General features: G+C 35.7%; 2 protein-coding genes across 2 annotated transcripts; both read right to left on the bottom strand.

Annotated features, from left to right (window-relative positions):
• Positions 1 to 9,617: 9,617 nt before the first annotated feature.
• Positions 9,618 to 9,914, bottom strand: LOC124521074 (60S ribosomal protein L32-like). The gene has a single exon (XM_047092254.1). It carries the CDS (start codon positions 9,912 to 9,914, stop codon positions 9,618 to 9,620), a length of 297 nt encoding a protein of 98 aa, XP_046948210.1.
• A 31,298-nt stretch (positions 9,915 to 41,212) lies between these two features.
• On the bottom strand, positions 41,213 to 69,231 carry LOC124520582 (UDP-glucuronosyltransferase 2C1-like). The gene is made up of 6 exons (XM_047091559.1): positions 68,359 to 69,231; positions 61,884 to 62,032; positions 56,565 to 56,696; positions 47,655 to 47,742; positions 45,553 to 45,772; positions 41,213 to 43,612 (listed from the first exon to the last, which is right to left on the bottom strand). The coding sequence occupies exons 1-6, from the start codon at positions 69,077 to 69,079 to the stop codon at positions 43,333 to 43,335; spliced, it is 1,590 nt and encodes a 529-aa protein (XP_046947515.1). The 5' UTR covers positions 69,080 to 69,231; the 3' UTR covers positions 41,213 to 43,332.
• Between the last annotated feature and the right edge of the window lie 2,858 nt (positions 69,232 to 72,089).

The following is a 72,089-nucleotide window of genomic DNA, read 5'->3' as shown; positions in this document are numbered from 1 at the left end:
CATATGTATAGAAACATTATTCACAACAATCCAGGGAAACAGCCTAAGTGGCCATCAACAAATGAATGGTAAAGAAGATGTGGTATATATATATATATATATACACACACACACACACACACACAATGGAATATTATTTACCTATGAAAACAAAGGAAATCCTGCTATTTGGGACCACATGGATGGAGCTTGAGGACATTATGCTAAAATTTGTATGTTTTTATTATAATCTTTATTCATATAATTAAATCTATATTATGACATGTTTTGAAAAATTTAATCCTAATTTATACTTTTTTTCATTCTATAAGGAAATTGTGCTTTTATATTTATCACTTTGTCCCGTTCTTTTCAATTAAACCTCATATTACAGCTAATTTAGTGTAATTAAGCATTATTTGATTAAACCGATTATAATGGTATAATATGCACAAATATAAGTTATTTACTCATTGCTTAATTTTGGATACTTATGACACTTCCATTATTTACAGTGTTTACTCTTATGAATAATTGCCCAAAATAGATTTTGCACCTCTGGATTATTTTTCTTTGTATAGTTTTATGAGTATATTATGAAGCCAAAGGCTATAAACATTTTTAAGACTCTTGATGCATCTTGCCAAATGTCTTAATTCTTAAAAAGTGTACAAAAATTTTCTGAGAAGGTAATAATTAATGGAAAAGTAAGTAGTGTGTAGAAACCATTTCTTTGTGTAACAATGTCTTCACAGTCACTGACATGGATTCAAATCTTGTTTTTGCAACTTAATAACAACAGCTACTATTAGCAATCATTATTATCTGCCACACATCCTTCTTGTCCTTCTCCTCCTCCTTTTTTTTCTCCTTCCTACTGACAATTATTTTCTCAAAACTGAAAGAGGAAATCTTTTAAGAATAAGGTAAGGTAAGAATAAATAAGGTAGAACTTTCACTAATCTTACCACTGTCATTGAACTTTGTGAAACTTATCAGAGGTAGCATAAATAATTTGCAATCAAAAGATACATTGTGCTTTACTCTCAAATAAGATACCAGTTTTATGTTGCTACCAGTAAAGAGGTAGACAAAAGGATCTCTTAAGAGATTATAAAGTAGTCCACTAAAGATCATTTGCTTCCTATTTATGTTTTAAAGATCTATCAATTTAAAATGTAGATATTGTTTTCCTTCATAAGGAATATCATCCTATAAACTGAATAGAATTGTTTGTAATTTTAAACTGTGGGTAGTTTTAAGATTCAAGTGGTAGAGATTATTTGATCTTTATTATATGGCAGAATTTATGGTTCTTATTATATATGAAGTCTACATTTTCTCTGTGCTCATTCTGTCAGGCAGCTATGATGTTGAGACCTATATTCCCTAGGGGAGCTTTACTGAGGTTTTCTGTAAATTTGGTGTAGGCAGAAAACATCTGTTCTAACAGACTAAGTCACTCTTTTAAAATGCTCTAAGATGGGGGTGCCTGGGTAGCTGAGTCGGTTAAGTGTACAACTTCAGCTCAGGTCATGATCTCACACTTTGTGAGTTCCAGCCCTGCATCTGGCTCTGTGCTGACAGCTCAGAGCCTGGAGCCTGCTTCAGATTCTGTGTCTCCCTCTCTCTCTTTGCCCCTCCGCTGCTCATGCTCTGTCTCTCTCTGTCTCAAAAAATAAATAAATACATAAAAAAAACTTTTTTAAATGCTCTAAGATGTAAAATCATGGGATTTCATATGAGGAATGTTTTTTATTATTAATAATTTATTTATTTTTCAATTTACATCCAAGTTAGTTAGCATACGGTGCAACAGTGATTTCAGGAGTAGATTCCTTAATGCCCCTTTACCCATTTAGCCCAACCCCCCCTCCCACAACCCCTCCAGCAACCCTCTGTTTATTCTCTATATTTAAGACTCTCTTATGTTTTGTCCCCTTCCCTGTTTTTATATTATTTTCACTTCCCTTATGTTCATCTGTTTTTTGTCTTAAAGTCCTCATATGAGTGAAATCATATGATATTTGTCCTTCTCCGACTGACTAATTTCGTTTAGCATAATACCCTCTAGTTCCACTCACGTAGTTGAGGAGTGATTTAAATGCTGGAGTAGATGCAAATAAATGTTGGATTTAGCTCCAACATTGTTAGGGAACACATTTATATCATCGAGGAATGGTTTTCCTTTTAGTTAGAGAACTGGCAAAGAGCCTTAACCCTTACCAAAAAAGGTGAGCATTTTAACATGCTTGTCTCATTGCCTATCCTTACACATATACTTTTAAACAACTCCATAGGATACCTGCTCTCTAGGACTTTTCTAGAGAGTATAATCTTGATGTGTTAGAAAACCAGTTCCTATTAAATGAGGAATTAGATCTGGGTGGTTGGCACCATTGGGTTGATTATTAATAGTATGTGATAGTACCAAAATAACAATAATACCGAGTTAACATTTATTCTGGATTACTGAGTATGTGCCAAAGATATTTGGGATGTTTTATGTGTACTATTTTTTCCTCCACAACAGCAATATGAGCAATGATGATTATTACTATCATCTCTCTATGAACAGTGTAGTGTAGTTTTCCATAATTGCTGCCTATATTTTGCAACAGCCTGCTGAGTGGTCCCCCTTTTCACTCTTGCTTTTTTACAGGCTAACTCAGTGACTACATCTCGAGGGATTTTTTAAAGAAGGAAATGTGATCATATTACTCCCTTTCTTAAACCTTTTCGTTTTCTCCTTAATGCACTTACTAGAGGTTTGAACCTCCTTGTGATTGTCTGTCTCCAGCTTCTCCCTCCAGCATCATCTGTCCTTCACTTGGCATCTTCCTGCTAGGCTAAATTTGGAGCTCTTGAGAACTGTCATTCTTTTACCTGCTTTGCTTTTGTGTCTTCCTTACTCTCTGCTCCCATCACTTCTACATATCCTTCTGTATATCCTTGTGCATATCCCGTGGATTGCACCTTGATTATCAGTGACTGAGATATGCTCTCTGTGATTCCCACTGAATGTTCCTTACCACTGTGATCCTTCGTTATTATAACATGTTTCATTCTGTTTTTATTATGTGCTTGTATTCTGTCTTTCCAAATAGAGTGTCAGGTCGGTGGTCATGAAACTCTACAGTTTCCCTGCATGTTGGCACTTACCTTTAGAATATGCTAACTACTTTGGAAGTATTCTTTTAGTGAATATCTGCTACTTACTTATGTATTGAATAATGTAGGCCTTGATTTAACTGACACTATTCTCAAAGTCTCCCAGGAATTCCACTTTATTTTGTAATGTTAATGAAATTCAGGTACTTGTGTTGTATAGAAATGCGTGAGTTTCTAATTGGCAGGTCACTTTAGCTTCCCATATCTCTCTCACTATAAATAAACTGTCTAAGTAAAGAATAGAATCATTCATATTGAAAATGCAAAGTGACCAAAGCAAAATAAAGAAATATATTACCTTAGGCAGGGGTTCAGCAGGTTTGCAGGTGAGTCCCCCAACAAAATGAAAATGTGGTAAGAGTGGATGAGAAAATTCAAAATCCAAGTAGGTTCAAATGAGCCATATTTGAGCCTTCCCCATTAACTCAGATAATATATTGGGTCTTTGTGGGTGGAAAAACACATACAAAAACATAAAACAACTGTTAGACGAAATGAGAATTTTGTCATGTGACTGTAGTAATTTTCTGAAAGCAATTTGGAATGATGAGCCAAAGATGTTTGACGGTTTTCTTTGATAAAGCAATTGTGTGTGGGTGTTGTGTATATCTATATAGATCTACATATATATTTATATATATATGAAAGGTGATGTGAGAGAAATGTGAGAGGAACATTTTATCTCTAATGTCATTCACATCAGTACATTCACCAACAAAATACTAACAACCAAATTCAAAGGCACATTAAGATCTTACACCATGCCAAGTGGAAATCATCTCTGGTATGCAGGGATGATTCAAAAAATTAACATGATACATCACACTAACAGAATGAAGGATTAAAGTCATATAATTATTTTAATAGGTGCAGGAAAGCAGTTGACAAAATTTAACATCCTTTCATGATAAAAGCTCCCACCAAATTAGGTATACCAGGAACATACTTCAGTATAATAAAGGCCATATCTGGCAAGCCCACCTCTAACATCATACTGCTTGATAAAAATTTGAGAGATGCCTGGGTGGCTCAGTTGTTTAAGCGCCCAAGTCTTGGTTTCAGCTCAGGTCATGATCTCAAGGTTCATGAGTTTGAGCCCCGCCCTGGGCTCTGCAATGACAATATGGAACCTGCTCCCAAGCAGAAAAGAAGTAAAATTCTCTCTGCAGGTGGCATGATATATATAGAAAATGCTAAAGACTCCACCAAAAAACTGTTACAACTAATAAATGAATTCAGTAAAATTGCAGGATCAAAAGCAACATACAAAACCCAGTTGAGTTTCTATACACTAACAATGAACTGTCTGAAAGAGGAATTAAGAAAGGAGTCCCAGGGGCGCCTGGGTGGCGCAGTCGGGTAAGCGTCCGACTTCAGCCAGGTCACGATCTCGCGGTCCGTGAGTTCGAGCCCCGCGTCGGGCTCTGGGCTGATGGCTCAGGGCCTGGAGCCTGTTTCCAGTTCTGTGCCTCCCTCTCTCTCTGCCCCTCCCCCGTTCATGCTCTGTCTCTCTCTGTCCCAAAAATAAATAAACGTTGGGAAAAAAAAAAGAAAGAAAGAAAGGAATCCCACTTACAGTTGCATCAAAGGGAATAAAATTGTTAGGTGAACATTTAACCGGGAGGTGAAAAATCTGCACATGTGCACATTATCCTTTTTCATGGGTATATACCGAGATGTGGAATTGCTGGTTCATATAGTAACTCTGTTTAACCTTTGAGGAATTTGCAAATTGTTTTCCAAAGTGGCTGTACCATTTTTAATTCCTAGAAGCAATATATAATGATTTTAATTTCCCCACATTCTTGTCAACACTTGTTATTGGCTTTTTGTTTATAGTTATGGTACTGGGCATGAAGTTGTATCTCATTGTGGTTTTCACTTATATTTCCCTGATGCCTAACGATGTTGAGCATTTTTTTCATGTGCTTATTGATTATTTGTATATCTTCCATGTAGAAATTTGTTTTAGATACTTTAGATACTCATTTTTATTGGTTATTTTCCTATTATTGAGTCGTAGTATTTCTTTATATGTTTTCAGTACAAGCTCATTATCAGACATGATTTGCAAATATATTCTCTAATTCTGTGGGTTGTTTATTTTTCACTTTTTTGATGATATCCTTTGAAGCACAATAATTTTAATTTTGATGTTCAACTAATACAAATTTAATTTGGTTGTTTGCGCTTTTGGTGTTTTACCTAAGAAAACATTGTTGAATCTAAGGTTACAAATATTACCCCATGTTTTTTATTAAGAGCTTTTAAAATTATTTTTCTAAGTCTTACATTAGATTTTTTATTTATTTTGAGTTAATTTTTGTATATGGTTTGAGGTAGAGTGATCCAACTTCATTCTTTCACATGTGGATAATTAATTTTCCCAGAAGGAATTATTCTGGATTTAAAATCTATTGATCTATACATCTATTGCTATGCCTGTAACACACTCCATTGAGTACTGTAGATTTATAGTTTGCTCTGAAATCAGGAAGTGATTTAGATAGTCTTTAATGTCCTTCCACAGTATTTAGAGTTTTCAATGGTGTGAGTTTTGAATTTCCTTTGTTAAATTTATTCCTGAGTATTTTATTCTTTTTGATGGTATTGTAAATGGAATTGTATTCTTAATTTCATTTTGGAGTGGTCATTGCAAAATATATAGAAACTCAATTGCTTTCTGTGTATTGATCTTGTATCCTGAAAACTTCCTTAGTTTGTGTTTTGATACAATATTATTTTAGTGTCACCCTTAGATTTTCTCTACATAAGATCATGTCATCAGTCAGTAGTTTTACTTCTTCCTTGCAAATTAGGATTTATTTTATTTCATATTCTTGTTTAATGTCTTAGCTAGTACCTACATACTACATTAAATGAAAGTGAAGAGACTGGCTTTCCTTGTCTTTTTCCTTATCTAAGAATGAAAGCATTTAGGTCTTTCACCATTAAGTATGATGTTGGCATGGATTTTTTGTAGATGCCTTTTCTCAGTTTGAGGAAGCTCACTTCTATTCCTTGATATATTGAGTATTCTTGTCATGAAGGTTGTTGGAGTTCATAGAATAACAACAGTGAATTTGTTTGCATTTATTGAGATAATCATGCAGTTTTGTCTTTTATTCTATTTGTATGTGGTATTACATTAATTGATTTTTCAGATATTAAAGCCACTTTGCATTCCTGGGATTAGCTCCATTTGTGTGTGTGTGTGTGTGTGTGTGTGTGTATATATAATTCTTCTTACATGGTTAAAGATTTGGTTCACTAGCATTTTGTTGAGGGTTTGGGGGTGTATTCAAAAGGGATATTGGTCTGTAGTTTTCTTGTGATGTCATTGGTTTTAGTATCATGTTTTATTGAATGTATTTTCTGCTCTTGTATTTTTTGGAGAATTTTAAAAAATAATTGATACTAATTTTTCTTTAAATTCTTGGTAGAATCACTCAATGGATCCATCTGGGCCTGGGCTTTCCTTTGTGGTAGTTTTTTGATCCCTAATTCAATCAATCTTTTTGTTGTTGTTGTCATAGGTCTATTCAGATTTTCTGTTTCTACTTGAGTTCTTTTCATATTCGTGTCTATCTAGTGATTTGTCCATTTCACCTATATCTCATTTGTTGGCATACAGTTTCTGTTAATGTTCTCTTATGATCCTTTTTATTTGCCTAAGGTTGCTAGTTGTATCTCCAATCTCACTTCTTATTTTAGAAACTTGTGTCTTTTCTTTTTTGGAGTGTCCATCTAGGTAGAGATTTATTAATTTTGTTGATATATTGAAAGAACCAAATTTTTGGTTCTGTTCTTTTGCTTTATTGTTTGTTATTCTCCATTTTTGGGTATCGCAGCTCTAATCTTCGTTATTTCCTTTCTTCTACTATATTTGGGTTTTGTTTGCTCTTCTTTTTCTAGTGTCTGTGTTTTAAAAATCTATTTTCTGGTTTTACTAAGAGATATTGGCATATAACACTGTAAGGTATACCACTTAATAATTTGGTGCATGTATATATTGTGTGTATATATATGTTTAGTTAATATCCATCACCTCACATAGGTACAATTTTTTTCTTGTAATGGGAACTTGTAAGATCTATTCTTTTAACAACTTTCAAATATACAATACAATATCATTGATTATAGTCAACATACTGTATATTACATCCCCAGATCTTATTTATATCATAACTAAAAGTTTGTACTTTTTGACCACCTTAACCCATTTCCCCCAAACTCCAGCTTTTATCTCTGGCAACCACCAACCGGTTCTCCATTGCTGTGAGTTCAATTTTTTTGATTTCACATATAAGTGAGATTATACAATATTTGTCTTCTCTGTCTGATTTATTTCATTTAGCATCATGCCCTTGAAGTCCATTCATGTTGTCACAAATGGCATGATTTCTTTCTTTTTTATGACTTAATAATATCCGTAGGTATATATCAATACACCACATTTTCTTTATCCATTCATCACTGATGGACACTTAGAATGTTCCTATGTTATGGCTATTGTAAATAATGCCAAAGTAAACATGGGAGTGCGGATACCTTTTTGAGATAGTGATTTTGTTTCCTTGGGTGGCTGGGTCATACAATAGTTTTACTTTTAATATTTTAAAGAACCTCCCTAGTGTTTTCTGTGGTGGCTGCACCAATGTACATTCTCACTGAAGTGCACAAGGGTTTCTTTTTCTCCACATCCTTGCCAACACTTGTTACCTCTTGTCTTTTTGATAAGGGCCATTTTAATAGGTGTTAGGTGACATCTCATTATTTTGTTTCTGCATTTCCATGATGATTAGTGATGTTGAGCATCTTTTCATGTACCTGTTGGCTATTTGTGTGTCTCCTTTGGAAAAACGTCTATTCAGTTCATTTACCCATTATTTTAATTGGATTGTTTGTTATTTTGCTATTGAGTTACATGCGTTATTTACATATATTTTGGATGTTAACTGCTTATCAAGAAAATAATTTGTAAATATATTCTCTCATTCTACAAATTACCTTTTCATCTTGTTGACAGTTTCCTTTGCTATGCAGAAGGCTTTTATTTTGGTGTTGTCCCACTGGTTTATTTTGCTTTTGTTGCCTTTGCTTTTTATGTTATATCTAAAAAGTTATTGCAATGACCAATGTCAAGGAGCATATCCCCTATGTTTTACTCCTAGAAGTTTTATAGTTTCAGGTCTCATATCTAAGTTTTCAATCCATTTTGAGTTAATTTTTGTGTAGGGTGCAATATAGGGGTCCAGTGTTCTTATTTTGCATGTAACTGTCCTGTTTCCCCAACATTTATTGAAAATAGTGTCCTTTCCCCATTGCATATTCTTGCCTCCTTTGTCTTAAGTTAATTGACCATATATGTGTGAGTTTATTTCTGGGCTCTCTATTCTGTTCCTTTGATCTCTTTTGCCAATATTTTACTGTTAAGATCACTATAGGTTTGTAACATGATTTAAAATCAGGAAGTGTGACACCTCTAGCTTTGTACTTGTTTTTCAAGATTGCTTTCACTATTTGGGGCCTTTTGTGGTTTCATACAAATTTTAGGGTTGCTCTATTTCCATGAAAAATACTAAGGGGTGCCTGGGTGGCTCAGTCGGTTGAGCATCCGACTTTGGCTCAGAACACGATCTCGCAGTTCGTGAGTTCAAGCCCTGCGTCAGTCTCTGTGTTGACAGCTCAGAGCCTGAAGCCTGCTTCAGATTCTGTGTCTCCCTCTCTCTGCCCCTTCCCCGCTTATGCTCTGTCTCTCTCTCTCTGTCTCTCAAAAATCAATAAACATTAAAAAAAAAAAGAAAAATACTAAATACTAAATACTATTGGAATTTTGATAGGGATTGCATTGAATCTATAGATTGCTTTGGGTAGTGTGGACATTTTAACAATGTTACTTCTTCCCATACATAAGCATGAAATATCTATTTATTTGAGACTTCTTCAGTTTCTTTCATCAGTCTCTTTAATTTTCAGTGTACAGATATCTCTCCTCCCTAGTTAAATGTATTTAAGTATTTGTTCTCTTTGGTACAATTATATATGGGGTTGCTTTCTTTTTTTTTTTTTTTTTTTTTTTAATTTTTTTTTCAACGTTTTTTATTTATTTTTGGGACAGAGAGAGACAGAGCATGAACGGGGGAGGGGCAGAGAGAGAGGGAGACACAGAATCGGAAACAGGCTCCAGGCTCTGAGCCATCAGCCCAGAGCCCGATGCGGGGCTCGAACTCACGGACCGCGAGATCGTGACCTGGCTGAAGTCGGACGCTTAACCGACTGCGCCACCCAGGGGCCCCGGGGTTGCTTTCTTAATTTCTCTTTTTTTAATAGTTTTATGGTTTTATTAACACAAATATGACATGCACATAAGCTGTCTATTCATTTTCTTCATTGTGCAGCGTGCACTGGAATTGGTGACTCTGATGGCCAGCTGGGCTGCTCTGTCCATAATGACTTTACAGTTCTTAGAGGAGACAGTGTGAGCAATCTCTGCACTGGAAGAACAGTAGCGCTTTAAGCTCCTTGATGTTGTGGACTAGGAACTTCTGGAAGCCACTGTACATTACTTTCTTGTTCCCATAGCCAATGTTGGACATCGAGATCTGGTCATTGAATCTTCTGTGCACCGTATTGCTAATGTCTCTGGGTTTCTTCCAGTTGCACTTAGTTTTGACATATTGAATTTCTGACTGGTGCTGGATGAATTTCTTGGTCCTCTTTTTAATGATCTTTGGTTTCACCAGAGGTCTGAGGGTGGCCATGATGCCCAGTAGGAGATGGCTGCCACTTTTTCAGGTAGCACTGAGGAAGACAGCTTAATTTTCCTTTCTGATAGTTGATGTTAGGGTATAGAAATGCAACTGAGATTTGTGTTTGAATTTTGTATACTACAAGTTTACTGAAATCCTTCATTACTTCTAGTAGTGTGTGTGTCTATGTGTGTATGTATAGTCTTTATGGTTTTCTACATATAATATTATGTCACCTGCAAATAGAGACAGTCTTAATCCTTCTTTTCCAATGTGGGTGATTTTATTTTTTCTTGCCTAATGCTATGAGAAGGACTGCCAGTACTATGTTAAATAAAGGTGGCAAGAGTGGGTATCCTTGTCTTGCTCCTTATCTTAGAGGGAAACCTTTCAGCTTTTCACCTTTGAGTACCAGCTGTGAGATGGCCATAAATGGCCTTTATTATGTTGAGGTGTTTTCCTTCTATACCCACTTTGTTGAGAGTTTATGTCATAAATGGATGTTGACTTTCGTAGGTAGGTTTTTTTCCTGCATTTATTGAGATGATCATATGACTTTCATCTGTACTTTTTGATGCGGTATGTTACATGGATTGACTAGCAGATGTTGAGCCATCCTTGGAATAAATTCCGCTTGATGATGGTATGCAATTTTTTTAATACATTCCTTTAATCTGTGGTTAAATTCAGCTTGCTATTATTTTGTTGAGGATTTTAGCATCCGTGTTATCTGGGATATCGGCCTCTAATTTTCTTTTCTTATAGTGTTCTTGTCTGATTTTGGCTTCAGGTTAATGTGGGCCTCATAAAATAAATTTGGAACTGTTCTCTCCTATTTTTTTGGAAGAGTTTGAGAAGGATTGGCAATAATTTTTCTTCAAATGTTTGGTAGAATTTGCTAGTGAAGCTACCTGCTTCTGCTCTTTTATTTTTTGAGTGATATGATTACTGTTTCAATTTGCTTACTGATAAGTGGTCAGTTCAGATTTTCTGTTCCTTCATGATTCAGCCTCCGTGGGTTGTGTGTTTCTAGGAATTTTCCCATTGCTTGTAGATAGTTCAAATTGTTGGCATGTATTTTTTCACAGTAGCCTCTTATGATCTGTCATATTTGTGTGTTACAGTTGTTACGTCTCTTCTTTAATTTCTAATTTTATTCATTAGAGTCTTTTCTCTTTTTTCTTTGTGAGTCTAGCTATAGGTTTTCTATTTTGTTCATCTTTTTAAAAAATGGCACTTAGTTTCATTGATCTTTTCTATTGCCTTTTAGTCTCTATTTCATTTATTTCTGTTCAGATCTTTGTTATTTCCCTCCATCTAATGAGTGCGGTTTGTTCTTTTTCTAGTTCATAGGGGTGTAAAAAAAAATTTTTTTAATTTGGGATCTTTCTTTTAAAGTTAGTGTAGATGTTGGGGCGCCTGGGTGGCTCAGTCGGTTAAGTGTCCGACTTCAGCTCAGGTCATGATCTCACAGTTTGTGAGTTAGAGCCCCGCGTCGGGTTCTGCACTGACAGCTCGTAGCCTGGAGCCTGCTTCAGATTCTGTGTCTCCCTCTCTCTGACCACCCCCCCCCACCACCTTCCATGCTCTGTCTCTCTCTGTCTCAAAAATAAATAAACATTAAAAAAAATAAAGTTAGTATAGGTGTTTATCCATATGAACTTCTCTCTAGAACTGCTTCTGCTGCATGTTATAAATTTTCTTACTTTATACCTGTATTTTCATTTATCGTAAGATATTTTTTGATTTCCCTTTAATTTCTTCTTTGACCCACTGGTTGTTTAGTAGTATGTTGTTTAATCTCTACATATTTGTGAATTTACCAGTTTTCTTTTTTGAATTGATTTCTGGTTTCTTAATGTAAGGAAAACATTCCAGTCTTCTTCCTGTGTTTCTCCTTACTCTTATACTACTACCATGCTAAAAACATTCTTGACACACTGGCCACCAAATATGTGTTTTGTTTTGTTTTTTACCATATCAAGAAATTCTCTGTGATACCACCTGGGTGTCCTCGAATTTGATTCTGACACCAGCTACCTGGAGGCAACAGATCTCACAGGTTAAGGGCTCTTGTCCCATGAGATGTCACTTCAGATGCCAATTACAAGTAGTCCATACTCTGGTTACCCTCAACTTCTGTTCAACTTGGCTACAAATTGTAAGTTTCCATGGCCTCCTCCCTCTTTGGATTTGATTATTTGCTAGAACAGCTCACAGAAGTCAGGGAAACACTTAATTATGTCTATCAGAGTATTAAAGGATGTGAACAGCCAAATGAGAAGACACGTAAGACAAAGTCTTAGAGGTTTTGGATTGTAGTAGGTTCTATATCAGTGGATTTGGGTGTACCACCCCCCCCCCCAATCCATGGATGTGTTCTCCCATCTGAAAGCTCTCTGAACCTTGTACTTTTGGGAGTTTTTATGGAGGCTTCCTCATGTAGGCATGATCAATATTAACTCCAGTTCTAGCTCCTTTGCTCTGTCTAAAGCAGTGGGGAGTGAGGTTGAAAGTTGCAAGATCAAATTATGCTGTGGTCTTTCTGGTGACCAGCTCCCACCCAGGAGTCGGCCTAGAGTTACCTCATTAGAATAAAAGATGCTCTTAGTGTTCTTATCACTTAGGAATATATAAGAGTTTTAGAAGCCTTGTGTCAGGGACAGGGATCAAAGACCAATTGTTAGAATAGAAGATGCTCTAGTGTACTTACCACTAAGAAATTTATAGGGAGTTTAGAAGCTCTCTGTCAGGACCTGGGAATCAAGACCAATCTATATATTTCTTATTATTCCACAATACAATACTTCTGACACTTCTGACCAAGTCAGGAAAGTTGCTTGATATGATTTCAATTTTCTTAAGTTTATTTAGACATTTTTGTGACCTAATGTATGATGTATTTGAAGAATATCCCAGAACCAAGGATCAAGTTTGGTGTTTCCTGTGCAGCTGCCGCAAAACCTGGCATGTCAGACGTGTGTACAACCTCATTCCAGTGAAGCAGTGGTGATCTGCAATGGGCGAAAATGTGAACATGAAAATGGTACCCACAGACCTCCCTGGACTCCGGGGAGGATTGCAATCTGTTGATAGATTTGTGCTGAATTGGAAGCCTAATCCTTGGGAAGCAGCTTTTAAAGTATGAAATAGACCTCTTTCAGGGAAAGACTGGAAGATGGGCATTTCTGTCTGCTGCCTCTGTGTTGAGCCTTAAGAGGTTAACCAGGTAGTAAGACCTTACATCTGTTACCTATCAAAGGCTGAATATGAGAGTGAAAGCAGCCAGGTGAATATTTTTTTTTAATATGTATGTTTATTCATTTTTGAGAGAGAGAGTGCAAGTAGGGTAGGGGCAGAGAGAGAGGGAGACACAGAATCTGAAGCAGGATCCAGGCACTGAGCTGTCAGCACAGACTCTGATGCGGGGCTCAAATTTGTGAACCATGAGATCATGCTCTGAGCCAAAGTTAGACACTTAACTGACTGAGCCATTCAGAAGCCCCAGTCACGTGAATATGTTTAAAGGTCAGGAAGAAAAGAGAATTTGGTCATGAAATCAAAGACTTTCACATAGTTCAATTTTATAATAGGATGCAGGTGTTAGTGGTTGTATTCATTTATTTTAAGTTTATTTATTTTGAGAGAGAAAGCGAGCACAAGTGGGGGATGGGCAGAGAGAGAGAATCCCAAACAGGTTCCACAATGTCAGCACAAAGCCAGATGTGGGGCTTGAACTTATAAACCATGAGATCACGACCTGAGCCGAAATCAGGAGCTGGATGCTTAACTAACTGAGCTACTCAGGGTAGCTCATGGATTGGAAGAACAAATACTAAACTGTCTACACTACCCAAAGTAATTTACAGATTTAATGTAATCCCTATCAAAACACCAACAACATTTTTCACAGAGCTGGAACAAACAATCCTATAATTTGTATGGAACTACAAAAGACCCAAATAGCCAAAGCAATCTTGAAAAAGAAAAAAACAGGAGGTATCACAATTCCTGAATTCAAGTTATACTACAAGGCTGTAGTAATCAAAACAGTATTGTATTGACACAAAGACAGACACATAGATCAATGGAATAGCATAGAAAACCCAGAATGAACCCACAATTATATGGTCAATTAATCTTTGACCAAAAAAAAGAGAAAAAAAAAGAGAAAAAAATTATATGGTCAATTAATCTTTGACAAAAAAAAGAGAAAAAAAATCTCTTCAACAAATGATGTTGGTAAAACTGGATAGCCACATGCAAAGTATAAAACTAGACCACTTTCTTACACCATACACAAAAATACATTCAGAATAGCTTAAAGACCTAAATGTGAGACCTGAGAATGTAAAAATCCTAGAGGAGTGCAAAGACAGTAATGTCTCTGACATGAGCAGTAGCAATATTTTTCTAGATATGGTTTTCTAGATTTTTCTCCTGAGGCAAGGGAAACCAAAGCAAAAATAAACTATTGGGATTACATCAAAATAAAATAAACCTTCTGTGCAATGAAGGAAATAATTAACAAAACTAAAAGGCAATTTAACTGAATGGGAGAAGATATTTGCAAATGATATATACAAGAAAGCGTAAGTTATCCAAAATATATAAATAACTTGTGCAACTCAATATCCCAAAACCAAATAATCCAATTAAAAAATGGACAGAAGACATAAACAGACATTTCTCCAAAGAAGAGATACAGATGGCCAATAGACACATGAAAAGATGCTCCACATCAGTTATCATCAGGGAAATACAAGTCAGAATTGCAGTGAGATACCACTTCACACCTTTCAGAATGGCTAAAATAAAAAACCCAAACAAGTGTGGAGATTTCTCAAAAAGTTAAAAATAGAACTACCCTATGATCCAGCAATTGCACTACCACATACCCCAAAATACAAAAATACTAATTCAAATGGATACATGTACCCATATGTTTATATCAGCATTATCTATAATAGCCAAATATGGAAACAGCCCAAGGGTCTGTAGATTGAACGGATACAGAAAAATGAAATCATTTGCAATGACATGGATAGAGCTAGAGAGTATTATGCTAAGTGAAATTAAGCTAAGTGAAATTGGCTAAGACCAATACCAAATGATTTCACTTATGTATGGATTTAAGAAATAAAACAAACAAGCAAAGGACAAAAAGAGAGAGAGAGAGAAATCAAGAAACAGACTCTTAACTGTAGAGAACAAACTGATGGTTATCAGAGGGGAGGTGAATGAGGGGAATGGGTAAAATAGGTGATGGGGATTAATGAGCGCATTTGTTGTGATGAGCACTGAGTGATGGATGGAATTGTTGATTCACTGTATTGTCACCTGAAATGAACATAACACTGTTAACTATGCTGGAATCAAAATAAAAACTTAATAGGAAAAAAGAGTAAATAAGTAAGCACATAAATAAATAAATAAATAAACCCAAATCAAGCAACAGGTAGAGGAGATGAAAGTAATATAAATGTGAATATATGAGGGAATTTTCTGAAAGGAGTTTGGAATAATTTAGCCAAAAATGTTTAAAAGTGTCTGTGGTTTAATTATGCACACACACAATACATATATGATACAAAGCATATGTTTATGATGATGCAAACATATATAATGATGCAAATATATATTTACATATATATGTTGTTCACATGTATATATAAAAGACAAAGTATAAGAGGCTCATTTCTAACATCACAGTAGTACATTCACAATCATAAACGATTATTAAACCTAAGCCACTATCAAATTAAAAACACATCTGTTTACTCTGAAATGCTGCAAAAGTAACAGATGCAAATGTAAGCAACTATTTGAGCTCCCCAATCAGTTAACCAATGGAAACACCTTTCCCTAGAATCCTGTCTAATTTCTATAATTTAGCAAGTTATTCCCTTGATCCTAGATTTTCCAAGAAAACTGTGAGGCTTTGAGGGTATGGCTTGATTCCTTGTGCTTACCATTGCGGTTGGTTCATATGAGTAGCTTAATAATTTTTGTGTTTTAAATAATATTTGCAAATAACAGCTGGAATATTTTCATCAAGTATGGAAACACGTGCACTGTTAACTTTGGCTCATTTTGTCTTTATGGAGTGACATAGTTGTGTGCACCCTTCAACAAGATTTTTAAGCCTTTAAAACATGATTTGTAAGGCCTTGTGAAAGAATGTGTAATCATTGGAAACTTCATATTATAGTTTCCTGAGTCTGGGATGGAGCCACCATATCTTCCAATTGTGAAGGAATCTTTCAGGTAATGTGACAAAACACTTTAAGTTTTAAATGAGGAAACTGAGGAGAAACAAATGAAAATAATGTCCTCAATACTCTATACAGACTGTTGTGCTAGAAATATGGAACTCCTTAGTCTACACGTCTGCTTACATCAAGATAGTGAAATTTCTAATGCCTTTTCTTAAAGATGGAAAAAGTATAGTAAAATGGATATGTAGGAAATAGGTGCAGCAGAGAGGACTTTTAAGGCACTACTCTGATATAATAGTGGCGGGTACATGTCGTTACAAATTTGTTAAAACCTATAGAATGTACAACACCAAAAGTGAATTCTATTGTAAACTATGGACTTTGGATGATAATGTGTCAATATAGGTTCATCAGTTGTAATGAATGTACCATTCTGGTGGGAGATGTTGATAATGGGGGAACTTACGAATGTGTGGGGACAGGAGTTATATGGGAAATCTCGATTCAATATGCTGTGACTTCAAATTATTCTAAAAAATAAAGTATATCATAAGTAATATTTTCACCCTGTATTTAATAAACAAAGGAAGGATTAAACACTTTACCCAGAAAAAAGTAAAAAAAAAAAAAGTTTAAGTATTAAAAACAAACACACAAATAATGGATATGTAATTGCTTCAAGAAATCCTCAGTGCTTTATTTATGGGTATTGACTTCCTGGAGTGTAAGTACTAATACTGGACCACAGGTTCAAACTGACCCTGTTGTATAAGTCTTTCCGTAATATTTGTGAGATTGAGGATTGAGAGATCATTTCATATTTTCATTTCATCGTTTCACTTATAAAAGACAAATTCCTCTGACTTTATACAAATGTACCTTCCAAGGCACTAGGATAATTAAGACTTCATGCCACCAGTGAAAAACATGACTTAGTACTTCACTGTAAAACTGATCCCACCTCTTCTGATTAAATGTTTGGAACCAAAAGCCAAAATAAAGCACATATATCATATTTTTTACTCTCTCCATAAATGCCATTTGATCACTTAATTCTGACATGATAACAGGTACGTAGGATGGAGGGAGAGAAAGTCCTCCACTATACTTTTCAAATGTAAAGCCCGGAGAGAAGGGGAGACTGTACATTAAAGGTATTTTGTGTAGCTCAGCCAGCAGGTCACCACAGGGTCCAACGGTATCTGCAAGTATGACATCAAACTTTGATTCTTGTAATTTTGTCATGAGTTTCCTGTTCAAAACTGCGTCTTTACAGAGCTTTTCAATACAGTCAGAATATTCCCATGAGTTTTCTTGCAGTTGTGAAAAATATGCCCAGAATGTATCTTTCGATAAATCGTATGTCCATTTGGTGATTAATTTTCTGAAGAGAATCCTAAAATCATCTTTCAGTAAATGTGTAGGATAAATCTCATATTTAATAGTAGATGATTTGCTTGGATCAACAAGAATGGAAGCTCAAGATGTCAGAACAGTCACTTCATGACCTCTCTGGACAAGTTCATCCAGGATTGTCTTCATGTTGATCCAGTAGCTGTATTCTGTGGGCCACACCAGCACCTGTCCACAACTCCCAGAGCTAAAGTAACAGCTCAGCTGTAGCAGCAGAACTGAAATCCATTTCATAGACATCCTGGTGGAATGTAATGCTTCTTTTCAAATTCCTGTTTCCTTCTACCATCGCTTGTGCTAATACCCAAGGAGAAGTCAATCAAGAAGTTAAAATGTAACGCTTACATTCAAAGTAAACACATTATATGAACAGTCAAAGCATTTGGATGGCAAGAGGAAAAAGTCAAAGGCAGATGACTTCATCTATGTACACATGTGCTTAGTGTCTGTTTAATGATTATAAGTTCTGTTATCTAGCTAAGAGCCAATGACCTTGCATGTGCAAATCACCTATCTTATGTAATATATTTTGAAGAGGCAAGAGGTAACTGTGTCTGCAGTCTTCTTAACAAGAATTAAAGTTATTATACAGGTGAATTATATTGCTTGGATATGATGGTTCAAGGGATTTTTTTGTTCTGTTCATAGAAATTTTGTTGACATGTAATTCACATACTATACAATTGCCAAATTTAAAGTGTACAATTTAGTATTTCATAGTATATTCACAGAATTGTGCAACCATCGTGAACAAAACTGATCAATTTTAGAGCACTTTCTTCACCCCAGATGGAAACCTTTACCCTCTAATGAAACTCTCCATTTTCTTCATCTCTCAGCCCTAGCCAACATTTTATCTACTTTCTGTCTTATATATCGCCTATTCTGAGCATTTCATATAAATGAAATTATACATTATGTTGTCTTTTGTGCTGGTACTTTAATTAGCATAATGCTTTATTTTAAAATTTTGTTTTCTGACTTTATTGAGATATCATTGATATAACATTGTGCAGGTTTAAGGTGTACAAATATATCGTGAAATGATTACTCCATAAAATTAGTTAACACATCCTTCACCTCACAAAATTTTTTTTGTGGCATGGACTTTTTAAAGATAATCTTTTATTCCTTTTTTTATTGAAGCATAGTTGACACACAATGTTATATTAGTTTTAGGTTACAACATAGTGATTCAACAAGTTATCTGTTATGCTATGCTCACCACAAATGTAGATTCTATTTGCCACCATACGGCGCCATTGAAGTAACTTTGACTATATTCCCTATGGTGTACCTTTTATCCTCCTGACATTCATTCCATAACTGGAAGCCTGTATCTCCTACTCCCTTTCACCCATTTTGCTTTCCCCTTCCCCCTCTTTTTTCTAGCAACCATCGGTTCTCTATATTTTTGAGTCTTTCTGCTTTTGGTTTGTTTATTCATTTGCTTTGTTTTTTATATTCCACATATAAGTGAAATCATATGGTATTAATCTTTCTCTCTCTGACTTACTTCACTTAGCATAATACCCTCTAGGTCTGTCCATATTATCACAGATGGCAAGATCTCATTCTTTTTTCTTTTTTTTTTTTTTTATGGTGGAGTAACATTGCATTGTCTATATATACTATATCTTCTTTATTCATTCATCTATTGATGGACATTTGGGTTGCTTCCATATGCTGGCTATCGCAAATAATGCTGCAGGAAACATAGGGTGCATATATATTTTTGAATTAGTGTTTTTGTTTTCTCTGGGTAAATACCCAGTAGTGGAATTACTGGATCGTATGGTATTTCTATTTTTAATTTTTTGAGGAACCTCTATACTGTTTTCTATTGTGGCTGCACCACCAACAGGGTGGTGGTTCCTTTTTCTCCACATCTTTGCCAATAGCTGTTATTTTTTGTCTTTTTGATTCTAGCCATTCTGACTGATGTAAGGTGATATCTCATTGTGGTTTTGATTGGCATTTCCCTGATGATTAGTGATGTTGGGCATCTTTTCATGTGTCTGTGGGCCATCTGTTTGTCATCTTCTTTTTCTTCTTATATTTCTTCAAAATATAAAGACTGACAAGTCCTGCTTGACAATAAATGGTTTATTAAGGGGACTTAAGGGCAGAAACACATCTTAGATAGCTGCAAGTAGATCTCCACAACTCCACCTCCTGTAAGACCTGCTTTTATAACTCCAGTGGCTGGGGAGTATGTGCTGGTAGGCCACTGGGGAGGAGATGTTTGAGAATTATAGTCATATCTCGAAAGCAGATCAAGGACATTATGTCCCAAGGGTGTATTTAAGGGTCGATTAAACAAAAATTGTAACCACTAATGTAGTTTACTTATTAAAACACATAGGTTATTCACGAAAACAAGTTTCAAGATCTCACCTGTGTCCAACAATCCAAAGTTATGTCATAAACTTTTCCCAGTTCCAATCATTGCCATGCTTTACAAAATCTTCCTTGTGATCACCAACCCAGGCCCCAGCACCTTAGAATGATCTTCCCTTGACTTTCTTCTTCTCAAATCATAGTAAAACCCTGTCAAGGTGCTGTTCTCCCTTCTTGTTATGTCAAATAAACCTAGCTTTGATTGATCAACTTTTAATTAATTTATTTATTTTTGTATTCTTTTGGGGAGTTGGCAGTTGGCTTATATATTCAAAAGGATCTGAACTGCTAACAGAAATCCTTGAATACAGCGAAAGACAAATCCATAACTAGGCTTCTTACATTTGTGTGTCATTGTGTCCAATATAGGTGTTATTGGATCGATCCATATTTCTTCTCGACAACATTTCATGAAGTCTCTTTTGATATATAGATTTTCCTGATTGTGAAGGCTACATATGATAATATAACCTAATTATGAGATTACATATAATTACTTTGGTAAGAGAAGGACAGCACTCTTGTTAAAACATTGAAATGCACATAAGAAAGAACCCTCAATTTATTAACCACAACCTTTCCTTGTGTTTCAAATTCCCACTATCAATAGGCTCCCCAAGTTTAAGCTTCAGCTAAGATTTACCCATTAATCTTTTTTTCTGGTGGTATTATATTAATTGCTGGAGACAAAGATTTATGGAAATATTTTCCTTTTCTTAAGGTTTTATATCTTTTTTCTTTCTGCCTTATGCTCTGCTACTATCTGGCATGGTATATTAATCTCATCCCACATTAAGGAAATAACTTTTCAAAACCTCGTATACTTTTTTTCTTCCCTTTTACTCAGAACTTTTTACTCAGAGTTCTAACAAAATTGCAATGATGTGCATTAACATTATTTTTATATAAAATGATTAAATCTTGTATATAAATGTGATGCTATTTCTGATCCTGGCCCAGATATTTAAAGGGAGCCAGAGCCATAGTTATAATAATGAGTGTGACAAATTTTGCTTATAAACTATTTCAGGTGGATTTTACTCCTTGACAGTGTGATGTAATGGATAAGACATTTAATCAGTCTATATATAAACTAATTGGAGTGCATTACATAAAGTTATTGAAAACTTTTATTTGTATTTCTAACTTTGTGGCTTATTGTGTAGGTTAACATTAAACTGGATATTTCCTTCCTGGTATCTTACTATATTTGTCTCAAGCCTAGCCAGTGATACGAAGCAATTTAAATGATTGAAATAAAGTTATTCAGTTTATGCACTAAAGAATGAATTTTAGTGCACCAGAACAAATAATTTCTGAGAAAGGCTTCTCAGAAACTACTCACAGTAGTTATGTTCTATAACAGAATGTGTTAGCAAATATCAAATCATTGCTCCCAGGGGAAATATACAGTTAGGTTCCTACTAGTCTCTCCTCACATTTTCCTCAGTTGATACACATATAACTTTGTTTCAGGTGTATTTCTGTTTAAAAACACTTTATTTAATATATATTATTGATTTATTACCATCAAATTTATAGTCAAAAGTGCTATAACTAATGGAACTGAATGAAGTTTAGTCAACAAACATATTTTCTCTCTGAGGCACATCACAATCTTCTTGCCTCCTCTTAGGAACATTAGAAAACACTTCAGCACTGTTCTCAGGGGCCATTATCAACAATGAAATCACCAAGAAAGAGCACAGAAATGCAAAATATGTGTCATAAAATATACTAGAAAAGGGACACTTGTTTATAGTCTGAAATGAAACAACACGGCAGAGTATGGCCTTATTCAGCCTCAACGGGGAACATGCCTATTGGGTGAATCTATGTTTGTTGCTGCTCTGTGCATATCTGTGAGTGACCATGAAAGCGCTACAAGTATTGGTTTGGGGGTTACCAATAAACTTTACTGAGTAGACAAGTTTGAAAATATGTCATCTGCAAATAATGAAAAATGACTGTCATAGAGCTTTTTATTCTCACACCGATCCAATAAGGTAGGTATGCAAAACCTTTTTTTTTCCTTCCCATTTTTCTCTCTTTTTTTTTTCTTGTACAACCATATTTTATGGAAAAGGTATTACTGTCAGGATTGGGGTCTTTGTATATTTTCTGGCTATCATAATACAATGTATCAAAACACTAGACTCTATCTTATCTTGATTTCATGAGCAGTAAGATCATGACCTGAGCTGAAATCAAGAGTCAGGTGTTTAACTGATTGAGCCACCCAGGTGCCCCAACATCTATAGTTTTCATAGCTGCTTATTCTATAAGTTTCCCAAAAGCAGTGACTGCATTTATGTCATTCACTCTCCTTCAGTGCAGAGGGTGGAATCTAGCATCTAGCGGATGCAGCACACACATTTGTGGAAAAAATTATCCTTTCTTACATGTTGGACAGTGAAAGACTGTTTTATAGTAGCTATATCCACATGATCTTACACTTCTTTCACACTTTTCACAACGGTTATGTAGCCCAGAATCTTCGGTGATAGGTGAACTATGAAACACTGTCATGTGAGGGACTGGTGTGAAGAAATTTTACACATTGCCCCATGTCTTTTCGGTAAGATGTCTGAATGTCGGATGGAAGACTCTTTCTAAGGGATTAAAGTTTTACATTAGGCAATATTTTGGTAAGTTTTCAGTAGAGTCCTCCAATGAATGCAAAATTAGTTAATGGGGGTGGGATGGGAAGGAGGGGGTGAGGAAATTCAAAATCCCAATATTTTGTATCAGCCACATGCCAGCTTTTCCCATCATTTCACATAATGTTGTGGATCTTCCTGAAAAAGAAAATAGAGAAACAAAGATATATTAGTTTGTGAATTTTTGTTTATATTTCTTAGAAGATATAGTAATACAGTTTCAGATCTCTGTGGGGCAGGATGTTCAAAGTATGCCAGTGTTTTAAAGTTTAAACAAACATTTAAACAACAAAAATGAAAAGAAGAGCCTGTGCGTGAAAAGGTTACGTATTTAATAAAATACTCCCACTTCTGCAGCCTTCTAGGTTCAAATATTCAATAAAACGTCATTTTCTTTCATGTATTACAAATTCAAGATGACTGATATGTTTGTAAGTGAGTATTTCTCTGTGAGCATTTATATGATTTATATTACATTCTAAATGGCTATCTTGTTTTCCATCTCCGTATCATTAGGCTTGTGTCTCTTTTATGATATTTGTGGTATTTTTACTTAACCCTATGGCATTTTAAGTGTGCCTTATTTTCCGTGCTAATGATCCTCATCATTTGACGAAGACACATGTGACTGAGTTTCACATGGCACCTGGGCCTAGCTCAGAACTCACTTTGTTCCTCACTGAAAATGGAGAAATGCCCCAAGGTTGATGTCAGTGACTGAATAAGAAGTTTTCTTTTTCTTTTTTTTTTTTACTGATTTTTTTAATGTTTATTTATTTATTTATTTATTTATGTCTCATTTATTAACTCGTTTTATTTTTTATTTTTTTAAATTTACATCCAAATTAGCATATAGTGCAACAATGATTTCAGGAGTAGATTCTTTAGTGCCCTTTACCCGTTTAGCCCATCCCCCTTCCCACAACCCCTCCAGCAACCCTCAGTTTGTTCTCCATATTTATGAGTCTCTTCTGTTTTGTCTCCCTCCCTGTTTTTATATTATTTTTGTTTCCCTTCCTTTATGTTCATCTGTTTGTCTCTTAAAGTCCTCATAGGAGTGAAGTCATATGATTTTTGTCTTTCTCTGACTAATTTCACTTAGCATACTACCCTCCAGTTCCACCCAAATAGTTGCACATGGCAAGATTTCATTCTTTTTGATTGCCAAGTAATACTCCATTGTATATATACCACATCTTCTTTATCCATTCATCCATCGATGGACCTTTGGGCTCCTTCCATATTTTGGATATTGTTGATAGTGCTACTATAAACATGGGGGCGCGTGTGCCCCTTCAAAACAGCACACCTGTATCCTGTGGATAAATGCCTAGTAGTACAATTGCTGGGTCGTAGGGTAGTTCTATTTTTAGTTTTTTGAGGAACCTCCATACTATTTTCCAGAGTGGCTGCACCAGCTTGCATTCCCACCAACAATGCAAAAGAGATCCTCTTTCTCTGCAACCTTGCCAACATCTGTTGTTGCCTGAGTTGTTAATGTTAGCCATTCTGACACGTGTGAGGTGGTATCTCATTATAGTTTTGATTTGTATTTCCCTGATGATGAGTGATGTGGAGCATTTTTTCATGTGTCAGTTGGCCATCTGGATGTCTTCTTTGGAGAAGTGCTATTCATATCTTTTGCCCATTTCTTCACTGGATTGTTTTCTGGGTGTTGAGTTTGATCAGTTCTTTATAGATTTTGGATACTAACCCTTTATCTGATATGTCATTTGCAAATATCTTCTCCCATTCTGTCAGTTGCCTTTTAGTTTTGCTGATTGTTTCCTTCCCTGTGCAGAAGGTTTTTATTTTGATGAAGTCCGAGTAGTTAATTTTTGCTTTTGTTTCCCTTGCCTCCAGAGACGTGTTGAGGAAGAAGTTGCTGTGGCCAAGATCAAAGAGGTTTTTGCCCGCTTTCTCCTCAAGGATTTTGATGGCTTCCTGTCTTACATTGAGGTCTTTCATCCATTTTGAGTTTGTTTTTGTGTATGGTGTAAGAAAGTGGTCCCGGTTCATTCTTCTGCACGTCGCTGTCCAGTTTCCCCAGCACCACTTGCTGAAGAGACTGTCTTTATTCCATTGGATATCCTTTCCTGCTTTGTCAAAAATTAGTTGGCCATACATTTGTGGGTCCAGTTCTGGGTTCTCTATTCTGTTCCATTGATTTGAGTGTCTGTTCTTGTGCCAGTACCATACTGTCTTGATGATTACAGCTTTGTAGTATAGCTTGAAGTCTGGGATTGTGATGCCTCCTGCTTTGGTTTTCTTTTTTAAGATCGCTTTGGCTATTCGGGGTCTTTTATAGTTCCATACAAATTTTAGGATTATTTGTTCTAGCTCTGTGAAGAATGCTGGTGTTAGTTTGATAGGGATTGCACTCAATATGTAGATTGCTTTGGGTAGTATCGACATTTTAACAATATTTGTTCTTCCTGTCCAGGAGCATGGGATCTTTTTCCATTTCTTTGTGTCTTCTTCAATTTCTTTCATAAGCTTTCTATAGTTTTCAGTGTATAGATTTTTTACCTCTTTGGTTAGATTTATTCCTAGGTATTTTATGTTTTTTTGTGTGTTGTCTAAATCTCACCCTGATCTTCCATATTAAATATGGGTCTGCAGCATGAAAAATTTGCATTGATCACACTTCTCTCAATCTGGTCTTCAGTTGCACTGAGCCAGCCACCACAGCGAAAACAGGAAGCTGATTATCCTTTAGAAGTATAGGGAAAGGCAAGCAGAGAAACCCCAGTGGCTCAAAGGTCCTGCCTGATGATGCAGACCTCACCAGGAATCAACATGCCTCCCTTTCCATAGCTTTGCAGACTCATCCTTTCCTGTATATTTTACAAAAGAAAAGTTATTGCAGGACCAAATTCCTGGACTTTCTATAATCAGTAAAGTGCATCATGAATGAGATGCACTACATAAAATGATGTCTTTCACCTCCACATCCATATCATGTATTTTTATCTGTTCGAGGAAACTTGAAACATTGACATGTATTAATTATTATGATTTAATGTAAAGGGAAGGCTGCTTGATAACTGCCTGGAAAGAATGGGAGCCAAAGAACTGTTCCATGATTCAGTCCATTAAGTGTTTTCCTGGATCTAAATTTGTGTTCTGGTCTCCAGAAAAATAATAAAATGAAAAAACTGAAGATAAATATTACTAAGCATGTGGGAGTGGGTGGTAAGAGAGATTCACTTTCAAAGTGTTGTAAATTTTCCTTTTTATATATTTGTAATTTAACCAAGCGATCTCTTTTGTCACTTTCTAGGCCTAGAATAAATCAGCAGTGCTGTGATTGGTGCCTGTTCAAGAAAAGGCAAACAACTTCTGGAGAACTAAGCTGGAAAACTTCTTGTTGTACATGTTTATTTGCATCAGTCTTTTGCATCTTTGTCCCCTTATTTACCCAAAATAAGGGTTCCTTTGCTTCTTTATGACTTTGGATTATTTAGTTTTTTATTCCCACAGACCCATCAACTCAACCACCCATTCCACTCACCATCCGGTTTTCTACGTTGGTTGTTTGCCTCTTGATGCCCCGTTTCTTTCGTATTACCGTGCAAGTCCGTATATTGCATCATCTAAAAGATTATTCTCTATGGCCTATGATTCTTGGTTAATTTTTAGCAGATTTATCTTAGAAACTTTGGTCTTTGTATTATCTCTTTAGTGTTTTTTGTGTTTCAGTTTGGTTTTTGATCATGGATCTGCCCACCTTCTCACTTCATTTACCATCCAGCTTTCTACTTTAGTTGTCATTCAATGCCCTGTTTTCCTTCACATTACCTTTCATGAACTTGCAATGGAATCTCAGAGAGTCAAAAAAGTCTCCAGTGTTCTAGGTTTACCTAAAAGAAGAGTTTCTTTTCTATGACCTGTGATTCTTTAATTTTTAGCAGATTTATTTTAGAGGCTTTAGTCTTACTTGTATTCTCTAACCCACTGCCTCCAGTAACCTCATACAAAATATATAGTCACAGGTTAATGTTTTAATAACTAAGAGCTTTATTTTCTCAGTAACCTTAATCTGACATACCTTTTAGCTCCTAAGAATAATTATGACATTTATGTGAGGGTAGTTAACTTCCATTTGAAAGGGATATTTTTCTCAGGTTTCCAAAATGTTTATAATACTGCTCAACAAAAAGATGCTCTTTCTATTGAGTAAATTGTCATAAGAGAACACTTTTTTTGGTAAAGTTAAGTTTGGGTAGTTGGTGACATATGCTGGCAATGGAAAGCATCTGTTAAAAAGACCACTCAGGGGACGCCTGGGTGGCTCAGTTGGTTAAGCATCTGACTCTTGATTTTGGCTCAGGTTATGATCTCATGGTCATGAGATCAAGCCCCATATCAGGCCACATGCTGGGTGTGGAGGTTGCTTAAGATTCTCTTGTTCCCCCTCTTGCACTGTTGGTGGGAATGCAAATTGGTGCAGCTGCTCTGGAAAGCAGTGTGGAGGTTCCTCAGAAAATTAAAAATAGACCTACCCTATGACCCAGCAATAGCACTGCTAGGAACTCCAAGGGATACAGGAGTACTGATGCATAGGGGCACTTGTACCCCAATGTTTATAGCAGCACTCTCAACAATAGCCAAATTATGGAAAGAGCCTAAATGTCCATCAACCGATGAATGGATAAAGAAATTGTGGTTTATATACACAATGGAATACTACGTGGCAATGAGAAAAAATGAAATAGGGCCTTTTGTAGCAACGTGGATGGAACTGGAGAGTGTGATGCTAAGTGAAATAAGCCATACAGAGAAAGACAGATACCATATGGTTTCACTCTTATGTGGATCCTGAGAAACTTAACAGGAACTCATGGGGGAGGGGAAGGTAAAAAAAAAAAAAAAAAGGACGTTAGAGTGGGAGAGAGCCAAAGCATAAGAGACTGTTAAAAACTGAGAACAAACTGAGGGTTGATGGGGGGTGGGAGGGAGTGGAGGGTGGGTGATAGGTATTGAGGAGGGCACCTTTTGGGATGAGCACTGGGTGTATGGAAACCAATTTGACAATAAATTTCATATATTAAAAAAAAAAAAGATTCTCTTGTTCCCTCTCCCTCAGCCCCTCCCCCACTCCTGCTCCCTCTCTCTTTGTCTCTCTTTCTATCTCAAAAAAAGAAAAAAAAAGACCACTCAGATTAAGAAAAATTAACTTTCTTGGTCTTCTGTATAATAGTATACTTGGTACTTAGTACAGTGTCTCTCCCAGTAATAGGTTTTGAAGTTAGGGTCTCTCTCTTTTCTTTCAGTTATTGCAATATGCAAATTTGTTAGGTCCAGGGGCCAGACTGCTGTGTTTCAATTCCATCCCAACATTTCTTACCTATGAGAACTTGAGTAAGTTACCTGAACTTTCTGTACTTCAGTTTTCACATCTGTAAAATGAGAAGAATAATAGTGCCTATAAAAAGAATTTCTATGTGTGTCCTCCATGAGTGAATAAATATGAAGGACATAGAAGATTTCCCGGGAGAAAGTTCTCAACAAATGTTTATCAATTTCCCCTTTAAACAGGAAACATAGGTGAAGCTCAATAAACTTCTTTATTGAATGAATGTGCTCACAGAATCATGATTAGAAATCATTCAGATATGACAAATATACTGGACCCTCACATTTTGCTTTATTTTTCAAGTGGAAAAAACTGAGAGTAAGTAGTTAATCTAGCATTAGAAAACAGATATTGATAATTCTAATGTAATCCCCAATGTTTTAGATTTACCTAGCAGCTGATTTTTAATCCATTGAGAGGAAGGAGTAATATAAATAATGCCCAGAGACAACTTATCCACAATGAAGCAATTTTCCTTTCTAATGGAGATATTAGATGATTAGATGAAAGAATTAGAACAGATATAATAGTAAAAAAAAATTGAATCTAGAATAGAGATATAAGAACTTTGATTTTGTTTTGTTTTGTTTTTTACATTTATTTATTTTTGAGAGACAGAGAGAGACAGAGAAAGAGCAGGGGAGGGGCAGAGAGAGATGGAGACACAGAATCAGTAGCAGGCTCCAGGCTCTGAGCTGTCAGCACAGAGCCCGACTGGGGGCTCAAACCCAGGAACCGCGAGATCATGACCTGAGCCGAAGTCGGACGTTCAACCTACTGAGCCACCCAGGCGCCCCAGGACTTTGATTTTGAAAGCTGAAAGGTACCTTAGCTATAAGTGCATAGTAATTTTTAATTGTAAAGGCAAGCAAATGTAAAGTTCACACAAAATAGTCATTATTTCTTATATATGAAGAATATTTTAAAACAGAAAGAGGCTTGGAAAATATGTTTCCTCATAACTGACCTTCATTGATTTTATAAGTATATTTAATTAAGTTTCTTCCTGTAGTGCATTGAAAATAGCTACATATTCTTTGCAAGTTCTTCTATCAAGAGGTGGAGGCTATTTCTCCAAACTTTGGATTGGATTTGCCTCATGACCTGTTTTACCAATAGCAGTGGTAAAAGTGACATAGTATGACTTCTAAGCCTAGGCCTAGAACTTTCATGTGAGCTCTTGTGGACTTCTACTATCACTGGAAAAAGCACATGCTTGTCTTTGGATAGGCCATATGAAGTGAGAATCAAAGTGTCCTGCTAATTTAGCAAACCCTAGCCATGTGAGTGACACTTTTTTGGACCATTCCTCCTTAGCTGGGGCCTAATGAGTGAGTCCAGGAAAGCCCCAAAAGAGAAACATTCCCTTGAGCCCAGCCTAAATTGCTGGTCTGTAGGATCAGCAAATAATGTTTGGTTTAAACCCTGAGTTTTTTTTGTTGTTGTTGTTTATTTATTTTTGAGACAGAGAGAGACAGAGCATGAGCAGGGGAGGGTCAGAGAGAGAGAGGGAGACACAGAATCTGAAACGGGCTCCAGGCTCTGAGCTGTCAGCACAGAGCCCGACGCGGGGCTCGAACTCATGGACTGTGAGATCATGACCTGAGCTGAAGTCGGCCGCTTAACCGACTGAGCCACCCAGGCGCCCCTAAACCCTGAGTTTTAAGATGGTGGGTTACACAGCAATAAATAACAGAGACAGCAGGATTTATGAAAAACACAGTGCTCTTTAAATAATTAAAGCCTTAAAAATATTAATATAGTAGATCAATGTCAAGTGGAGGGACATCTCTAGTGTCACAGAGTTCTAGATTACTTTACACAAGTTCTCTTGAATGGTTGATACATTTTGATTGAGAAACTATTATATATCCATTTCAACACTAAACCTAAGAAAATATAAATTCTCTTTAGTTTAAAATTATATATATATATATATATATAAACTCTACATCTATATCATCTATATGTATCTATGTGTAGTATATCTATGTACAGTATATATAAAATAAGGTTTCTTTCCACCTACTTTAGATAAAATGTAATAAATAAACTACTGACTTATCTTTCACTGTAAAGCTTATCCCAATTCTTATTAAAGGTCTCAAATACAAAGTCAAAATATAGGAGTAATACAACATATTTGTCACCCTCTTCGTAATTATCACTTTGTCATTAAGTTCTGAGACGACAGCAGGTACAAAGGAAGATCAAGTAAGCTTTCCACAGTTTTGCATACATATTGCTAGTGGTAAAGTAAAGACAGTAGACCAAAAGTAGGTTAAATGATTCAGACAGTAACTCACCACAAAGAGAAATAGCATCTCCAAAAATAATATCAAAGTTATATTCTTGCAGTTTCTTCATAAGTTCCTTGTTCAAAACTGCATCCCTCACAGAGCTTTGGAAAAGTATCAGAATATTTATTTTTTTGCATTTTTGAATCATACGTCCACATTTTACTCTTTGGTAATTCATATACCCACATCTTGAACTTTTCATGACAAGCAAATCAAATTCATTCTTAGTAAATGATGTAGGATACACTTCAAATTTCAGAACAGAGGTGTGGTGGAATCCGCAAGGATGAAACAGTCACCTCATGACCCCTCTGAGCAAATTCAGATAGTATTGTCTTTAACTTGATTTAATGATTATTCCAATCGCCACATTAGCACCTTGCCACAGGTCCCACAGCTGAGATAAAAATACAGCACGGAAAGATAAGTCCACTTCTTAGATATTCTGGTAAAATGAATCGTTTTTTATAAACCTCTCTTAACTTCTGATGCGGCTGTCATTCACACACAGGAATGAATGAATTAAGTAGTTAAAATATAACTGGTACGAACTAACAGTAGAGGTTTCGGTAAGCAAATAAATAAGGAAAAGGGTAGATGATCTTGTATTTGTATGTGCCTCTAATTAATCCCAGTATCACTGGAAATACTGTTATCACTGGGCTAGAAAGAAACTACCTTGCATATAGGGAATCTTCAGATAAGAAAGCAGCATTGTGTAAGAGCAAATCTATTCTGATTTGAGCATTTCCAAACCAGCTTTCTGAATTTCCTCTTCCATATTTTGCATGTTATATTTAGCTCTATTTCATTTCTTTGACTTTGTTTTTCTGACTGTAGATACTACTACTACTTTTTTTTCTTTTTATCCATACTTGGGTGCCCGTTGAGTCCCACTTAAATTACTTTCATTCATTTGAAAATGCTACCTCCCAATTATGATATTTTCCTTTTCTGAACATTTGCAAAATTCTTATGTTAGTTTTACTTCCTCAACACTTTGACAAAGTATTTATCCTCTAGGTATCTTCTGAACTTTGTTTTGTAGTCTACCTTCATAATCCATGTAAATTGTATTTTAAAAATCTTATCAGGAAGTCTCTTCAAATTAGAAGTAGAAAGGAGAAGACTCATGTCATGGAATAGGTTTGTTTTCTTGCTATCAATAATCTGTTGACTTGAAATGAGAGGAGATTCTCTCTTAAAAAGGATTTGGACAGAAGATTCTAAGCAAAGCATTGTCCACAGAGTTGCAACATCCTTTAATATGGCAATGCTCGATCTCGCGGTCCGTGAGTTCGAGCCCCGCGTCGGGCTCTGGGCTGATGGCTCAGAGCCTGGAGCCTGTTTCCGATTCTGTGTCTCCCTCTCTCTCTGCCCCTCCCCCGTTCATGCTCTGTCTCTCTCTGTCCCAAAAATAAATAAACTTTGAAAAAAAAAATTTTAATATGGCAATGCCCTTTGGTGGATGTTTGATGTGTTACCCAGATTCTCCTTTTGGGAATATAGAAGTTATTCCTCCGCTGGTGAGAAGATTGACAGCTCTTGTCTATCAGCTTCCTTTAAGAGCTGCTTCTGCTGAAGAGAACTATGTAGTCTAAAGTGATGTCTTTTTCCTGGGGCAGCCCATATTCAATGCCTGCCTCTTCATTTCAATTTGGGGAAACTCTTAAAGGTGATCTTACTTTCAGATTGGGTTGGTTGAGACCTAGGCTGAAGCTTCCTTGCAGTAGTCTCCCCATCCCTTATCTGCAAGGATATGTTCCAAGACCCTAAGTGGATGCCTGAAACCACAGATAGTACCAAACCCTGTATATGCTATGTTTCCATATCCATACATACCTAAGCTAAAGTTTTAATTTATAAATTAGGCAACAATAACTAAATAACAGATAGAAAAATTAAAACAATATACTGTAATAAAAGTTCTGTGAGTGTGTTCTTTTTCTCAAAATATTTTACTGTACTGTGCTCATCCTTCTTCTTGCGATAACATGAGATGATAAAATGCCTATGTGATGAGATGAAGTGAAGTGAATGATGTAAGCATGGCGATAATAGCACTAGACTACCTTTGATTTTCTGATGATATGTCAGAAGAATCATCTGCCTCTGAACTGCAGTTGACCAGGGGTAACTGAAACCACAGAAAATGAAACTGTGGCTAAGGGGAGGGATACTGTAAGTCTCTTTTTTTTCTTTTTTCTTTCCATCTTTTTAAATTTTTTTAAAGTGTTTATTTTTGAGAGAGAGAGCACGAAAAGCGGAGGGGCAGAGAGAGAGAGAAAGACACAGAATCCAAAGCAGGATCCAGGCTCTGAGTTGTCAGTACAGAGCCCATTGCAGGGCTCAAACTCACAAACTGTGAGATCATGACCTGAGCCAAAGTCAGATGCTTAACCAACTGAGCCACCCAGGTGCCCTGTCTCTGTTTTTTCCACTGTTCAATCTTTCTTCAAATCCTTCATTTTCACAGACTTTGTTTCCAAGATCACTCCTTAATAATCTCCCTGCAAGCTTATCTTCAGCTTGATAATAGAATCAAGAATGGAATCAGAGTAGACACTGAGATTGGATTTTGGAGCTGGATCATTTACCGCCAGTTGTAACCAGGAAGATATTACTCAAACTCAAAAGAACTGGAGGACATAGCCAATATCTCCTAGTAGGAACTGGGAAATTATATAGAGAACTATATGCTGAGGGACTGGATTTAGGAAAGTGGAATATAAGCTTGCAGAAGGAAGCATAGTTTTATTTTGGAGCACTCTCTCTCAGGACATAGAATTCAATACCTTTGTTCACACTTCAGGAAGCGGTGGTAAGGAATGGCCCACACAAAGTGAAACTGACATGCTGGAAGTGCCATGGGAAACAGTGGAAGAAGGAATCAAAGGGCTTGGAGAAGTGCATATATTAAGATAGAGATGCTACATAAATCTGGAAAATCTGCCAGTGATTGTATACTGACTGAAGTTATAAGGAATGCTCAGTGTGGTGTCCTCTAATGGCCAGGTCTGTTTGTAGTTACAAAACAGCTCAAAAACAAGTTGATAGCACTCAATTGTTAGAAGCCAAGTGGTCACAATGATCACAATGAGCAGTAAGGTCAGAGTGGCAACCAGGCAGTCCTAACCCATGTAAAGCTATGGATATGGTTATATACAGCAGGCAGAGCTAAGGGTAAAATATATAGGCAGCCAAAAAGGCTTTGCACATTCTATACGTGCGGAATCTCTGGCAAGCCTAGGAGAATAACAGCACAGCCAGACGATGCCATCTGGACTGATGCATTTGAAACATGCATTTGAAAAACATGCATTTGAAAAAAAGAAATCCTGGCATGTTTCAGGACCCTGTTAGAACCCTTGACCATGAGATGCCATGTTAATGCCCACCAGAGAACATCCATCATGGAATAGGTGCTAAACACTAAAGTAGGCAAAATCACTCAGCCAGTCTCTATAAACAATCATTCCAGTGCTGGCTCCAATAACAAATTAACAAAGTGACCATCGTAGCAGACAGTAAGGCCATGTTTAGGCCTGCATGTATGGACTTCTATTTACCAAAGCTGATCTAACTACTATTTAAACTGTCAAGAATATCAAATCTACTAGCTATAGAGTCGAACACTGTATCCCTGATATGGAATAGTTGAAGGTGCCAGTTTCCCAAATTGGATCTTTTCCACTCTGGCTATTTTCCCTGACAGCAATAGCCACGTATATCGAGAATTACTTTATCTTTCTTATCTGCATGGGCTCTGTGGAAAGGTCACATTCCATTAACCTGGAATTTTAGCATTTAAAACAGTTGATAAGGCTGAGAGATATAAATTGGTATTAAAATCAAGATAGTTTAAGGTCATGTGTGAAAACTGACTTTTGCGTGTCAAAACAAAGCCCTTTCTCAGTATCTTAATTTTCAGTAGAAAATAGTGTGGGCTATTTTGAATTTGCAAATTACGTAGTGGCTATAGTCAGAAAACTGGAGAGACCTTAAGATTCACTTCATTAGTTTACTTTCTTTTAGTTATCATCTTCCTGTGATGCCTAATATTCAATGTCTGAAAATAATTGTTATATATAATTTTCGCATTTTCTATTTATTTACAGTAGAGGTCTAGTCTGCCCACAGTAACACCATAAGGGCCAGAAATGGAAGTCCAAACCTATTTTTAAGCAGTGCAAACAACTAGGAATAGTCTTGAGTAGACAAATTAAAGCAGAAACTGAAGAAGCTTTGTGGCAAGGGAATATTCTTTTTTTTTTAATATTTTTAATGTATATTTATTTTGCAGAGAGAAAGACAGAGCAAGTGGGGAAGGGGCAGAGAGAGTGGGAGACACAGAATCTGAAGCCCACTCCAGGCTCTGAGCTGTCATGAACCATGAACTGACTACATGAACCATGAACTCACAAACCATGAAATCCTGACCTGAGCCGAAGTCGGATGTTCAACCTACTGAGCCACCCAGGCACCCCAGGAATATTCTTAATATAGATGTTTGGTGACTTACTGAACTGAGAGAGTGTACACCCTCTTATTTTTCCAGACTTCCTAAGATTAAGAAAACAAAATAAGCACCCTTTCCCCTAATAAAGAACAAAATAGTTTACACTCATGCCAGGATGCACCTATTAACATTGCACAATTAATACTGATAACAGATAAGTTCACTGGCTGTAGATCAGTGGTTTTTAGCAATTCTGTGGTGAATAACAGATATAATCAAAAGAATGTCTGATTTAGGGAATTTAAAAAAATGAACCAAAGCATAAATTTAGAAAATAAAATATGTGATTTGAAATGCCTCACTTTATTATTTGAGTAATGATTTCTTCACATTTTTAGCCCCAGTTTCAGAAAAAAGTGCTATGGTATGTTAGCTGGGGCTGGTGAATTAGATACATGGTCATTTCCTCTAGAGCTCTCCAGATTATCTGAGGAAAAGAAAGAACACTGGGTGTGTGTGTGTGTGTGTGTGTGTGCACGCACACACACATACGTATGTGGTTGAAAAAGCTAATTATAGTGTTTTATTTTTCTATTTTTTGCTTATTTGGTTGTCTCCTTGTTTAAGGAAACTCATGTCAGATGTTTTCAAGTGTAAGTATATTTTTCATTAAATATGCTGGTTCCTTTGAGTTGGGAGTTTATATTCTTAAACGGGATAAATACTTTTCCATGTATTTCTCATTCAAAACTATTTTTTAAAGCATGGAATTAGAATTCCACTGAATGCCTAATTACTTTAAGAAAGATAAGAAATGGGAAAGGACGTTTGGTTAAGAAATAATGACAAATTTGTAATTAGAAGATATTCTTAAGGATAATCATTGGAAAGATCTTTAATGAGCTGAATTGCAAAGAAAATACTAAGTAACTGTAATCCTAAGGGTTTTGTTATAGTTTAAGTTGGAGTGAGATAATTTTTACTGATAATTTTAATTAGGAAATATACCAAACTTATATGTACCAGTTTAAAAATGTTATTTTTTCCCTAAAATTACCTCATACTTTTTATATGAACTTAAAAAAAAATCTTGTTGTAAACTTCCCTGGCAGGAACATATCATTAGAGTTTTATTTTGAAATGAATTTAGGCTGTGAGATTAAGACTATTTTGTTATTATAGATCTTAGATCATGAACTTCTTGATTAACTGAGATATTTACAGGTCTCTCCTTATAGAAAACTCATCATGAAATAATTTTTGTGAGGAATTGTTAAATCTTTGTGAATTAGTTTCTAATTTTTCCCAATATCTTTATAATTTTTTATTTTGTCATTTATTAGAGATTTATGTTACTTAAAACACAGAGAAGGAGTTATTTTTAATATCACCTCTGCTGAAAGACTCAGTGTTTATATGTTAAAGAGATGAGATGAAAGAAAGAGCTTTGAGAAAACACAGAAAGAATGAGAAAAGAGAACCTAAATTTTGTTTACGGGGAAAATAGCTTTATATACAACTTATTCATAAAAACACTTTCAATAACACAATATAGCCTACAATTTTGAAAGAATAATTATTCAAAGACTTTAACTTCATTAGATGAATTGCATTTGAGAACTTTCACTATTGAAGGATATGTATAGAGGGAGAAGAAGATCTAAGTAGAATATCTTTAAAGCCACGAGGAAAAATTACTGTAAGTTGTGAAAGAAACAACTTTCCTAAATAGCTCCATATACCATAATAAAATTTAAAATCTAATGTAAATTTCTTTTTGAGGTGATTTATTTTTGAAACACAAAATTCTGGCCATTCCCTTTGGAGGAATTTGCCTGCATAAGGAGGGATTCTAAGGATGGATGTGGCACTATTGATCTCTCCAAACCTGATCAAAGCTGGACTCTAAGATTCAAATCTAGAATTTCTGTTTTCAGTGAGTGATGAAGCTGTAGGAAGTAAATCACATTTAATTAAAATATGGTAAGCATTTGCCAACAAATATTCTGTAAACTAGTTTGAGCACTTACACTTCAATAATCAAAGTATGTTTAGCACTTGAAATGATTTTTATTTTTAATTTTTTTCAGTGCTCAAAGGCGAAACTCACACTTCCCCCAACTCTGTGAATGGCTACTTGGACATACATCTGAGATTGGCAGTAAAAGTAAGCTCTGTTAGAAAGGGATTGTGCACAGAAAATTAGCCAAGGTCTATGGGCAAGGGAGAAACCACAAACTTGAACTGTAGTGTCTCTTTAGGAAAACAAAAGCAAAGTTTCAAGCAACTGACCTGATGAGTTTTAAGATCTGGAAAAGACATTAGAAGCTTAAGGTTTCTGCCACAAAAGGGGGCAAGAAGCATGAAACAAGTGTATCCATACAACACTGAGAAAGCCCCAGATATAAGCAAAACCAATGTAATGTATCTCTCAGTTGTTAGCAGTTGTAAAAATTGGAGGCGGTGACCGATAACCTCAAATGCAAAACTCCAAGGAACATCAAAAATCAAGGAAACATGGCATCACCAAAAGGTCACAAAATTGTCCAGTAACTATCACAAAGACTCAAAATTCTGCAACTTACCCAATCAAGAATTCAAAATAGCCATTTTAAGGAAACTTTATTGGCTCCAAAAAAAACATAAATAATTCAATAAAATCAGAAAAATGATACATGAAGAAAATAACACATTTAACAAAAAGACGGAAATATAAAAGAATCAAATAGAAACTGTAGATCTGGAGAATACAGTGGATGAAATAAAAAATATATATATATTTAATAGAGACCATCAACAGCAGAATCGACCAAACAGAAGATAGAATTAGTGAGTTAGAAGATAGGAATTTGGACATAAGCCAATCAGAGGAGAATTAAAAAAAAAAATACAGTGGAAAAAGTCTATAGAACATCAGTAAAAAGAAAACTTATCTACATATAAATGAATCATTGGAATTCCAGAAAGAGAAGAGTGGGAGAAGGAGGCAGAAAGTTCATTTAAAGAAATACTAGCTGAGACCTGCTCAAGCCAGAGAGAGACTTGGATATCCAACTTAACAAAACTAATAGATCACCCATAACTACAATGCAAAATAATCTTCTCAAAGACATATTATAATGAAGCTGTCAAAAATCAAAGACAAAGAGAGAATCCTGAAAGCAAGGGAAAAGAAGATTGTAATCTATAAAGGAACCTCCATTAGGCTATCAGCAAATTTTTTTCAGCAAAACCCTTTCAGGCCAGGAGGAAGTGAAAGGATATATTGAAAGTGGTAGAAGAAAAAACTGCCAGCCAAGAATCCCCTATCGGGCAAAGTTATCCTTCAGAAATGAAGAAGAAATAAAGACTTTACCAAATAAAAGCTGAGGGAATTCATTATTCCATATTTGCATTGTAAGAAATGCTGAGAGGAGTTCTTTAAAATAAAAATTACTACACATCCACATTACAAGAAACAGTCAAAAGGAGTACTTCAGCTGAAATTAAATGAAAAAGTCCTTTACCCGACATGTTTTCAATGAAAACATATGAAAATATACAACACAGTAGTCAAATAGTAAATATACATATAAAGGTTAAAGGAAAAGAGAATTAAAAATAAATATGACAACTATAATTTGTTAATGAATACACAATATAAAAAGAGGTAAATTGTGACATCAAAATAAAAGGGGTGAGTAAAGGGAAGAACTTTTTATGCAATTGACTTTAAGTTGTTGTCAGTTTAAATAAATTGTTTTTATTTATAAGATGTTTTATGTAAGCCTAATAGTAACAACAAGGCAGAAACCTATAGTAGATTCACAAAAGATAAAGAGAAGTGAATCAGAGCACACAACCATGGAAAATCACCTATCCACAAAGGTAGGCAGAAAGAAAGCAGTAGGCAGAAAGTAAAAGGAGGACAATAAAACTACAGAACAGCCAGAAAGCAATTAATAACATGGCATTACCAAATCATTACAAATTAATGATTATAATAAATATAAATGGATTGTTCTCCAATCAAAACACACAGGGTGGCCTGATGGATTAAAAAAAAAAAAAGACCCAGTGCCTAAAAGCTTCTTACTTCTTACTTCTTACTTCCACTTTAAGGATACACATGGGTTCAAAGTGAAGGGATGGAAAAAGATATTCCATGCAAGTAGAAACCAAAATAATAATAATAATAATAATAATTTAAAAAGAGAGAGGGGGGACAACTACACTTATATTAGACAAAATACACTTTAAGCCAAAACTGATAACAAGAGGCAAAGAAGATCATTATATAATGATAAATGGGTGAGCTCATCAAGAAGATATCACTGTTCTATACACATATGCACCCGAGAGAGAGAGAGAGAGAGAGAGATGGAACGCTAGCAGAGAAGGCCAGAGACAGAGGGAGACACAGAATCTGAAGCAGGCTCCAGGCTCTGAGCTGTCAGCAGAGCCCGACGCGGGGGTCGAACCCACTAAGGGCGAGATCATGACCTGAGCTGAAGTTGACGCTTAATCGACTGAGCTACTCCGGTGCCCCTAGGGCATTTTTTAAAATTACAAGTTGTTATGTACTATATGCTAGGTCATTTCTAAAATAACACTGTGATAAAAGTAGTGTAGGTTTCTTGGAAGGAGTTTAGATCAGGCATGAGCCTGGCATGTAGTTCAAAAACAATGAGAAAGCTGATCTTATAATTTTAGAAAAACACTAAGATTGCAGAGGGAGAAGAGTGTTTGTTTCTTTTTCCTAGGTTAGACATAATTCTGCCCACTTATTTTTTAACCAAGTGTATATCTGTCCACTCTTACCCCAGCTGAGAATGTTCGAGTTGTTAACCTTATTTTTTAGAAGAAATTGGATTGATTGGCTTGATCACATTCTGGATGGGCAAGTGAGGAAACATTAAATTCAGGAACCTATGTCCCAACATTTTTGTTGCCATTTCCCACCTGAAACTAGAAAAAGGACTAGCGATTTTGAACTGGCTTTTGGTTTTTCTCCTCTACTCCACAGAGTTTTAGTGGACTCATCATGGCCTATGAATCTCTCTCAGGAGATAAAATAAGTATGCTATTCCCAAATTTTACACTGCATTTGGTTTGGCAAAAGAGGGAATATGAGCAAAGGCAGGAGTTAGAGGTCATTTTAATCTAGAGTCAGAGCTTGTAAACTCAACACTTTGCCAATTCTATACTGGTTAACAGGTAGTGGGAGTAACATGACTCCCTCTGAAACTTCTTACAGGTTTCACACTTTATCTAGAAACCACCCCACCCCCTCCAATGGGAATAAAGCCTGCCTGATGGATGAATTTAGAAATTCTTTTGCTCCTAGCCATACTGCCCAAATTTTATCCTTAATTTATAACATATAACTTCCTGAAAGCAATTCAAAGCAAGACTTGAGGAATTTAAGCAAATGAGTAAAAAGATACCTGGTTACATGTGCATTTTGAAATATTACCTCCTTTTGTAGAAAGCAATGTATAGTATGATAGAGTTTAAAGTTTATCTAACTTTCCATAAGATCTGGGCAAGGGCCACTGATTATGTTTGTGTTTTCTTCTGTGAGATTTTTGATTACTGATCTCAGTGAAAGCACTGCAATACCATCTTCCCCAGAGCTCTGGGCAAATTCTTCCATTTCCTATAAAGAAAGAATTTCCTCATCTATGAAAGAAAGTCAACATAGGATTTTTTCAAAAAAGAAATGGGAGCATATACTTGGAAATAAAGTGTTAATACAAACTCTTATGTCTAGGAGTTCTTGGAAAGGAGACAGGAACTAAAATGAGGCATGCTAATCAGCATAAAGGATCCCCAGGACAGAGGGGGTAGCTTCCCTTAATCAAAGAATCATGATTTGATAATCTGACAATCACTTTAGAAGTAAAAAGTAAGTGTCTGCATTTCATGGTATCATACGGATTGCTGGTATCATAGGTGAAGGGAGTTCAACTGAGCGGATGAAAGGACCGTCTCTGGGAAAAATAATTGACGGGAATTAAAGTGAGAGATTAAGATTTCAGTCTCTTTAGCTGCGTTTAGAGCCAGAATCAGAACAATGGCAGAACTGAAGTGGGATTGAGAAGCAAAGAACCCGGGGAGAAAATAAAAGTGAGATTAGAAGGCACGTAGTGATTCAGTGTAAATTGTGGAACTTACATTTTTCTGTTCCATAGGCACCAGACACATTTTAGTCTCAACTATAACAGTTTAAAATATCATAAATATAGAGGTGCCTGGGTGGCTCAGTCAGTTAAGCCTCTGACTTCAGTTCAGGTCATGATCTTATGCTTCCTGAGTTCAAGCCCAGCCTCAGGCTCTGTACTGACAGCTCAGAGCCTGGAGTCTGCTTTGAATTTTGTGTCTGCCTCTCTTTCTGCCCCTCCCCTGCTTGCACTCTCTCTCACTCTTTCTCTCTCAAAAAGAAGCATTAATTTTTTTAAAAAATAAAATACCACAAATACAAAAAAGAAATTCACAAATACTATTCCCTTTAATGTAGGGAGTATGGTAGATCTGAGCCTGCAGGTGAATCATTACTTTTGGTAAAATATGTAGAATATAACAGAAACAAATCCCTCATTGAAAAAGCCAAACAAGTTTAAAAATCAAAACATACAATATGAATGAATTTTTATTCACAACATGTAGAACATTCTATGTGTTAACATATGTGCTCATGTACAAAACAATTACATCTACCTATTAGCATTTTCAATTAAATTATGATCTACGTTTTAATTGACTAGAAAAGCCAGAAGTCATTCAACTCCTGAAAAATGTGTTCTTATTAAAACTTAAACTGGAAAAAATATAATGCTTCAATGGTTTTATTTAGCCTTTGTATACCTAAAATTATTATCAGAGTTTATATATTTAATATTATGCTTTATAGATTATTTAAATAGGCAAATATTTCTTTTTAAGAAAAGCTTTCATCTCCACAAGGTAGAATATATTCCTTTAATTGTTAAGGTAGTTGTTTTGAATAAACCCGGGAATTGCTAACAAGGTATGCAAATCTTTACTTTAACTCCTTTATATTATGTCATTTTATAACAAAGAAGAGAAGGAATATCTTTAAACTATGATTTTAAAGACTATTATAGGAAAGCACATTATCTAATTGCCAGATAAAATAATTCAGCACTATGATACATTGCTTTGATAGATCTTAAACCAAGCAGCATTAGGGTTTACATTTTGAAACTATATTCTTCAAAGCATCATAATTATTTTCAAACCTCATCAAATTGAGAAAATATGTTGTTTCTTTACATTTCTTTATTGTTAATTTAACACCTAAGAATTGTTTGCCTTGCTGTTATTTAGGCCACTATTCCTGTAAAACACAGATAATCCTCCAAATGATTTATATTGTTCTAAGATGCAGCTATAATTTTAGGTCTATTAAACTTGGATTATAAATATCAAACTGTGGTAAATCATTTACTGAGCTTGTTTAATACATAATTCCAGTTGGATTAAATAATTCTTCAACCTCAAGGGTAAAGAATTGGCAGATGTACTGGAAGATAGTTTTTTTAGAAAAGAAAGGGAGAGAGAATCCTTACTTCTATTGAAATTCAATGTATATCCTCATGCTTACTGCAGATTTATGGCGAATGCTAGTTATCAAGAAGCCTAAGTATTTGTGCTTGGTATAGTGGTCACAGTACAGTTTTTGAGAGGACCAGGAGAAGTGCTGGGGTAAGGGAAAGGATGAAATGGGAAAACCCACTGCATTTCTGTTAGATGGAGAAATCATCCCCACAGCAGACAGAATTCTGAGAAATGCATATCCCCCCCCTCAAATTATCTGCAGTGCAGTTAAAGAGTTATAGTTTTGTCTCTTCTTTCCAAACATGGATATTATAAGTAAAATTGGTGGGAAGAGTAAAGGGCAGGTATTAAATTATAATTGTTTGGTTTTGTTCCACCATACCATCTATAATTCTAAGTAATCAAAATCAACTAGTTCTCTAAAGTCACAAAGTATTACAGTACAAATCTGGTACTATTATTATTAATTTTTAAATCAAGGGCAATCTTCAAATCAAAGACAAAAAATAGTGTTTTGTACTCCAAGGGGAACAAAGACCGATGTGTCATATGAAATGAAATTAACGGTTTTAAAACATGATTCACAGCAGTAGAAACTTTGAATCTCCTAATATTTCTATTAGAAGGGAACCTCTGGCTATAGCATGCTTTTTTCTACTTTGTCTAGTTTAGAGAATATGCAATAATTATAACATACTGGATGCAAAATGATGTTAAGTATTTAGAAAACGTTTAATATGATTAGTACTGAAAATAGAATTTATTACTGCATTCCTGAGTTCTCAAACACCATCCTAATTTGTTGAGCTAAAACAAGTGAATAAAGTACTAGGATTTTAGTAGTAGGAACCTCCATGTGTTTATCTTCTCTTTTTAAAGAATAAGGTATTATACATCTTAACTCCAAATCATGTGGTGAAATCCTTGGGTGATTCTTTGATCTTTGACTTCATAAGCTGAGGAATGGACAAGAACTGGGAAAACTAGGAAAGGAATCTGTTCAAATCACTGGCTGGTTAATTCAGATGGGCCCTGTTTTCTATCTAAACTATTAAAGAAAACTATTCTCTCTTGTTCTTCTTCCCTGTCTTACCACATTTCCAGCAACAAAACAGGCAACATTTTGTGACCAGGAATATAGTAGTAGCCACACAGGCCAGCAGGAACCCAATCACATCCAATGAGTGGTACTGGACCCAGGTGAGGTCATGGGAGGTTGGCCGAAGGTGTTTGGCTCCTTTGTGGCGCATGACAAACTCGATCCAGAAGACTGCTCGATCCAAGGGCTTTGTAGGCTGATCATGGTGAATTCTTGATAACCTCATAGCGTTCTCTTTATAGCTAAAGATTGGATACATAGATAGCAATTTGAAAAAATTCATTAAGAACATGAGATACCTAAAATTATGTTTCTATCATTAAAAGGATATTACATAATTATATAAGAAATTGTCATAAATGATATCGAGTACAGAATGCCTATGACAATTTATTTCCTCTTGAGAGATTTCTAGATACGTTGGCCCTATCAGCAGAATTGTTTGTAGTTTAAGTAATAATTGGAAGTAAGGGAGAAAAGACTTGCTAATTGGAAATACAATTAAAAAGTTTAGAAATAGGAATGTAGAGGTACACCTGGTTGGCTCAGTGGGTTAAGCCTCTGGCTCCTGGTTTTGGCTCAGGTCATGATCTCACGGTTTGTGGGTTCAACCCTGAATGGGGCTCCTTGCTGACAGTGTGGAGCCTACTTGGATTCTCTCTCTCTCCCTCTCTCTGCCCCTCCCCTATTCATGTGCACTCACGAGCTATCTCTCACTCTCTCAAAATAAATGAAACTTAAAAAAAAAAAAAAGAAATATAGAATATGTAGGTTGAGAATACAGACTTTTGATCTCATTTGCTAAGCAAGGTATTAGGAATGAGCTAGTGATAGGAAGCAGTATTGAGGGGCAGGCCAATGATAAGGGGCCCCCTCTCCCCCTGCCTGAGTTTGAGCTGGAGTGTTAGTGGGATGATGCAAGCAAAATGAATCTGTGTTCCTTTTCTTCTTGGGATGTTATTTTCAGTTTGTTGTTGTTGTTGTCGTTGTTGTTGTTGTTCTGATGTGTTGCTAAAATTTGTTAAGTAGACTCTAGTTCTTTTCTGGAGATGTTTTCTTTCCTGGAGGGCTCTATAAGGTTGACCTTTGCCAGGCAACAGAGAGGCTAGGGTCTTCTATCTTGCTGTTTGGATCTCTCAATTGTATTGTATCTTCTTTCTCTTGTTTTAAGTTAGTATATACCAATATAGGATTTTAAAAAATGTTTTAATGTTTATTTATTTTTGAGAGAGACAGACAGAATGCGAATGTGGGAAGGGCAGAGAGAGAGGGAGCCACAGAATCTGAAGAAGGCTCCAGGCTCTGAGCTGTCAGCACAGAGCCGGACACAGGGCTCAAACTCACAAACTGTGAGATCATGACCTGCACTGAAGTCAAGACGCTTAACTTACTGAGCTACCCAGGCACCCCAATATAGAATTTTTTTAATCAAAAAGTAGCATGATCCAATTTTTATAAAATTATTTCTTTTTCTTCCCTATTTATAGATTAGCAAAAGGAAATATCTGAAGTAATATTTCTCTACTGCTAACTAGTTATATCTGCATCAGGAAAGTTATTTTTTATTTTTGTTTCTCTATTTTTTGTTATATTGCCTAATTCTTTATACTGGTAATATTTGCAATTTTTAAGAAATAAACAATAAAATTGTTAGGAAAAAATAAAGATCTGCGTCTCTTCAACAATAACTTATTTTCTTTAAATAAACAGTATTTCTTTGAGGTTGTAATCTATTACCTATTAACAGTAGGTGAATCAAAAGGCCTACATAAAATTTGAGAAGTATAAAACAATTGAATCTGATATTAGTTATTTGCTATTGATTACCTAAAAGTGTCAGCTTAGGGCACCTGGGTGACTCAGTCATTAAGCATCTGACTTCGGCTTAGGTCATGATCTCACGGTGAGTTTGAGTCCCACATCCGGTGAGCTCCAGCCCCACTTTCGGTGAACACGAGCCCTGTTTCAGGTGAGCCCTGCTTCTCTCTCTCTCTCTGTCTCTCTCTCACCCCCTCCTTTCTCTCCCTCTTTCCTTCCTGAGATTCTCTCTCTCCCTGGCCCCCTGCTCACTTGCACCCTCTCTCTCCATCTCAAAAAAGTATCAGTTTAAAAATTGAATGAAACAATTTACTCCTTTTAAAACACCAGATGCTTCTCAGAAAAGAATATATTCTATACTCACGAAGGGTTGTTAATAACTGCCTTCAAAGCGTTAAGTAGATCGGAACTTGTCATTGTATGTAAGTCTACTTTAAGAGCTGCCCCTCTGGCTTTCACACGAGCAATATTATCATACTGATCACCAAATATGGGAATTCCCACTATAGGGACCCCATGGTAAATAGCTTCATAGATCCCATTGGTTCCACAGTGAGTGATAAAAGCTCTGGTCTTGGGATGACCTAAGAGGAAAAAACATATCATTATTCAAAGTTGTGAGAGTTTCAGAAACAGAAAATCGTGACACCTAAAACCATTGATTCAATTAGGTAACATATACTTAAATTCAAGTTAATTAACATGCCATGTAGTATTGGTTTCAGGAGTAGAATCCAGTGATTCATCACTTTCATATAAAACCCAGTGCTCATCCCACAAGCATCCTCCTTAATGCCCATCACTCATTTAGCCCCCTCCCTCCCTCCCTCCCTCCAGGAACCCTCAGTTTGTTCCATTTTTTTATGGTTATTTATTTTTGAGAGAGAGAGAGAGAGAGAGAGAGAGAGAGCATGAGCTGGGGAGGGACAGAGAGAGAGGGAAACACAGGATCCGAAGACGGCTCCAGGCTCCAAGCTGTCAGCACAGACCCCTACATGGGGCTTGAACTCACCAAGCGTGAGAACATGACCTGAGCCAAAGTCGGATGCTTAACTGACTGAACCACCTAGGCACCCATTCTATGTCTTTAAAAGTCTCTTATGATTTAGGCAGCATCTTCTACACAATTCTGTGCCATGAGACTATATATAAATTCCTATAAGATCTAAAGAAAGCAGCAATTCGTTATTCCAGGCTAAGCAGCAATTACTTACTCTAGCAAGTAAGTCATTTCACAAACCTCTAAGAAGGTCTGTGTGGACTTTAAATGATGGAGAGTAGTTGCCAGTTGGACAAATTGGGGTGAGGAATTAATAAAAAAAAGGATGGAGGGATTTAAAAAATGAAATTCTTGTGTGGATAAGGGAAGGAGTGGTGGGAGGTACAGGGTTTCAGTGGGAGAATGTTGGCATAACAGTCTAGGAAGATAAATTAGGGAAAGTTCATGAAGCACTCTGTTTAATAAAATGGGATTTTACATTTGATTTTATAGTAGTATAGAGACATTTATAATATTAGAGATGGTGAATAGGATTCTCACTTTTTTTTTTTTCAAACAGAGGAGGAAAGAAGAGAGGTGGGAGTAAGTGGATATAGAGAACCAGGAGGCTGCTGCAGTATTTTATGCAAGAGTTAATGAGAGCCTGATCTAAAAGTGTGTAGATGGGTATTGAGGAGGGCACCTTTTGGGATGAGCACTGGGTGTTGTATGGAAACCAATTTGTCAATAAACTTCATATAAAAAAAAAATAAAAGTGTGTTGATTCTGACTCTGAGGAGTCATAAATGGGAGAATTATATTTTGATTGTAATTTAGAGCTCGGGAAAGATTTGCTCCTTGACCAAACTCTAGTCAAATTTCTTTGAACTCTCTTCTCAACTAGGCTCTGATTTTGGAGCTTCTGAATTTCTCTCTGCATTGCCCAATTTTAGCAAGAATCCTACTAAATCAGTTTAGCTAGACTCCCCCAGTTTGGTATCTGATCACCCATATTTATATCTGATTGGTTTCCTCATCCTTCACTTTCCCCAGGTGGTGTCTGATGACCCTGGTCTGTTTTCGGCAAGAACCTGCTTAGGTTGGTGTAGCCAGAATCCCTCCCTTGCCCTGATGTTTCCTCTTAGTATTTTTCTACCCAGTGACCCCCACTCTGCTCCTTGGCTATAAGATCCCCACTTTTTCTTATTGTATTCAGAGTTGAGTCCAGTCTCTCTGCTTCACTGAAAAAGTCCATGAACTAGTATCTATATTCATCATAATGGTCTTGAATAAAGTGTGCCTCACAGTTTTTAACAAGTATCATGAAGAATTTTTTCTTTAACAAGTTCCAGAAGAAATGCGAAGAAGAAATTAAAGAGTTTTTTGCTTGTTTTTAACACAAATTTGTTGGATTGATCCATTACTAAATTATCATTCAGAGGATCCCTCATTCAGCTCTGTTGAGTTTTGCTTCTCTTTGGTCTTACCAAGAAGATCATTCTGGGGAATCCATTCATATAGCCGGGTATTGGGTCCTAACGTGTCTGGTTTCTTTCCTGTGTATCTCCACAGAACCTGTTAAAATAAATACCTTTAATCTATTAGAAGACTCTCAGAAGCACATCCTTTCAAAATGAGACACTTACTCAGAATTAGCCTAGTTCAATGCCTCCCTGTAACAAATGAACAAAATAAGGCCTTAAATGATTAAGTAATGAATGTTTAAAGCACTGAAATGGCAACTATGTTTTCAAATGCTTGCAATAATCCTAATAGACTGTCATCATCAGGGCCATTCTCAGTAGGTGAAGAAACAAAAACAGACAATCTGTATAAGGAATAACTACATATTGGTGTTATTAGGCCTTTGTGGTTAAGGGAATTTTTTTAAACAACGTTTCCAGAGGCAAAGGAGAAGGATGTTACATTCCCTTTAGGAATTTGTAAGTGTTTTGAACTTTTGTTATAAACTTGACAGTGACATAGAAGCAAGTATTGTTGGGGTGCCTGGGTGGCTTAGTTGGTTAACCGTCTGACATCAGCTCAGGTCATGATCTCATGGTTCGTGAGACTGAGCCCCACGTTGGGCTCTGTGCTGACAGCTTGGAGCCTGGGGCCTTCTTCGGATCCTGTGCTTCCCTCTCTCTCTCTGCCCCTCCTCTGCTTGTGCTCTCTCTCTCTCAAAAATAAATAAATAAAACATTTTTTAAAAAAGAAGCAATGTCTTTTTTATTGTGGTTGAATATATGTAATGATATTTAGCATTTTAATGTATTATAAGTATACAATACAGTGGCATTAAATACATTCACAATATTGTAGAACCATTACTACTATTTTTAACTCAAATGTGTCTGTCCATCATCTCCAACATGAACTCTGTATCATTAAACAATTAACTCCCTATTCCTCCCACTTGGCAGACTTTGGTTACCTTTATTCTACTTTCTGTCTCTATGAATTTGACTGCTCTAGGTACCTCATCTAAGTGTAATCATACAGTATTTGTCTTTTTCTGACTGCCTTATTTCACTTAGCATTATGTCCTCAAGGTTCATTCATGTTATATCATATCAGAATTTCCTTCCTTTTTAAGGCTGAATAATACTCCATTGTGTGTATATACCACATTTTGTTTATCCATTTACTTGGTGGTTGTGAATAATGCTGCTATGACCATTGGTGTACAAATATCTCGTTGAGTCCCTGATTTCATTTGTTTGGGGTTTTTTTGGATATGTAGGTAGGATTGTAAACACTGGGTCATATGAGAGTTTTATGTTTAATTCTTTGAAAAACAAAACTGTTTTTCATAGCTACTACATTATTTTGCACTCCTACCAACAATGTGCAAGAGTTCCAATTTCTCCACATTTTCACTAACACTTGTTATTTCCCAATTTTTAAATAATAGCTATACTAATGGATTTGAAGTGTTATATCTTTTGTGCTTTTGATTGCAATTTCCTTAATGATTAATGATGTTGAGGACCTTTTCATGTACTTATTGGCCATTGTATATATTCTTTGGAGAAATATCTGTTCAAGTCCTTTTCCATTTTTGAATTGGGTTTTTGTTGTTGAGTTTTAGGTGTCCTTTATGTATTGTGGACATTAATCCCTTATCAGATACATGATTTACAAAGCTTTTCTCCAAATCTGTATGTTGTGTTACTTTCTTGGTAGTATCTTTTGATGCACAAAAGTTCTTAATTTGATGAAGTCCATTTTTTTCTTTTGTTGCCTATGCCTCTGGTGTCATATCCGTGAAATCAAGGCCAAATCCAATGTGATGAAGTTTTCCTCCAATATTGTCTTCTATACGTTTTATAGTTTTTCTTCTAAAGTTTAGGTTTCTGATCCATTTTTAGTTAGTTTTTGTATACGGTGTAAGATAGGGTTTTAACTTCATTCTTTGGCATGTAGATATCAGGATTTTACCAGCACTTTTTCAGAGACTCTCCTTTCCCTACTGGTCTTGTACCTTTGTTGAAAATCAACTGATCATATATGTGAGGGTTAACTTTTATTCTGTCTTTCATGCCACTGGTTTATATGTCTCTTCTGCCAGTTCCACATTGTTTAATTTACTGTGGTTTTATAGTAAATTTCAAATTTCAGAGTTGAAAAATGGGAGTCCTCTAACTTTATCCTTTTTCATAGATTGTTTTGTCAATTTATGGCTCTTGCAGTTCCATATGAAATTGAGGATTGGATTTTCATTTGTACAAAAAAGTCTGTTAGAATTTTGATAGGCATTGCATTAAATCTGTACATTGCTTTCAATCATGTTGACAACTTAACCATGTTAAGTTTTTCTATCCATGCACATGGTATGACTTTACTTATTTAGATATTCTCTGGTTTCTTGAAGAAATGATGTTTTGTTGTTTTCAACATACAAATATTTCACCTCCTTGGTTAGATTTATTCCTAAGTATTTGATTTGTTTGGTTGCTCTTGGGAATGGAATTGTTTTCTTAATTTTATGCTCAGATTGTTCAAATATGTGTATAAACACAGCTGATTTTTGTGTATTGATTCCACAATTTTGTTGAGTTTGATTATTAGCTCTATTAGCTCTTTGTGGATTTTTGGGGATTTTCTATGTATAGGATGATGTCATCTGCAAATAAACATTATTTTACTCTTTTGTTCCAATTTGGATGCTTTTTCATTTCTTTTTCTAGTGTAATATGCCCAGACCATAACTTCTGGTACAATGCTAAATAGCAGCAATGAGATTAGGCATCCTTGTATTGTTCTTGATTTTAGGGAGAAAACTTTTAGTTTCTGCCATTAAGTGTGATGTTAGCTATGGGTTTTCCGAGTTTACTCTTTATCATATATTGAGGAATTTACCCTCTATTCCTAGATTTCTGAGATTTTTTTATTATTAAAGAATGTTGGATTTTATCAAATTCCATTTTTGGGTAAGTTGAAATAATCATGTGATTTTTTTTTTTCCTTCATAAGTATTAATGTGATGTATTGCACTGATTAATTTACTTCGGCTGAACTACTCTGGCATTCCTGGGATAAATCCCATTTATGGTGAAACACCTTTCAATATTATAGTGGATATCATTTTTTTAAATAATTTTTTTCTAGTGGATTTTATTTGCAAATATTTTATTGAGTATTTTTACATCTATATTTACAAGGGATCTTGGTCTGTAATTTTATTTTCTCTTACTGTCTTTATCTGGCTTTTGTATAAGGGCAGATTTGGCCTCAGAACCATTTAGGAAGTGATCCCTCCTCTTCAATTTTTTTGAAGAATTTGAAAAGCATTAGTTTATTTAATTATTTCTTAACTGTTTGGTAGTATTTACCAGTGAAGCTATATGTCCAGGGGCTTTTGTCATTGAGAGGTTTTTGATTACCAATTCAATGTTTTGAGTTGGTATAGGTTTGTTGAAATATTTGTTTCTTTTTTAAAGTAAATTGTGTTTTTCAAGGAATTTATCCATTTCTTTTAGGTTGTCTAATTAGTTGATATACAATTGTTCTTAATAAGCTCTTATAATCCTTTTTATCTCTGTGAAGTCAGTAATCTGCCCAGGTTCATTTCTGATATTAATTACTTGCATCTTCTTTTTCTTTTTTTTAATTCCTCTTTGCCAGCCTGGCTAGAAGTTTCAGAAATTTGTTGATATTTTCAAAGAACCAACTTTTGGTTTCATTGATTTTCTTTATTATTTTTCTATTCTGTCTTATTTCTGCTCTAATGTTATTTCATTCCTTCTGGTAACTTTGGGTTTAGTTAGCTTTCTTTCTAGGTGTTCTTTTTAGGTGGTTCTTTAAGGTGTAAAATTAGGTGTTGACTTTAGATCTTGCCTCTTTTTCAATGTAGACATTTATAGCTATAAACTTTCCTCTGAGCACTGCTTTCATTGCATCTCATAAATTTTGGTGTATTGTCTTCATTCATTTTCAAAGTATTTGTAATTACTCTTGTGATTTATTTTTTGGCTTATAAGTTGTAAAGTACAATAGGATACGTTAACTCTGCTCCTTCATAGCTACATCCCCCACTCTCTGTTCCTGATGACACAAGATACACATTTATACATTATGTTTATAAAAATAGATTAGATTAATAATGGCTATTTATGCATTTTAAAAAAATCTTTGAGAAGGTTTTAAAAAGTAGAATACAATTAAATTTTTGAGAAGATTTTAAAAAGAGGAATACAGTGGCACAAAAACAGACACTCAGATCAATGGAACAGAATACATAACCCAGAACTGGACCCACAAACGTATGGCCAACTAATCTTTGACAAAGCAGGAAAGAATATACAATGGAATAAAGACAGTCTCTTCAGCAAATGGTGCTGGGAAAACTGGACGGCGACATGCAAAAAAATGAACTTGGACTGCTTTCTTACACCATACAGAAATATAAACTTAAAATGGATGAAAGACCTAAATGTGACAGGAAGCCATCAAAATCCTCAAGAAGAAAGCAGGCAAAAACCTCTTTGACCTTGGCCGCAGCAACTTCTTACTCAACACATCGTCTCCCGAGGCAAGGGAAACAAAAGCAAAAATGAACTATTGGTACCTCATCAAAATAAAAAGCTTATGCACAGGGAAGGAAACAATCATCAAAACTAAAAGGCAACCGACCAGAATCAGAGAAGATATTTGCTAACGACATATCAGATAAAGGGTTAGTATCCAAAATCTATAAAGAACTGATCAAACTCAACACCCAAAAAACAAATAATCCAGTGAAGAAATGGGCAAAAGACAGGAATAGACACTTCTCCAAAGAAGACATCCAGATGGCCAACAGACACATGAACAAATGCTCCACATCATTCACCATCAGGGAAATACAAATCAAAACCACAATGAGATACCACCTCACACCAGTCAGAATGGCTAACATTAATAACTCAGGCAACAACAGATGTTGGCAAGGACACGGAGAAACAGGATCTCTTTTGCATTGTTGGTAGGAATACAAACTGGTGCAGCCACTCTGGAAAACAGTGTGGAGGTTCCTCAAAAAACTAAAAATAGAACTACCCTATGACTCAGCAATTGCACTACTAGGCATTTATCCAAGGGATACAGGTGTGCTGTTTCAAAGGGACATATGCACCCCAATGTTCATAGCAGCACTATCAACAATAGCCAAAGTATGTAAAGAGCCGAAATGTCCACTTATGGATGAATGGATAAAGAAGAGGTGGTATATATATACAATGGAGATTATTTGGCAATCAAAAAGAATGAAATATTGCCATCTGCAACTATGTGGGTGGAACTAGAGGGTATTGTGCTAAGCGAATTTAGTTGGTCAGAGAAAGACAAAAATCATATGACTTCACTCATATGAGGACTTTAAGAGACAAAACAGATGAACATAAGGGAAGGAAAGCAAAAATAATATAAAAACAGGGAGGGGGACAAAACATAAGAGATTCTTAAATATGGAGATCAAACAAAGGGTTACTGGAGGGATTGTGGGGGGGGGGATGGGCTAAATGGGTAAGGGACTTTAAGGAATCTACTCCTGAAATCATTGTTGCACTATATGCTGACTAACTTGGATGTAAATTTAAAAAATGAATTAGGGGCGCCTGGGTGGCGCAGTCGGTTAAGCGTCCGACTTCAGCCAGGTCACGATCTTGCGTTCTGTGAGTTCGAGCCCCGCGTCGGGCTCTGGGCTGATGGCTCGGAGCCTGGAGCCTACTTCCGGTTCTGTGTCTCCCTCTCTCTCTGCCCCTCCCCCGTTCATGCTCTGTTTCTCTCTGTCCCAAAAAAAATGAATAAAAAACGTTGAAAAAAAAAATTAAAAAAAAAAAAATGAATTAAATTTAAAAAAATAAGAAAAGAAGTAAAAAGTCAAATACAATTACAACTACAATAATACTAGCTTTTGTAATTGCCTTAGTTTTTACCTTTGCTGCACATCTTTATTTTTTCACGATTTTGTGTTACTGTCTAGTAGCCTTTCATTTCCACCATAAAGACCTTTCATTTCTTGCAGGGGAGGTCTAGTGGTAATGATCTCCCTTGCTTTTGTTTACTTGTTAATGTTTTAATTTCTGACCTCATATATGAAAGAAATGTGCCTGAAATGAAAATCTCAGTTGGCAATTTTTTCTTTCAGCACTTTGAATATATCAACCCATTACCTTTTGGCCTCAAGGTTTCTGTTGAGAAATCGTCTAGTCACCTGTTATGTGTTGAGTTGCTTCCCAAGATTCTCTCATTGTCTTTGTCTTTCAACAACTTGATTATGTATCTTAGTGTGGATCCCTTTGAGTTTATTCTACTTTAAATTCATTAAGCTTCTGGGATTTTTAGATTTGTGTCTTTCATTGAATTTGGGATCTTTTAAGCCATTATTTCCTCAAATTATTTTTGCCCATTACTCTCAGGGACTCTCAGAGTGTGTTTGTTCTTCCACTTTATACTATCCCATAAGACCTTTAGGCTTTGTTCACTTTTTTCTTTTTGTCCTTCTGTCTTGATAATTTCAATTATTCTTTCTTCAAGTTTGTTGATTCTTCTGCTGGCTCATATCTGATTTTGAATCCCTGAAGTGAATTTTTTATTTCAGTTATTGTAATTTTTAGCTGCAGAATTTCTTTTTGGTCATTCTTATGATATCCTTCTCTTTACTGATATTCTTATTTTGTTCCTACATCATTTTCTTCTCTTTATCAGGGTCTTCCTTTAACTATTTGAGCATCTTTAGGGCAATTGTTTTCTTTATCTAGTACTTCCAACAGCTAGGCTTCTTCAGGAATGGTTTCTCTCAGGGTGCCTGAGTGGCTCAGTTGGTTAAACATCTGATTGGGCTCAGGTCATGATCTCACGGTTCATAGGTTTGAGCTCTGTGTTGGGCTCCACACTGCTGGTGTGGAGACTGCTTAGGATTCTCTCTCTCTCTCTCTCTCTCTCTCTCTCTCTCTCTCAAAATAAGTAAATAAACTTAAAAAAAAGGAACGGTTTCTCTCAATATATTTTGGTCCTTTTGATAGGCCATAGTTTTACATACCTTTGTATGCCTTGTCACTTTTTTTGTTGTTGAGAACTGGACAAACGATTTTTGTAATCAATATAATAACTTTGGAAATCAGATTTTTTTAGGCAATTTTTTTTTTAATTTTAGAGAGAGAGCATACAGGCAAGGTATTGGGCAGAGGGGGAGAGAGGGAGAGGAAGAGAGAGAGAGAGAGAGAGAGACAGAGAGGGAGAGAATCTTAAACAGGCTCCATGTTCAGCATGGAGCACAACGCAGGGCTTGATTCCATGACCTTGGAACACGACCTGACCTGAAATCAAGAGTGGGACGCTCAACCAACTGAACCACCCAGTGCCCCTGGAAATAGGATTCTCTCTTTCCTTAGGGTTTGAGGCTTATTTATTTTCATTATTGAAAAGTGTCTCTTTGCTAGGAATCAGACTGAGGTGAATGCTTTAGATCTTCTATATCTAAAGCATTTTTTTTGAACCTGTATCTTTCCCTTGACATGGATATTGCTTTCTAAATTCCATTGTATGTCAGGTTGTTTTGAATGGCCTCATTCCTTAATGTCTGGCTCACAGGCAGAGAAAAGAGGGAAAAAGAAAAAAAAAAAAACAAAAAATAACAGTGCTGCTTCAACTAATGGGTGTTGAAATAATTATGACCAACTTTTGTTTCTACATATCAGTGGATGGAAGGCAGTAGTTAGCAATCAGAATGCAGAATCATAATATTTAGAGGATAAGATCCTTTTTGTCCATCTTGGCTCCACCAAATCACACAGTAATACAGGCAGGTTAGCTGCCATGAGGCTGGGTGATACAGGATCTGAAGCTCCTGCAATGCCAAAATTAACTACAATTGACCAAAATTAATTACAATTGATCAGCCAATATTTCTCCGCAAATTGCAAGTGCTCAGATAGACTGCAGAGTTCTAATACAGTTACTTCAGAGTTTTTGCTAGTATAATTGCTGTTTAGGTGCTTCCTTGGTGCTTCCTACTTTACCTTGATGTCACCTCTAAACATATTTCAATACAATTAAAAATTTAATACTTTTATGAAGATTTTTAAAAATTAAATATTTAAATGGGTACTGCTTCCACAAACAATTTTCCAAAGGAATTTAGTTATGAATTTAAGCACTGTCATGATTGTTTGGAACTTAAAAATACATGTAATTGTCTGTTTTGACTAAAGCTAGAAAACAAAAAAATATCCCTGGTAGTTTAAGAACATTATTAAGTTATAACCTAGAATGTTATTAACTTAAAAATCAGATTTTGCTAGGAACATCATAGAGTGAAATGCACAAATTTTTTACTGTATTACTAAAATTTTTAACTGTTTAAGAGAATCCTTATTTAGGAGTATTCTAGGAAGCTAAGCTGTCAGTTCCAGGCTAAACCAGGACCTGGTTCAAAACCATCAATTAAAAGTCCCAATTATATATAGTCCCAATTATGTCCCAATTATGAATTAAGTTCATATTTTTAAAATATCTTTTCCTTTACTATCATATTCGTTATAACTGGCATGTGTGCCTCAGACTTAAAAATAAACAAGAACAACAAAATAAGATTAGATTACATAGAAGCCTTAAATCCTAGACATAGAGCCAACAGATTGCTTCAGATTAGTGAATGATTTATTTTATCCTATTAGTAAAAATAAAAATACTACAATATGTGTTCCTGATAGTAATGCCAAGTTTAAAGTAAGATAATAATCAAATGTTTTTAGTGGCCCTCTCTAGCATTTAATACTTTTTCCTCAAAGTTCAGTTAAATTGATATTAACAATACTAATAGCTTTTCTTAACATTCGTTAAGTAGATTTTTAAGGAGAACTTCATGGATTTTAAAATGGCTGCCCCTCAAAAAAAAGATAAAATTATCTGACCTTCTGTGGAATCTGGGCAAGGGCTGATGCAATTAGATTAGACTTTTCTTCTGTGAGGTTTTTGATCATTGAACCCAGAGTAAATACCACAACTCCATCCTTTCCAGAGCTTTGGACAAACTCTTCTAACTCCTGTAAAGAAAACAGTCTTTGTAATAATGAAAATTTAGAGCTTACAAGAACAAGAAAGCCATATAACTTTAGCACTGTGTTTGAATTATTGAACAGTTCTGTCTTTCCATGTTAACCATTTTGGAGTATGAAATATAATCACTGGTTATCAGGCAAATAAAAATAATTTACTTTGGAGGTTCCCTTCCAATGTGTTCTAAACACTTTTGAGGTATGTTTGTGTGTGCCTGTGTTTACAAATTATTGACTATGTGTTATCTCCTGCCATGTGCTGAGGTCTTTGGATGCATTATTTAACTTAGATATATGGTGAACTTAAGAGATACGTATACATTTCCACATGGGAGAGCTGTTTCAGAGAGGTTAAGTAATTTGTCCAACGCTACACAGCAGTAGCCGGCAGAACCAAATTTCTAAGTGAAGCTTGTTGACTGTACAGCCAGTGACCATACTTAGTACTCTCTACTGCCTCTAACATCCTCTCCATAATGCCCCAAATGTGGCATTTGATTACTGCTTTAAGTTAAATTCTTCTGGTACTTCACTTTATATTTAGCCTTGGATGCTAAGAAGATTATCATGAACTTTTATGTTCATTCACAGCCAGAATAATGATATGCTAATGGCATACTTACTTTTTTTCTGTTTCTAAATTTAAATTTTCTTTTGGTTACATTTGTGCTTTATATAAGCTTCCAGTACCACATTTAGAAATCAGGTAGCCATACAACTTATCAGATAAGTAACACAGAAATACCTATAATATAATACCTGTAAGTGACAATAATATTATGGAAATATATGGCTTTGCATTAAAGATAAAAATGGCATATTTAATCATGTTGAAGTCAAAAGCAATCTTTTTATCCCATTTTCAAGTACTAAATAAGCCAATCAAGTAAGACAAGAAAAAAAAAATGTATGATGATTGAAAGGGGAAGACAGGAAAGAGATTCATTTTAAGGAATTGGATCACATGATTATGGAGGCCGACAGGTCCAAAATCTGCAGGATAGGCTATCAGTCTGGAGACTCAGAGAAAAGCCAATACTGTCTTTCAGGTCTGAAGGCTGTCTGCTGTCAGAATTCTCTTTTGCTTCAGAATGGTCAGACTTTTGTTTTATTCAAGCCTTCAGAGGTTCACCAACATAATGGAGAGCAATTTGCTTTACTCAAAATCCACCTATTTAAATGTTAATTTTATCCAAAAATGACCTTGCAGAAACACCCAGAATAATATTTGACAAAATATTTAAGTATTTGGCCCAGGCAAGCTGACAGATAAAATTAACTATCACACTGTGATGATAGATGGATTGACTTAATATGTAAACCCAACAGTCTCTTTAATTTTCAATTACAGCAAAATCTTCTTGAGAAATCGGCAAATATTCTATAATGTATGTAGAAGAATATCTTTCATAAATAATTAATGAACTTTGGAAAATAAAAGGAAATACTTGAGAGTACCTCAGATAATAATATGTAATATGTAACATGAAATATGTAAAATGATTGCTCTGATCTCCTACTAGATGATGTGAACAATAGAACAAAAGTAGTAAAACCAGAAAAAGAACTGAGTATATGAAAGCCTGCCATGGGATAAGAGTGATGTCAGAAGTTAGTGAGACAATCAGTAAGAAAAAAAATCACACTGAGTAGATTATTAGGAGTGGTGTAATAAGATATAAATTATTGAGACAAAAAAGGGAAGTGAATATTTATCTCCTACATATGTTTATATGATATTGTAATAATAATATAAAATCTAAATAAGCCTGTTCAAGCCTTTAACTGACTAGATCACCCACATGATGGGGAGCAATTTGTTTTACTCAGAATCCACCTATTTGTTAATTCTTTAATATGCAAGCATTTTCACAAAATTTCATTCCTTGGATAATTCAGGTGTTTAGTTTTGGTATTAGAATATTGCAGGATTTTCAGTAATATCCCTAATTATAAAAAGCAGATTAAGGACACTAAATGTATGTTACCTACAAATAGAAGAGTCAATGTGAATGTACAAAGTAACCCATAATGAGGATGAAAAGTGAAGTAATCATGAGGTTTGAGGCTCTAACAGAAAGAAACATGATGACAAAATCTGATAAAACTTGATTCTTTCCACACATAATAACCACATTTGTGTGCTGTTTTTGAGTTAGTGTTTGTACACTTTTGTAGTGTCCCTGGGGTCCTACTATGCTCTGGTGGGAAGAGATAGGGGAAATAAGATTGCATTGGAGAAACATATATTACTGGTGAAATAAATAATTATGTAAATACACACAAACATAGATTATGTAAACACATATGGCATGTTATGGTATCAGTAATAAGGCAATAGGAGGGTTCTGAATAGTACTGGATTATTAAAATATAGCAAATACGCCTATAAGTAAATCTTACACTATCCTGACAGTTTTTTCTTTGTCTTTAGAATTGAATCTATACAGTGCATGGATATTTTATCAAAAACTATGAAATAACATAAAGAAGGCTCAGAATATTTAAGTGATTACTTATTTTTTAATGTTTATTTTGAGAGAGCAAGTAGGGGAGGGATGGAGAGAAAGGAAGAAAGAAAATCCCAAGCAGATTCCATAAGGTCAGCACAGAGCCCAAAATGGACCTTGATCTCATAAACTGTGAGATCATGACCTGAGATAAAATCAGTAGTTGGAGCTTAATAGGCTGAGCCACCCAGATGCCCCTAAGTGATTACTTTCTGAGCAAAAGCAATAGTTTAGAATAATATAGAATGGATTTCCAATATTATTTAAGTTGTCAAAATATTAATTTATATAATAAAATAAAGTAAAACTTCCTGTTACATGGTTTAAAAATTCCCAAATATTCTGTCTCTTCGATGAGTATTCCATATACTTTCTGGTCTTACTGAAAATTGGATTTTGCCCTATAATCCTTTAAGTATACTCTATTCATTCTACCATACTTATATCAGTCAGGGTCCAGATAGACACTTGATCTGTGTTCTCCTCTCTTCTGACTGTATTTCCAACAGTTTCCTCTACTATGCCTTAAAAAAGTATCTTCATCTTTATGTTTTTAATCATAAAAACATATCAATATCAATAACCCATGATTCCTAATGCCAATTGTCAATCTTTTAGGAACAGCCCCCGTTCACAGAGGCATCTAGTTCATAGTCTTATGCTCCACCCCAACTTCTGTTTTTACTCTGGGTAACTTAATGTTCACGATAAGCACCCAATATGAAATCATGTTTTTTTAATCCCTTGACATCCCTAATTTAAGACCATTGCTTATTTAAAAGGTAAAACCATGGAGGCAGTAAAAAAGTGGTGATCCCAGGGATTTAGGGATAGGGATAGATGAATAAGTGGAGAATAGGAGATTTTCAGGGCAGTGAAACTGTTCCGTATGATACCAAAAGGGCCGATACATGACATTATACATGTATCAAAACCTATAATATATATAACATAAAGAGTTAACTTTAAGTTATGGAAATTGGTTGATATTGATTGTAACAACTGTGCCCCACTAGTGTGGGATATTTATGGTGGAAGAAGCTGTGTGTAGGAAAGAGGCAGGAAAGGGTGGGAATTCTCTATATTTGCTGCTAAATTTTGCTGTGAATGTAAATGGCTCTAAAAACAGTGTATTAAAATTAAAAGAAGAAAAACACAAATACTGCCTATCCCCTGAGATTAAGACACTGTATTCAACAGCTGCTTACTTAACATCGCGTTGGTACCTCAAATTTAGCATGCCCAAATATGAACACATTATTTTCCCTCACAGCTGCTCCCCTTTAATTCTTCACTTTAGTAAATGCCACTATTCTCTGCTAAATTGCCTGTAAGAAACCAACAAAGACATATACACAGAAACAACAAGCCAAGGATTCATTCTCGAACTCTCTCCCTTAATCCCCACCTCCAACCAATCACCAAATCATAATGATTTTTTTTGTAAGTACTTCTTAAATCTCTCTACTTCTACTCAAAAATTACTATCATATTATAGTTTGGATCTCTATAGTCTCTTGCAGGAATTATTGCAACTGTATCTCAGCTCATTTCCCTGTGTTAAATCTTGCTTCATTCCAAACAATAGTCAATGTTTATGAAAAGGTAAGCTGTATCACATTGCTGTTTAAAAATTATACACTGATCTTTCATTGATCTTAAATTTGAAGAATACTTAGTATTGCCCATTTGTTGTTGTTGTTGTTGTTTTTTTAATAAACTATCTCCTGATAACCTTTTCAGTCTAATTTCTCTTCTTTGTTAAGACCAAACAGTTCATCATTGTTGAACTTTTGCCAGGTTTTTTGGATGGGCCATTATAGCTCTGTATGAAATATTCTCAGAGTATTATAATTTCCCCACTATTATCCATTTCTTTTTTTTTTTTTTTAATTTTTTTTTTCAACGTTTATTTATTTTTGGGACAGAGAGAGACAGAGCATGAACGGGGGAGGGGCAGAGAGAGAGGGAGACACAGAATCAGAAACAGGCTCCAGGCTCCGAGCCATCAGCCCAGAGCCCGACGCGGGGCTCGAACTCACGGACCGCGAGATCGTGACCTGGCTGAAGTCGGACGCTTAACCGACTGCGCCACCCAGGCGCCCTATTATCCATTTCTAAGACTAGGTTATGCTAAATAACATGCAGCTACAAAATCTCAGTGGCCTAAGACAACAATTTATTTTTTTCTTATGTTGAATCCTTATCTATTGAGCTGCAGCTGGTTTATCCATTCTTTAATCGGGAACTCAGGTTGATATATTATCTAGAACACTACCTGTAGCTACTATCTGTAGCCCTTTGACATAACAAAGGAAAAGAGAACTCTGTAGTAACCAGATCTGACAATTAAATAGTGGGCCTAGAAGGGATACATACCACTTTAGCTCAGTCTCATTGTGCAGAGTACTCCATGGTTCCACTATACAGGGGCTAGGAATCTCATCCTTAGCAAATATGTGGCATAGCTGATGAACAACATCACTAGTGGTTGCCATGATAATGTTATAAGATACCTACGGTAGTATAATAGTCTAAGAAAATAATGTCCATTAATTGCTGTGTCTATGTTTTCAGCTTAGGGATTAAACATTATAAATAATAAACTAGAAATAATTCCAGGAGATAAAAAGTTAAACAATCAAAAATAAACACACTTATTTACCTTCGGCAGGGGCTTTGCAGGTTTGCAGTGCAGTCCTCCAACAAATTCAATGTTAGGTAAATAAGGGTAAGGAAATTCAATATCCCAGTAAGTTCGAATCAACCATATTTCAGCTTTCCCCATAATCTCACATAATGTGGCAGGTTTTCCTGAATAAAAATGAAGGATAATGGAAAACAAACTGGTATGTTAAATAGGAAATGTTTGACCATCTAATTTTCTAAGAAAAATCTTTAAAGAACCAATATTGGGCCCATGCAAACCATACAAAATCAATTCACCTTTTCCCCCTGAAGGCACATAATAGTGAGATTTTGAATAACCAAGCAAGGATTTAAGTCTAGAACAAGACCAAAAGCCTGCTGCTTTCTCCTGCCAATGGAGTCTGTCTCTTCAGCCAAGCCTGAGCCCTACTTCATGCTCAGAATTGGCAAATACTCTCAGCAAAGGATAAGAAACAAGCAGTGATCCTTGGCTCATTGTAGTAGGGTCTCTGACTCTTCTGGAATTACAATGTATCTCATTCTTGTTGCTCCAAAAGCCTTTTGATTTCTTTAAAAACTGACCTTTGAAATTCATCTGTCTTCTCGTGTTTTCGAGTGTGCTATAAACACCTAATCACACCCAGCCAAGAATAGAAGTCTTTTTTTTTTTTTTTTTTTCTTTAAATTTTTTTTTTAATGTTTATTTATTTTGGGGACAGAGAGAGACAGAGCATGAACGGGGGAGGGGCAGAGAGAGAGGGAGACACAGAATCGGAAGCAGGCTCCAGGCTCTGAGCCATCAGCCCAGAGCCTGACGCGGGGCTCGAACTCACGGACCGCGAGATCGTGACCTGGCTGAAGTCGGACGCTCAACCGACTGCGCCACCCAGGCGCCCCAATAGAAGTCTTTTAATACATTTTTGAAAAGTCTTATCTCCTTTGCTATGCAAAATTAAAGTTCCTGTTTCACAAGAGTTTGTCCTCTTTGATGGCAAAATATTAGCTATTCTGACATATTTAGTTGACTGACAGCAACAAAGGAGTGCCTTTCAACTGATGTGGCAACCAATTGAATATTAACAGAATAAAAACTCAAATTAGTGGCTGAATTAAATGATTTTCCTTATTTAGGAGCCAGAGCTTTATTTCTGAATTCTAGTCAATTACTATGGTATAAGGAAACTTACCCAGAGGTTTTGTGTCCTTTTGAAATATATATTCAGTATTGCTGATACGAGGAAATTGTAACTATATAGTTTTCCACCATAAGGCCTTTTAAATATTCTCCTTGATAATTCTAAATATGCTAAAATTTTGATCAGAAAATATGAGGGATTTTGAATTGACCAGGACAATCTATCTGTATAAGCAATCACAAACAAATCTCAGTAATTTATGGGTTTGATTCTGGTAATGGCAATGGTATTGAAAATCCAACTTCATACTCAGTACATACTCCATTTTAGTGACTTCCTGGTGTCAGCCACGGATGTAATCTTCTCTTTGTGTAATGCTTCACTCGCCCCACCTTTTTTATAACAGTTTTGTAATTTATATGCCATACAATACTTCCTTCTAAAATACACAGTTCAGTAGTTTTTAGTATATTCATAAAGTTATGCAGCCATCACCATTATTTAATTTTAGAATATTTTCATTACCCCCTCTAAAAAACCCTGTATCCATTGGCAGTCATTGTTTCCCCTTCTTCGCAGCCTCTGACAACCACTACTCTACTTTCAGTCTGTATTGGTCGGTTCCAGAATAATCTCACTCATTTCATATAAATAAATTACAAATGGTCTTTTGTGCTCCCATTTTTCACTTAGCATAATGTTTTCAAGGTTCATCCATGTTGTAGTCTGTACCCGTTCATTACTTTTTATCGCTTAATAAGATTTCTTTATATGGATATGCTTCATTTTCTTTATCCATTTATCAGTTGATGATCATTTAGGTTGTTTTCATTTTGGGCTACTATGAATAATGCTGCTATGAGCATTCATGTACATGTTTGTGTGGGCACATGTTTTTATTTATTGTGGATACACAGCTAAGAGAACTGCTGGGTCATAATGGTTGATTCACTTCTTAATAACAAGATAGTATCTTTTTGCTGTTGAATCTCCATTCCTGAGATATTAATTTAGGACACTTAATGCAATTTATTGAAATGAAGTCAATATAGTACAAGGGAAGTAAAAATAATTGATTTGGATAAAGAGATTTTTAGAAACCATTGTCTCAAATTTGGAAGTCAAAAGAAACCACAGCATGCCTTTTTGATGTCATACTGAGACACTGTTAAACAATAAATGATGGAAGAATTATTTAATTCTTTAGAAGAATGTGCCTATATTTTACTTTTTTATTACTGATTCCCTATTTACTTTTGAGTCCACATATAGTTAGGTTAAATGTTAGCTTGCATATTTCTGTCTGGTAGAAAATATCATCCCCCAAATTATGATTTTATTGCTCTATATGACATTAAGCAGTTTTGTGTCTAACTTTAGTAGTATTACCCTAACATTACTTTTTCTCCCCAGTTGTTTACAAGTAGCTCCTCAAAATATATTTGAACCACACTTGCATTCTTAACTGGTTTCCTCCTCAATGATTGAATATATATACATATATATATATATATGTGTGTATGTATATATATGCATACATATATACATATATATTTATGATTCATTTAATGATTGTATAAGAATTATGGGTTGTATTTTTTTCAAAAATAATTCAAAAAATACTTGGAATACATTACATAATGAAGATCCTAAATTCTGAATAACCCTAAATAAAAAATAACTTTATTCTACTAAAGTAATAGAATTTTTAAACTTCTGAGTCAAAGAAATGTTTTCCGTCTACCTATCAAGCCTTCACATTTTTCTTTCTCAGATTATTGATATATTCCCAAAAAGAATATTCTAGGGTGCCAAGAGCTAAGAATCAGAGACAAAGTCATGTTCCATCAATGATGGTTCACTATAAAAGAGGTTCCAAAACTTCATGTTAAGTTTCTGGAACCAGAAATAAACAGACAACTTAGATCCAGCAACAGATCACTCACCGCTTTATTCATGACTCAGAAAATGTCTCCAAGATGAGATGCTGTTACCTTTGCTCAGTTTTGCCTTTTGCTGTTTGGCCCCTGACCATGGGTAAGTGATGGGCATAGCAGATTCTGTCCACATGTTTTTAGGGCCAAATCTAGAAGAAATAAGCACCTGCTTCCATCCACAGAAGGCCCAGAAAAAGTCACAGTGCTGTGTGTTAGATCTTATACTGTCCTGAACTAATCACTGGCATATCTTGGGCAGCATACTTCATCAGCAAAGGCAATGCTGTTTGATATCGATTATATGCAGAATCTAGAAAAATCAAACTCATGATAAGAGAGATCCGATTCGTGGTTGCCAGAGGCAGAGTGTAGAGTGGACGAATGGGACGAAGGTTGTCAAAAGATGTCCATTTCCAGTTATAAGATAATAAATACTGGGGAATATAGTGTACAACATAATCATTATAGCTAAGAATACTATTTTGTTTATTTGCAAGTTTCTAAGAGAGTAGATCTCAAAAGTTCTCACCATAAGGAAAACAATTATAAGTATGTGAGGTAATGGGTGCAAACTTATTATGGTAATCATTTCACAGTAATATATCTCTCAAATCATTGCGATGAGTATCTTATAAAATGTTATACATAAACTGTATCTCAGTAAAAGTGCAAAAATTCATAACAAGAAAAGAGTTTTGGTTATCACCTATTACTCATGATCTTATTGGAGCAGTCAGTCAATGGAATACGCAGCACACACACATACACACACACTCACACACTCACAAAATCACACAAAAACAAAAAACAACCCTCCAAAACAAACCAAAAAGTGAGATCAACTTCTGAAAGAAAAAAAATGACTGTCATTACTTACTGACTTTTTATGAATTGTCAGTCTAATCTAAATCTAACTTAAATACTAGTAGAGTTGCTAAGGGATTATATTTAGGTTGCTGAATTCAAGAGTGAAATACAAAAGCACCAACGGATCTCCTTTATCTTTATAACTATAAAAAAGAGATATTAATGGTAACTAGACTATAAAAATAATGCTAGAAATAAGAGTTTTAGCAAAGAATGGTAAAATATTACTGATTGTTATAAAAAAGATCTGAATAAAAATTTGTTTTGAAAAACTTTAGATGTTCAAGAGGTCAGTTTTCCCCTGATTGATCTCTGAATTCAGTGTAAACTTAACTCAGTAAACACATAGAATGCTTCATAAACTTTCTGTAAAGTTCATTTGAGAGGAAAGATGCAGAAGGCTATCTACAAACATTTTATAATAAACAAACATAGTAGGAATTTATACTCTTAAGCTCCAGAGATATAACTGAAGAATCTTATGTGGGAGTTTTTTTCCTGACATTATTTTGTTCTGGCATTGAGAAGAATGAATAGAGAGACCTAAAAGCAAAGTGAAACTAATATGTATAATGTGAAAATGTCTCCCACAAGGAAGTGTGATTCAACGGTAATAGTTGATAAGCTATTTGGCCATGTTAAAATTTACACTTAAGGTATTAATATTCTAAATCTTTAGGGTTACATAGAAAAACTTCATAGGGAGGGTAAGTGATTATTTTGTTATTGTTAAGATGCCAGTAGTAATGCCCAGGGACCAAGTTGTTGAGAAGAGTGATTTTGCTTTTAAAATATACTTTAAAGAGAAAGACAAGGATGTAAGATGTCCAAAATATGCAGACTTGTAAATTGGAAGACTAGGCAAGCATAAAATAATAATGAAGATACTTTCTATTCTTATAGCTTTTTTTTTTTTTTATGTTTATTTTTGAGAGAGAGAGAGAATGAGCACACAAGTTGGGAAGGGGCAGAGGCAGAGGGAGACACAGAATCCGAAGCAGGCTCCACACAGAATCCGAAGCAGGCTCCAGGCTCCTGGCTGTCAGGACAGAGCCCAACACGGGGCTCAAACCCACAAACTGCGAGATCATGACCTGAGCCAAAGTCGGTGCTCACTCAACTGACTGAGCCACTCAGGCGCCCCTATTTATATAGCTTTTTGTAATGTAAAACAAGACAAGCCGTAACAGCAAAAACTTCCTAACCTTTTGGAAAAAAGAATTATTATTTTTAATGTTTATTTATTAGAGAGGGAGGGGGGAGGGGCAGAGAGAGACAGAGACAGAACCCAAAGCAGGCTCCAGCCTCTGAGCTGTCAGCACAAAGCCCAATGAAGGGTATCATGTGGTATCATGACCTGAGCTGAAGTTGGGACACCTTAACCAACTGAGTCACCTAGGCGCCCCTGGAAAAAGAATTATAATGGAACTTCCCATTGAACTAATCTATAGTATGGGAATGTAGAATATAAAGAGGTAAAAGGAATTGCTGAAATAAGAGAGAAACAGTGTGCTCAGGGTCAAAGCTCACAATTTGACCTCTAATGCAATTTTGAATAGAACAAAAAAACAAAACAGTGAGATTTAAAAATCTGGAAACATGGTCTTTTAGGGGAAAAAAAATCACATTTTGCCATTGGGAGAGAACTACATATGAAACCAATATATTTTTATTTATTTTCTAGTTTTGTGCTCATCACATGCTAAACCCTGCAACCAGCAATAAAACCTAAATTGGATGCAAACAGAAAGCCTGAGAAAAAGCAAGTCTATCCGGAAAAAAAAAACAAAAAAAAACCCCAAAAAAACAGACTGTATAAAAGCAAAACTAAACGAGAGGAACAGTCCAGAATTATGTCAAATTCAGCACACAGTTTTCTAGATATTGCAAAAACATTAGTAGCAGCAACCAGGATTTATGTGTATACATAGAGAATATTCTTCCTGTGATAATTTGTAAAAAATCAATCATCCAAAACCAAAAAAAATTTTTTTTTGTTTTTTTTGTTTTTTACTGAAAAAGCTTGGGTCCTCACTTAAAAATATTTTTTTAAGGGATGCCTGAGTGGCTCAATCAGTTAAATGTCTGACTTGGTCTCAGATCAAGATCTCATAGTTTGTGGGTTCAATCCCTGCATCAAGCTCTGTGCTGACAACTAGCTCAGAGCTTGGAGCCTGTCTTTAGATTCTAACCCTCTCTCTCTGTCCTTCTGCTACTTGCACTCTATCAAAAATAAATAAAACACATACAAAAAATTTTTAAAATACCTTTTTTAAGATTTTATATCGTCAGGTAAATATTTACATTTTATTTTATTTTTTAAGTGTTTATTTTGAGAGAGAAAGCACACAGGTGTGAGTGCATGAGTGGGGGGAGAAGCAAAGAGCGAGGAGAGAGAGAGAGAATCCCAAGCAGGCCTCGGACTTGATCTCATGATCACAAGATCATGACCTGAGTCACAATCAAGAGTCAGATGTTTAACCAACTCAGCCACCCAGTCACCCTTTTTCTTATGAAGTAAGAATCTTTAATGCATGCAAATATATCTTACCTAAAGCCTTGCTGTAATAGTCATCCCATTCCGGAAATACAAAATATAAAAACATAATATCAGTCACTGTGTACAGTAACCAATTCTCTAGTCTCTGTACAAAAGTCATGCGGTCTGTCAGTCCTGATGTGATGCCAGGAACATATGAAGAAGGGATAGGAAGATGAGCACACAGTCTCTCAATGACATTCCCATAAGAAAATCGAAAAGAGTATATAAATGGAATATTGAGGAGCTCAGCCAACAATTCCCCACAAAAGCTTAAGGGATCAGCTAAACAGATATCAAACTTAGCTGCTTGTAGCCTGCTGAGTAACTCCTTATTTGTGATAGCACTCTCACACATTCTTTTGGCTGTCCTAGAAAACCTGTAGACAAGTTCTGTCATTTTTCCTTGCATGCTCCACCATGAAAGTTTTGGCAGTTCAAAGGAAACATCATAGAGAATACCATTGAGCTCTTCCATGAGAGTTTCTTTAGTTACCGGAAGTTGAAGGATCTCCACATTAAAGGGAATCTTGGTATGATCAAACAGATAACTTGGTGAAGGTACCAGGACAGTTACCTCATGCCCATGAAGCTGGAGTTGATCCAGGATAACTTTTAAATTAATCCAGTGACTAAAATCCAAGGGCCACACAAGTATTTTCCCAGTCCTTCCAGAGTCGAAGAAATATAGATGTAGCATGAAAAGAACCCAGAAACCTTTTACAGTCCTCATGATCAACTCTTGCTCTAACTAAACCGAGGCTTAAACCAAGTTCATGAAGTTCACAATCCCACAGATCTCTTTCATGACTTTCTCAATTTATAGTAGGTTGAGCTGAACTTTGGAGTACATAGTTGGTTTTACCAAATGCAGCTGTTTTGTTTTAAAAAAAAATCAATACAGTTGGGGCGCCTGGGTGGCTCAGTCGGTTAGTCATCCAACTTTGGCTCAGGTCATGATCTAGTGATTCGTGAATTTGAGCCATGCGTCAGGCTCTGTGCTGACCCCTCAGAGCCTGGAGCCCACTTCAGATTCTGTGTCTCCCTCTCTCTGCCCCTCTTCCACTCGTGCGAGCGCGTGTTCTCTCTCTCCCTCCCCCTCAAAAATAAACAAACATTAAAAAAATGTTTTTAATCAGTACAAACAATGAAATGAGTTAGGAAGAAAATAGAATGAGAGTTTTAAAACTTCTTTTAGAGGATATGAAAACAAAAAAGCTTAAACACAAATTGAGAATAAATTCTAAATGATGTTAAAATCCATCACCATGTAAAGCATATTCAATTAAGATTGGGTATTTTGGTAACTTTTTCTCTGGTATCTTAAGTTCCTTAGAACAGAATGGTCTGTGTAGTATTTTTCTTATGGACAACTCTGCTAGGAATTCTAGAGGAAAGAGGTTATCACCTACTTCCAGAAGCAGAGTATATGTGCCAGAGGCATTAGGGCAGGGAGAAAATTTAAATCCAAATGTTCTCATGCTGAATTCAGTGCCCTTTCTGCCAAATCACATCTATCTTTAAGAAAAAAAATATTTTTTTTCTTTTGCTATTACTTCATATATGAATTCAAGTTCTGATTCTAGATCAGATTCATATTATGTTGAAAAGAAACAGAATAAAGGCAAGTCATGAAGAAGATACCTTAATAATCTTATTCTTCCTTCCAGCACATTCAATTCTATTTTCTTTACTTTCTTGTTCTAACAAACTTTTTATAATGTAAAATTCTACTTTCTTTTTTTTTGCTTGGATCCCTACACCTGGAAACCACCACCCCATGGAGAAATGGGTCCAATGATATTTAGGACAATAACTTTATCAATAATCCTTTTGCTTAAAAAATTGATTTTAGGGGCTCCTGGGTGGCTCAGTCGGTTGAGTCTGACCTCGGCTCAGGTCATGATTTCACAGCCCATGGATTCGAGCCCCACATGGGACCCTGTGCTGACAGCTCAGAGCCTGAGGCTGCTTTCGATTCTGTGTCTCCCTCTCTCTCTGCCCCTTCCCTACTTGTGCTCTGTCTCTCTTTCTCTCCCTCTCAAAAAACTAAAAAAATTTTTTCTTAAAAGAATTGATTTTATACAAGGAATTAGTAAGAAATATATCATAATAACATTATCATTTCCAATATCATAAGAATATCTGACTAATAAAAAACAGGATTGAGCAATTATTCAATTGATCACCGTATCTATAAGTTCTACTCCCAAGTTATATATTGATCTGTTCTTCTCTGTCAGTTGTTACTATCACTTTAAACCTAGCCATTTTCATATCCAACTTGGATTTACTGCAATAGTTTTCTAACATCCCTACTTTCATTTTTACACTCTCATAACCCGCTTTATACAAAGAAACTTTCCTGACTTTCAAAAAGTTTATTTCAGAGAATGTCAGTCTTGGGTAAAATATGTTAACTCTCTTTTTCGTATATGTTAAAATCTGTATTCTCTGAAATGGACCCATGAATCCTGACTGATATTCTAATCTTATGTTATTCTACTTTATTCCTCCATCCACATCAGCTATATTTGAGCTTTTTTATTATTAGCAATTGTTTTCTGAAGTGGTATCAGCAAGAATTATGGACTCCATCAGGAAGCCTGCCTACCAGCTTTTGGGGACATCTCATCTTCACACCTCCCTTCCCCAGCTAGGCCCACAGTTGTCCCCAACACTGCATGTACCTCACTCCTATTAGCTTGACAGCTCAAGGTGCATGACCCCATTGTGGTGAGACTAAGCCTTTGTAGACAGCTTTTGGGCAAGTGAAAAAGGCTAGCCTGGATCTGTGGGATTGGGAGAGTTTACACAAACTTAAACATTTCAGGGCTCTGCCCTAGGGAAAATGAATGGGAAGCTCTCAATACTAGGTCTGTTTTTGTGGGTTAGGATAAGTCATACAATCTGAAGACATCCCCTCAAGAGGGAATAAGAAGTAAGGAGCAGACATATCCATAGAAAAGGACTGAGAAAGCTAGTTGGACTGACGGATGAAGGTGTTTTTTTTCCCCCCAGAGCCAGTCAGCAAACCCTGGAGGGAATGATCACTTCTTTAATGTGAAAACTGACACAAGACTTCAAGGAACAAGAAAAGTCAAGGAAATATGACACCACCAAAGAACACAAAGAAATGCAAATCTGTGAACTGCCTGCAAAAATTACAAATTAGATTGTTCTAAGGAAGCAGAGTAAGCTTAAGAGAACACAGAAAAATCAATGAAATCAGAAAAACAATATATGTACACAATGGGAGTTTCAATACAGATAGAAATCATAAAAAAAAAATGAGCCAAAGATAAAGTTAGAAAAAAATTAAAGAGGATATTTTGCTTATATGAGGACCAAACAAACAGAAATATTGGGTCTGAAGAATACAATGAATGAAATAAAAAAATGAATACAGATCATCAACAGCATACTCTATGAAGCAGAAGAATCTGTGAACTCAAATACAAGTTATTGAGATATTGGAGGAGCCAAGATGGCAGAACAGCATGGAAGTTTTTTGTGTGTCTCGCGTCCATGAAATACAGCCAGACCAACACTAAACCATCCTATACACCTAAAAAACTAATTGGAGGATTAACACAACAATCTGCACAACCTGAACCACGGAATTCAGCAGGTATGTGGCACGAAGAGGTGAACTTGGGGGAGAGAGAAGCCGGTGGAGGGCAGGGAGCCACTTTTGCAGGCAGAGAGAGGATGGAGACTTGGGAGGGGGAGGAATACGGGAA

This window comes from Lynx rufus, unplaced genomic scaffold (assembly GCF_022079265.1).
Source record: "Lynx rufus isolate CCGP_SWC_20201006 ecotype Redwood Valley unplaced genomic scaffold, mLynRuf1.p SCAF_3, whole genome shotgun sequence".
Taxonomy (NCBI): domain Eukaryota; kingdom Metazoa; phylum Chordata; class Mammalia; order Carnivora; family Felidae; genus Lynx; species Lynx rufus.
The sequence above is the reverse complement of the archived record's forward strand: the minus strand, read 5'-3'. Positions and strand labels throughout refer to the sequence as shown.

Excerpts from the sequence above, each read along its gene's own strand:
- LOC124521074 (XM_047092254.1), bottom strand. The coding sequence starts at position 9,914 with ATGGCCACCCTCAGACCTCTGGTGAAACCAAAGATCATTAAAAAGAGG.
- LOC124520582 (XM_047091559.1), bottom strand. The coding sequence starts at position 69,079 with ATGAGGACTGTAAAAGGTTTCTGGGTTCTTTTCATGCTACATCTATAT. Across the intron at positions 56,697-61,883 it reads CTGCAAAGCCCCTGCCGAAG|GAGTTAGAAGAGTTTGTCCA; the intron begins GTAAATAAGTGT and ends TTTTCTTTACAG. Across the intron at positions 47,743-56,564 it reads TTGCCCAGATTCCACAGAAG|GTTCTGTGGAGATACACAGG; the intron begins GTCAGATAATTT and ends TTATTTTAACAG.